The sequence below is a fragment of the Zingiber officinale genome, chromosome 5A (assembly GCF_018446385.1).
Source record: "Zingiber officinale cultivar Zhangliang chromosome 5A, Zo_v1.1, whole genome shotgun sequence".
NCBI lineage: Eukaryota > Viridiplantae > Streptophyta > Magnoliopsida > Zingiberales > Zingiberaceae > Zingiber > Zingiber officinale.
This window is the reverse complement of record NC_055994.1, coordinates 80467613-80538866: the sequence shown is the minus strand read 5'-3', so window position 1 is coordinate 80538866 and position 71254 is coordinate 80467613. Positions and strand designations below refer to the sequence as shown.

Here is a 71254-nt window from a genome sequence, read left to right as displayed (position 1 = left end):
CGTATAAAATGATAATCGTGCCGAGCGGAACCATGAATGAGGCGAGTGCTGCCAAAATGACACGTGCTTGGCCGAGTGGAAAAAAAACATGTGTCGACCGAACGGTGAAAAATGGTGCCCACCAGATGTCAAAAAATCGATCAAGCGCTGAGCGAGACTGAGTGATATCGAGTAGACGCTCGGGCGACGTGGAGCAAAGCGATCGACGCGATCGAGCAAACGACCAAGAGATACTGACCAGATGGCTATGAAGATTATGAGCGAGATACGAGAAATAATACCAAGACAAATGACCTGATGCCGACCGAGCGACACATTGATGCCGAGTAGACCGAGCGGACAAGCGATGCTGAGTGTTCGACCGTGGAGATGTCGAATGTGAAACAAAAACATCTCTGCAAGCGATGACGATGCTGGGCACACAACATCAAAGATGTTGAACATACGATCGGAATGTTGTCGATCGGACGGATAGATGCCGGGCGGACGATGCCGCGCGTGCGACCGGAATGATGTTGATCGATCGAATAGATGCCAGGCGGACGATGCCGCGCGTGCGACCGGAATGATGTCGATCGGTCGAATAGATGCCGGGCGGACGATGCCGCGCGTGCGACCGGAATGATGTTGATCGGTCGAATAGATGTCGGGCGGACGATGTCGCGCGTGCGACCGGAATGATGTCGATCGGTCGAATAGATGTCGGGCGGACGATGCCGCGCGTGCGACCGGAATGATGTCGATCGATCGAATAGATGTCGGGCGGACGATGCCGCGCGTGCGACCGGAATGATGTCGATCGATCGAATAGATGCCGGGCGGACGATGCCGCACGTGCGACCGGAATGATGTCGATCGGATGGATAGATGCTAGACGGACGCTGTCGTGCGTGCGATCGCAATGATGCCGATCGAATGGCTATGAAAGTGCTGACTGCACAGCCTCAAGAATAGTCAACGGGCGATCGTAAGGTGCCACCCAGCAATCGAGTGAACTAAATGGAATGATGCCGAGTGACCGCACCACTCGTGAGTCGATCAGAAGTGTAGCCCGTGAATTGAAGGCTCGTGGAGGTGAAAGTCACGAGCCGAACGGGCGCATAACCTGTATTCTGGTTTGAAACCAGTAGAGATACTCTTTGTTCGCGACCATCGGAGATAGCTCGACCCCGGTCGGGGGAGATAAGATACTCTTATAATCTGATCTGTGACCAGTGAGAAGCGCTCGACCCCGAACGGGGGAGATAAGAAATACGATCTGCTGATAAGCTGGCTCGAGGCCAGTGATAATCGCTCGACCCCGAACGGGGGAGATAGAATATCTAAAGCTGGTCCTCGACCCTGAACGGGGGAGATGAAATAACTGATGCGCTCAACCCCGAACGGGGGAGATAGAATATCTGATAAACTAGTCCATGTAGCGGTCTTCAAGCCGGGGTTTTATAGTCGCCGGTTCGACTCTACGGTTTAACGTCTGGGCTAGACGGTCTTCAAGCCGGGGTTTTTATAGTCGCCGGTTCGACTCTACGGTTTAACGTCTGGGCTAGACGGTCTTCAAGCCGGGGTTTTTATAGTCGCCGGTTCGACTCTACGGTTTAACATCTGGGCTAGACTACCGAGGGCTAATTCAAACCCACCGATCGGCCGGGGTTCGCCATCGAGCCCGTGGCGCCACGGCTCAGATATAATCCTCCTACCGACGGCCGGGTCTTCACCATCGAGCGTGTGGCTCGTATATAATCCACCCGGCCGATCGGCTCGAGGGTCTTCACCATCGAGCGTGTGGCTCGTATATAATCCGCCCGGTCGATCGGCTCGGGGGTCTTCACTATCGAGCCCGTGGCAGCCACGGGCTCGTATATAATCCTCCCGGCCGATCGGCTCGGGGGTCTTCACCATCGAGCGTGTGGCTCGTATATAATCCGCCCGGTCGATCGGCTCGGGGGTCTTCACCATCGAGCGTGTGGCTCGTATATAATCCGCCCAGCCGATCGACTTGGGGGGTCTTCTCCATCGAGCGTGTGGCTCGTATATAATCCGCCCGGCCGATCGGCTCGGGGGGTCTTCGCCATCGAGCCTGCAGCTCGGATATAATCCTCCCGGCCGATCGGCTCGGGGATCTTCGTCATCGAGCCTGCAGCTCGGATATAATCCTCCCGACCGATCGGCTTGGGGATCTTCGTCATCGAGCCTGTAGCTCGGATATAATCCTCCCGGCCGATCGGCTCGGGGGTCTTCGTCATCGAGCCTGCAGCTTGGATATAATCCGCCCGGCCGATCGGCTCGGGGGTCTTCACTATCGAGCCCGTGGTAGCCACGGGCTCGTATATAATCCTCCCGGCCGATCGGCTCGGGGGTCTTCACCATCGAGCGTGTGGCTCGTATATAATACGCCCGGCCGATCGGCCGGGTGCCCGGCTCGGCTTGCTTGGGGTAATAGAAATAAAAGAAGACCTCCGGTCGGAAGGGGATGTTGTGAATCTTAAACAAAACGACAACACCGCAGAGGAGACGGAAGGTATTGGGTACTAAACTGCCGAGCGGCACACCGAAAAAGTTACAGACATCTATGATGAACGGGTGTACAGGAAAACGAAGACCGGCGGTAAACTGGTCTCGGAAGACACAGAAAGCTCTGCGCGGCGGCCTGTGAGGCCGAGCGGAAGGACCAGCTAAGCGAATTTCGAAATCCTTTGGGATTTCGAAATTGTCGGCCAAAATATCGAAGTCCCGCTGTTCGAATCGGGACTGCATGGTGGTGTACCATGGGCCGAGCGAATGATCTTTGGGATTGGAAGAGCTAGCCATGGGCCGATCGGGAGGAGTCAAAAGGCAAAAAGGAAGGAGCAAAACAACAGCGAACGAAAGGAAGTTTCAAGGATCGAAACTGAGAAAGAAATGCGGAGGAAACACCGGAAAGGAGGAAGGAAAGATATAAAACCTTGCTGTGGGGAAAGGGATCAAGGAAAAGGCGCCGGAGAGCGTCGGAGAGTAGAAACAGGATCGCCGGAGCTCCGAAGCGCAGGAGGCAATGGTCGAAATCGCGGAGGCAGGTGAGGAAGAGAAGGAAACGAAGAATTTATAGGGTGAAGGTCGGGTGGCCTCCACCGTTAGATCCAGGTCACGGGAATCAAAGCATGCATCGAGCCGTCCATTTCGAATCGCTTCGATCACATCAAAACACCACGCCACCGCCGCCGTATGCCGATGGCAGTGCTCCACGTGGCATTCAATCATTCAGAGCATTTAATGAAAGCATGCTCAACCTTAATGTCGAAGATTGGCGTAGAACACGAGGAGATCCGGTGAATACTATTGTTGATTTAAGGCTGCCTCTATGGTTGGCCGAGCGGATGATACAAGCACGGAGGAACCGCTCGGCCGGATTCTTAGTCCAGTCAGTCGGACTATTCGCCTCCTTCGACTAGACTTGAAGGGGAGGCAAGTGATCCGGTGGTAAGAACAGGGGACCCCGCCCTGTGGAGTCAACGCCACGTGGAAGTCACAGTGGCAGTTGTCCATCCGGAGAGGGCCGGGTCCGACCGGACGGCCGGCCGGCCGATGGAATCGAACACCCGGAGAGGGATGGGTCCGATCGGCTTGCCGACCGGACGATATTCGGCTGATGGTTAAAGGCGCCCTGTCGAAATCAGGGTTCCGGCACTCAGTGGAAAAGGTCGCTGGGCCGAGCGGACCTCACGCTCGGCCAAAGTCATAAGGTAACACTGCTAATAGTCCCCATAAAGCACGTGATGGAGGATCTCCCCAAGTAAACCACCGCATATGTCCGGCCGGATGTTGAGGGAGCTGTCCGCCCGGAAGCCAGATTTGGAGCAAAGGGGAAAAGGACAAGGAACGTCTTTTTCTGACAGCAGGTATGTTTCACGTGTGGGCCATGCTCCAAATCTTGTGACAGGGGATTCCGCTGTCCCATCAAGGACATGCTAAGACTGTAGCAGTATGGGTTAGGGAAGCTCACTGACAAGTCCTTACTGGAGTATGGGCCATGGACACGTGTACACCTCGGTAAGCGTACACTCACTTCTTCGCTGCCCTATATAAAGGCCCTCATTCTTCGCCGGAGGTACGCATTCTACGAGTTTTAAAGCCACTGTTTCTTTCTTGAGCTTCGCCTGACTTGAGCGTCGGAGGGTCGCCGCCGGGAATCCCTTCCCGGCCCGACTTCTGTGCAGGTTCGCTGGAGCTTTGTGCCGCCAGTCGAAGATCCACGCCAGCAGCCGGAAGCACCGCGTGCCCAGCGTCCGTTGCTTCGGCATTCGGACAGGATCACTAACATAGTGTAGGAAGCAATCGATTTAGAGGTGTCGTCTATCCAACCCCCTCCAAGCCAGTCACCGATCACCCCAACAAGAACCATTTCGAGAATCTAAGTTGAGATCGTAACTAGAGTCCGGTCTCGGTGAGACGAAATCTAATTATTACCTTGTTTTATTATATTTGTGCTAACTTTTATATTGCAGGGTAGTTTAATCTTTATTTTGCCTCGGACTAACATTTTCTTGCAGGAAAAGAAATTTCTGGAAAATGGTGGTCCGGGCACCAGGAGTTAGTCCGGGCGCCTGGAGTTGGTTCGGGTGCTCGGAAGGTAAACTATCGTAGATATAGAGCGTGCTGATTGGCCGGGCCTACATCACGGTCCGGGCGCCCAGAAGGGATCTGAGCACCCAGAGCACTCCTATATAAGGACCCTACCTCCAGAGCTGAACACAACAACTTCTTCCTATGACTGCTCCATTGTGCACTGCTCCTGTGACGCTGCGAGGCTGCTCCGACAACTTACGATTCGAGCTTATTGTTTTTCTGTTATCGATATTTCATTCCTGTACTTAAATTTGTAATCAATTTTTGAACTACTAGTGAATTTTTCAACGAAAGCACTCGACGAGTGCGGACATTGGCATAGGAGTCGACGAAAGATCCGAACCAAGTAAAACTAGTTCGTGTTAGCGTTGTGCTTTGTTTTTCATTTTTCCGCTGCTTACTCTATTTCGATAACGAATTTTGATCGCTATTCACCCCCCCACCCCCCTCTAGTGATTTCTATGATCCAACAAGTGGTATCAGAGCAAGTACCACTCTGAATTGATGCAACCACCAATCGAGCAAGGAGGGTTCTTTTTTTTTAAAAAAAAAATAGATATCGTTTGTGTTTAAAAAATATTTCTCCAGTACTGCTAATCCAAGACCAAGTCTTGACACCTCTTTTTAGTTTTCTATTTTTAGTGCTTAATGGCTCAAGTCAAAGGAAGAAACATTCACGAACTGCCTCCATATGACATGTACAAGAGACATGAATTCAATTTGTGGAGGATGCAGATGGAAACTTTTATTCTCATGAACGACTTCGATGGTGGCATGGCACTGAGAAGATCAACACAAAACTCGGAAGCAAATCAAAAGGTAATAAAATTAGTTTCAGATTTATTACCTAACAAAGTTACTTGCAGGATAGGAAAAATCAAGGATACCCACAAGTTTTGGACCTGCCTGACCAAGCTTCACAAGGAGCCGTTGGAGTTAGACGATCAAGTCAAAATCGAATCCGGACTCGAGTGAGATCCAACGGAGAAGCTTACTGAATTAGGGGTTGCGCTCAATGTTAGTAATATTTACCAAAATACCCCTGCTAGTAGTAGTTTAAAAAATATGCATGTTAATTTGGATATTTCTAAAAATATACATGAAAATAATGTACTTGACAATATATGCTGATCCGGTTGTAAGAACAGGGGACCCCCGTCCGGTGGGGTCAACGCCACATGGAAGTCAAAGTAGCAGGTGGCCGGCCGGAGAGGGGGTGGGCTGACCAGCCAACCGGCCTGCCGGTGTGGTTAATGGTTAAAGGGGCCTTGTCGAAAGTCAGGGTTCCGGCGCTCAGTGGACGAGATCGCAGGGCCGAGCGGACGGCACGCTCGGCCAAAGCCATAAGGTAGCATGCTGCTAATAGTCCCCACAAAGCACGTGATTGAGAATCTCCCCAAGTAAACCACCGTATATGTCCGGTCGGATGTCACGGAAGCTGGCCGGCCGGACGCTAGATCGGGAGCAAAAGGGAAAAGGACAAGGTACATCTCTTCCTGACAGCGGGTATGCTCCCCATGTAGGCCATACTCCAAATCTTATGACAGGGGGTTCCGCTGTCCCATCGAGGACATGCTTGACTGTAGCAGTATGGGTCAGGTAAGCTTTCTGACAGACACATACCGAGGTATGGGTTGCGGACACGTATGCACCTCGGAGGACGTGCAGGAGCTCTTTCACCGCTCTATATAAAGAGCCTTATACTTCGCCGGAGGTACACGTTCAACACCTTTGGAGCCACATTTTTCATTGCTTGCTTGCCTGACTTGAGCGTCGGAGGGTCGCCGCCGGGAACCCCTTCCCGGCCCGACTTCTGTGCAGGTTCGCCGGAGTTTCGTACGACTAGCCGGAGATCTACATCAGCAAATCGGAGAGCGCCACGTGCCCAGCGTCCGTTGATTCAGCATTCGGACAGGATCATATGCAAAAATACCCCTCGGATATTATCTGATAAAATAAATCTAAATTTACATGATTCAAGTTCAAAACCACAAAATAATCTAGAATTTGATCAAGTCAATCATGACTTTGATCAAATCAGCATCAACCTTGACATGGTCAAACAGAACAATGACCAAATCAATTAAAATAATTTAGAAAATCCAAAATTAAGTAAAAATTCAAAAATAATTAATTCAAACATTAGAATAAATTCAAATTTAAAACTTAAAAATAACGAAATAGATTTAGATAAAATCAATAAATACCTTAATAAAGTATTTAATAATCTAGACAATATCAATATAGAAAATTCTATCCAAAACTAAGATAATTTAATTAACAAAAGATTAAATTTTAAAGATAAGACTAATCTAATAAATTCAACTAATAATATAAACTTAAAAGACAAATAAAATATAAGGATAAATTCAAATATTTCAATAAAACTAAAACCGAATTTAATAAATTTAAAATTAACCGTTAATAAAAAAAATCAAGAAATAAACCTTTAAAGAAATATAATTCAACCAGTTTAATCAATTCAAATTTAAAAATTAATAAAAACTTAAACACTAAAAATCTTAACTTAATAAAATTAAAATTGAAACAAAATTTAAATATTAAATACACTCCTTTAAAGAAGGAGAATTTGACCAATTTAATTAATTCAAAATTAAAAACTTAAATCTAAATTACAAATTAAAAAATCTTAAAAGGAAAATCAATAATTTAGGGGGAGGCTCCAAACTAATTGGTGTAGGTCCCTTTGGAGGCCGGCAAGAGGGGAGGGGTGAATTGCCCTACAAATTAAAACACGAACCTTTCTCGGATTTCAACTATATAATGAACACTTGTAATAAATAAATAAAAGAGACTAAGTAAAGAAAAACAGACACCAGAGTTTTACTTGGTTTGCAATCAGGGGATTGCTAATCCAAGGAATGTAAGCGCACTATCTGATTCTCCTCTGGGCGGAGTAGCCTCTTACAGCGTTGAACGTACAAGAAGAAAAGTAAAGCACACAGAAGTTGATTACAAGTTCATCGTTCTGATTAATTGATTTGCTTCTGGACCAAGGCTATATTTATAGCCTTGGTCGGGGCGCCTGGAAGGGTTCCGGGCGCCCTGGGGGGATAAAACTTTATCCCCCAACGTTCAGATCGAGTTTGACTCGATCTGGTCAAAAACCTCATTCCGGGCGCCCCGGAGGGGTCCGGGCGCCCCGGATGGTTCCGGGCGCCCCGGACCCCAAAAGTCAACTCTGGTTGACTTTTTCCGTCTGGTCGCTCCGCTTCGGTTCAGCTCGTCTCGGTCCGGGTCTTCTGTTCCGGCTCCACTAGCTTGGGTGATCTCGGCCATCCGGAATAGGGCTCACCCGAACCCATGTTCCGGCCTTCTCCTCGAGCAGCCTTCCTTCCCGGTTTCTCGTCCCTCGAACGCCGCGCACGTTCTTCTCGTCCACCGGTGTACTCTTCCGCGGACACCTCGTCCCTCGGACGCACCGAGCCCGTCGGCTCTCTCCCGTGCCGTCCTTCTCGCTAGCCGCGTCTTCCGCTCGACTTCTTGTGTTCCTAAGTTCCTGCACACTTAGACACAAGGGTTAAACAACGCAGGACCTAACTTAACTTGTTTGATCACATCAAAACACCTCGGGGTTCCAACAATTGGCACCTCCAAAAATAACCTATCCGACAGGGTAATTAGGATTAACTTAAAAAGGGATAAAGTTTAACTTGACCTACGGTACTGGTGAAGTTTTGGATGATAGTAGGTTAGAGAAGATCTGTCTATGCATGTCTAGGAAGATATGGCTTCAACCTGGTGCATTTGGCTGAGTGGAACTAACTGAAGCTACCCCTTACAGATCCTAACCAGTTAGACCAAGGTTTTGTATTAAGTTCAGTGGATAGGACTATTTGGAAAACCTCGAAGGCATAGTTACTCTAATGATGTCCAGGTGACTCACCATAGCCCAAAAGTTTATTTAAAGAATGTCTGTTTATTGAGCCCAAAATTAAACCTGAATCTAACATAAAGTTAAACCAAACCCTAAAAATTGAACTTAACTTCATCTCACAAAAATTATATGATTCCCTGATTGAAAACCTAGATCGGGTGAGAGACTAAGGACCAAAATTAAATTTTAAATTAAATTAAATTAAATTAATTTAAAATTTATTTAAATTGAAAATAAAATTAAAACTAAGTTAAAATTAAACTAATTTAAAAATATTTGTGTCTTCGTAAGAATAGGAGGCGCCCTCCATGCCTATAGAAGGCTCCCTTGACCTGGCCAAAATAGTCGTTGGTAACGGATAAAGCTTTATATGCTGCTACCTTGCTGAAGGCGCCCTTCATCCACCTTGGAGGTGCCCTTAAGCTACGAATAGGATTTCCAAGAGCTATTAAAAGGCCCCTGGAGCTAAAAAATAGAACAACAACTACTGTAATAATTTCCTAAAGATTTTCTGAGCTTTTCAAAGAGTGTAAGAGCCTTCTCCGTCTACACAAAGGAGATATTTCTAGTAGAGATTTGCAACTACCTAGGTTGTAACCAAGTTAAGTCTGTTTGCCTCTTTTATTTCTAAATAGTTGCCCATTTTAGTTTATTATAATTGTGATATTACTACTGATCTGAGTTGGAAAAATAGAGAAATGTTTTTATTTCTTTTTAACAGGCGATGCTCCCTCTTACCGTCCCCGCTGCGAGCCAACAATAAGCAAGCATGCTCTTGCAACCAACGACCTCTCGATCAGCATTCTAAACTCTCGCCCCAGCACGAGTTATAAGCGAGCATGCTCTCGCGACTAACAACCTCTCGGTTGGCGTTCCAAACTCTCACCCCAACACGAGTTATAAGCGAGCGTGCTCTCGCGACCAACGACCTCTCGGTCGGCATTCTAGACTCTTGCCCCAGCGCAAGTTATAAGCGAGCATGCTCTTGTGACCAACGATCTCTCGGTCAGTGTTCCAGACTCTCGCCCCAGCGCGAGTTATAAGTGAGCATACTCTGGCGACCAATGACCTCTCCGTCGGTGTTCCAGACTCTCGCCCCAGCACGGATTATAAGCGAGGTAGCATGCTCTCGCGACCAATGACCTCTCAGTCGGCATTCTAGACTCTCGCCCCAATGCGAGTTATAAGCGAGCATGCTCTCGCGACCAACGACCTCCCGGTCGACCTTCCAGACTCCCGCCTTAGTGTGAGTTATAAGCGAGCATGCTCTCTCAACCAATGACCTCTCGGTCGGTGTTCCAGACTCTCGCCCCAGCGCGAGTTATAAGCGAGCGTGCTCTCGCGACCAATGACTTCTCGGTCAGCATTCTAGACTCTCGCCCCAGTGCAAGTTATAAACGAGCATGCTCTCACGACCAACGACCTCTCAATTGGCCTTCTAGACTCTCACCCCAGCTCAAGTTATAAGCGAGCATGCTCTCAAGATTAACGACCTCTCGGTCGGGCTACAGACTCTCACCCCAGCACAAGGTATGAGCAAGCACTGCTCTTGCGAACACTTGTCGACAACATGAGCATTTGGTTTGCCTTCATCTGTTCCAACATCACCACCTTCACCGAGCCAATATCAGCACTGTGACAGTGATACAGGTTTCAGTCTTTGCAAAGATATTCAGTCACACGTCAGTCCCTTGTATGCAGGTTGAGTCACAAGCGCGCTAGGGTCTAGTCAGTCGGACTTGAGTCTCCTTCAACTAGACGTGGAGAGGAGGCTTGTGATACAGTGCGTAAAGGAGGGGCCCGATAAGGCCAGGAGGTCAATAGTCAAGGGGGTGTGACAGTCAATAGTAAAGAAGACGTGACAGTCAACAGTCAAGGAAAGGTGGGAGTCAGACCGCCTCGCGTCATCAGCCGCATAATTCCTGGTTAGTCACAAGCAGGGCAGGTCCCCAGATCTGAGATGTAAGACGCAGCCTGGACTAGTTCCAGGTCTGCTCCCGACCGATTGGATTGCCCCAGCTCAGGCTTTCTAGATGGTCTCGGTTCTTTTACTCAGACAACTCTCAATCGACTCTTCAGCGGTCAAATCGTGAAAGATAAGTCCCTCATCACAGTCTTAGATAAAGGTCGGTCGGTTCACCATAACTCATCATCAAGGCTCAGTCCTGGTAGCACATCTGAGCGATCATCCCGAGCCGGTGGTAGCTGAACCTGGACGGGGGCGAAAAGCACTAAGCGATAACAATGTCAGAGAATAGCTGTCAGACGCCAAGGAATATTCCAGTGGTATGTCACTCTCTAAGAGTAGAACCTTCCTTCTACCAATATGAAGTTGTTGTACAACCTCTCTCATCCGATAGACTATGACACCTGGCATTCTCTGACAACAGTCAGGCTCTAAAGGTAGTCAGCATCATATAAAAAGGGAGGTCCTCTTTCTTGGCCAGGTACGCACACATACACACTCGTCTTTAATAGTTATTTTTTCCATCGTACACCGTTCTTCAAGAGAAAAAGGACTTCAAGAGAAAAAGGACCTAACTTGAGCGTCGAAGGACCTGCGTCGGAGACTTTTTCCTTGATTTTTTTTGTCTCTAACGCTCTGTATGCTTGTTTGAGTGTGTGCAGAGTTTAAGTACCACCGGTTCTCCTTTCTACCACAACCTTTGGAGGTTTCACGTGGGGTTCACCTTTCCGACGTGTATACACAGGGTATGTCAAAGTCGTCTCTTCGTCAATATCAATGTTATCTCCGTCGACCTCCGTCTAAATCAGATTGTACCATTATCCTAGAGTAATTATTTCATTTTCATATACAGTAAAAGTGATCATTACTGATTATCTGAGAAGACTCTCTGCTGGATCGTTGCCCTGAAATTAGTCTGATGATCTATGCTTAAATAAGCAATGTTTGGATTTATATAAGTAGATGCACAGTGTCATTGATCATAACTGATTATCACGTGCGTTCCTTTAATCCACGAATCCCATTCGTCCATCATTGAGTATTAATCATCATGACCGTTCATTTAATCCACTTAAACCTATAAATACCTGTCCTCTTCTTTTTTTTCATTCCGCTGCTTTCCCCTTTCGATTCTTCTCTGTTCTATTCTAGGGTTAGGGTTCTTGATGGCGGATATTCGTCGTGTCGGCCGCTGTTTGATCGGCAGGTTCTCCTCCGGTCGCAACCTTCGTTGATCTTTCTCCATGTAATCGATCGGCGAGCTCTTCGCGATTCGACCGACTCCACCTCCCCATCGCTTTTGGCAGCGGCGATGGTCATCGGCGCGGAGGAGTCCGGCGGGATCGCCTCTCTGGTGGTGCTGTCGACCGTCGCGCCTGAGGTTCAACGGATTCTCATCTTTATATCTCCTGCAAGTCCCTGTTGAGGAGGATCAAGGCGTTGACGGCGTGATCGGCCTCCGATGATGGTCGCCGATTGGGCACGAGGAGCGGTTGTTGAGCGAGAGCGCGCGGAGGAGCACCCCGATCAACCAGCAACTGCACGATGACGACGACAATAACTCAGCAACAACCAACAGACCCTTACAGACTACAATAACCGAAGGAGAAATTAATTAGAAAGATCAAGAAGATTTGTAAAAAACAAAACAATAAAGACAATCGATTAGCATGTATTTTTTTGTCTTTAATTATTTTGTTTTTGTTTTGTTAATGGATATCATGTAATGAGCATTGATAAATAACAATTCATTTTTTTTTAAAAAAAAATCTTATTATCCTGCTTCTTGAAACAATTAGTAACATTTCTTGAATCTTAAATCCACATGTCAGCAAGGGTGCAGTGGCTCTGAGGAGTGACTAATTTATGAATTCATCTGATTATTTTTTTTTATCATTTTTTCTTCAGTTCTCTTCCTAATGCAAGTCATATGCTCGTGGTCTTGTGGGGTCACGCGAGATGAGAAATTGTGGCTACAGAAAGCCTAAATCCCAAATCCCTAACTATTTTTTTTCCCTTTTCGATCGTGAAGTAAACATAGTGTTTATGTTGATTAATCTTGGAGTCAATCTAGATCGACCGGCGATATCGGGCACAACCTTGTTAGGGAGTGATTGGACTCATTTTCATTTTAGTGTTTATTTGGCGAGAAAACATTAGTTATAACATCAAAAAAAAAAAAAACAAATTATCATTGTAGACATCAGCAATGACAATGCCTTACCTTGTATCCATCGTCCTATTTGTTCTTATCACTCAATTACATTAAAAAAATATCAATGATTGAAAAATAAATATTAATTATTTGGAATTTATTAAAAAATTAACAATTTTAAAAAATTTAATTTTTTGTTCAAAAACGGTGAAGTATAAATTAGGATCTAATTTTTTATTTATGTTTTAAAAGTTGTAGAAAAAATAAAATGTAATATTTTATTTGGTCTCTTATACGTCTATATATATAATTGACGAAGAGCATCATTGGCATCGAACACCATTGCCAATGCTGCGCAACAGAACGTCGGCGGCTGCGAGATGGGCCCCGAGGGACTACGCCGTCGCCTTCAGCACTCCCCAGTGGCTGCCGTCGACGGTCCTCGGCAGCACGCCGACGAGAGCGGGGCCGGAGCCGCCTCGCAAGGTCATTACGATCATGGGGAGGGAGCTCGAGGTGGTGGAGTTCCGGACGCCGCAGCACCCGCTCGCCGGCTCCAACAACTGGGGCGGCGACTCGCCTCTCCTCTCCCGCCACATCCCCCGGGAGTCACTCATGACCACCACCTACCGGCGGTGCGAAGGCGCCTCCCGTGCCGACGGCTACGCGTCTGCCCCGGATGGGTGCAGTTGGGACGGTGATGCTCTGTTTTCGCCGACGACGGCAGCAGAGGTGGCCCGGGGGAAGGTTACTGGTGGCGGTTGTCTCCGGCGAGGGAGGTGGGGGCTGTGGAGGCTAAGGTGGAGGTGGAGGCGGAGGCGGAGGCGGATGGAGGAGGTGGTGTTGGGGGAGATTAGCGAGATAAAGAGCGAAAGGAGCGGAGGATCCATTAGCCGGTGGCCGCAAGGATGGTGATTATATTGAAAATAAATTTGACTTAATTGATAAAAATTTAAGCATCCGAAGATGAATTTGTTCTCTCCAAATTTTGGGATGAATTGTCTTTGTTGACCTTAAGAACCTTGAGTTTATGGGTTACGGATCCTATAGAAACACTTCTCAATTTATCTTAATATCCGGTGCAAAATTTTCATGAGGAAGATCAATCATCCCCAAGATTAATGCATAATCTAGTTTATTTATAAATAATTCTAATTTTAAAAATTAATAAAAGAAAAATATCAACTATATTAGTGTTAGGGCAGTGAATGAATCAAGTATTTGTGAATAATTTGATAATCAATTTGGTACAAATTTATTTAAGTTTGTTTAATATACCAGATCAATTAAATAAATAAGTTTGAATAATTTATTAGACTAAATAAATAATATTGAACACGTATTTATTCAACTCGTTAATATTCATGAATATAAATTATGAAAATATTATGAATAATATTTATAAACAAAATTTATGAATGATGTTTATCAATAAAATTCTTATCAAAATAATAAATGAATAAATAATTGTTTAAAATTACGCTCAGTAACCAACTAAATAAGATTAAAAAGTATAAACAATTTAAACAATTAAATAAGTTTGAATTGAGAGCTCCAATATCTAAACGAACCAAGTTCTGAACTTGTAAAAAAGAAATCAAATCAAATTTGACTAATCATTTCAACGCTTTGATTTATTTTAGATAGGGCGGGTAAATAAATCGAACATTCATGAACAAACTTGATATTTAGCTTGGTACAATTGTTACAATTGTTTATATTCGTTCAATATACACAAGATCAACTAAATGTATAAGTTTGAGCAACTCATTTAGTCCCTAGGGCGTAGCGTAGTCGGTGGGTGCATGACATCTCTAGCGTAATAAACGGTGGTTGATTCTCAGGAACTGATGATCTGGCGTTTACCCCACCATGCGTCTGTGTACCTGCATGTACCTCCCTTCATATCTATGGGACTAATACTAAGGGGCCGCTAAGGTAGCAGATTTACCTTGTTTGAACAACTCATTTAACTAAATGAATAAGCTTGAACACATATGTGTTCAGTTTATTAATGTTCGTGAACAATATTCCTGAATAATATTCATGAATAATATTTGTGAATCATGTTCATCAATAAAATTCTTTCCAACTTGCTAAATAAATTTTAAAAAACTTTCAAAATGAATAAATAAATATGTATTATCAAGCCCAATAACTAATCAAACAAACTTAAAATTTAATAGTTTCAAATAATTAAAAAACTTAAATTGAAAGTTCGATAACATCTAAATGAGTCAAGCTCAAATCAAGTTCAAATTCATAAAAAAAAACAAAAACAAGGTCTGCTTTAGGCATAAGTAATTAATGACTATACCTAGGGCCAGTTTTTTATTAGGGTCAATTATTTTTAATATATTAAATATATTTTTATGTTTTTTTTTAAAGAGGATGGAAAAGAATAGGAATCGTGATAAAAGATTTGAATAATCTCATTCTTTAAAAGTTACCGTTATTATTTTTAATATATTATATATATATATATATATATATATATATATATTAAGAGAATGAAAAAAATATATAACCACGAGATTAAAGATCATGATCTCATTCTTTGTTAAGGCATGAGGTGTTGCCACATGAGGTATTGGGGTCGAAACTCGGCGTGACCGAGCATAACCTCCCCCATGTCTTGGCCATTTGCACTAATGACTAGTAGCTACCCGTGATTTACCTCCTCCGTGTTGACCTAGAGACGGGTTGACGCGCTAGGGGCACTGGGGGCGAGCGAATCACTTTTTTTTTTTTTGCCACATGATCTCATTCTTTGTAAATATCTCATTTCCAACTGATAGAATCATAGATTTTTCTTTAATAAATTATATAATTAAAATTATGTATGTTATTTTATAAGATTTAATATATTCCTCTTCCATATCTTTTAATCATCGCATTCCCACATTATTTTTCCTTTCTCCTTTGATCAACAAGAGCATGAATTAAAAATTTGTTATATCCATATAATGTAAAATAAAAATGTTAATTTTGTTTAAGTTCCCTCTTCCCCTTTTCTTACTCTCCCTCTTCATGCTTTCTCTCACTCATTGAGTTTGGGAAGAGAAACCATACTTGACACTATCATGCTGATCGGATTGATGTTATTATGCTTCTTACTTAATTACATTTAAATGTTGATGAATTCGTCTATATTGTGTTCCATCGAAATGGAGGATTTTATTACTTTTGAATAATAACAAATTAGATACGTCAACTATTTCACTTTCGATAAATATTAAGTTTATCTTTTATTTACATATATTTACCATCATAAATTCTTAATTTTACTTTGTCTTCATTATATCATTTACAACTGGTTTAGTTTAAGTTATGAAAAATATGATTTTTTTTTTTTTTTTGCTCTATGTTTAAAAAGACTCTTATATATGTAATTCTTGATAAATGATAATGACTGATTTGATCTTTACCATTTTATACTTGTGTTATTTATTTATTTATTTATTTATTGTGCTTAGTGGATGAATGAGTTGAGTAAGAGAACTTGATATTTTTTTTATTATTGTCACATTTCATGGTTTTTATTTTCTAAATTTTATTACTTTTTAGAAGGATTGTTCTCTCTATCTTTTTTCTAAGTAATTAGATATACTTCTATTTTTTTCATTTTCATAAATTTTGAATGCACTTATTTTCTGACAAGTGAATTGTATATTTATTATCTCCTTATTATAACTAATGATAACACACTGTTTAATAGATAAAACTTATACTTCTTTTAATTAGGTTATCCAAATTTAAATATAAAAATTTAATTAATAATTTTGCACGAGAAAATTAAATTTTACAAAAAAATTATTTTTAAAAATTAATATTTTTATTTGTTATTTTTTTTTAAAACTACCATAGACTCAACTCCCAATTTCGAATAAAACATGGTGAGATTTTTTTTTAAACAATATTAAAGTCTAGTTATTTTTTCCCGCTTAGAATCTCAATAGACTTGAGTCACTCTTGCAAGAAATTAAGTCAAGCTTAAATAATTATTTTAACGGCTTGATTCATTTTAGACTTGACTCGATTTGCTTTAATTAGTTCAGTTATCTTATCAAATAAATTTGAACATTGTAAAATTTAGTTTGACTTAACTTGTTTACACCTCTAATTTTAAACTCGGCTAACCAAACTCAAGTTAAATTCGGATCAAACTCAAATTTATAAAAAAAAAAAATCAAACTGGAACCATCATTTTAATAATTCAATTAATTTTTAGGCTTGGTTAATTAACTAAGAAATCAAGTTAAATTTCATAAAGTATTTCAACCATTTAATTTATTTTAACTCGATTAATTTTTTTTTCTCCTACTAAGGGATGTAAATGAACCAAGCCGCTCATAAGCTATTCAAAGGTCGATTCGATAAAAGTTTGCTTAAGTTTATTTAATGAGGCTTGTTAAGATAAACAAACCAAGCTCAAGTTTCATAATATTTGATTCGTTAGCTCGTGAACATGTTTGTTAAGCTCATGAATCAATTTTTAAATAAAAAATAGTTTTGATAATGAATTTATAGATTTTACACTCTACTTATGAAACATATAGACAAAAATATTAAATTTATTTATTAGAATAAAATTATAAATTTTAATAAGAATATTATAATTTTATCTAAATATATAATTTAATTTTTAATAAATATTTAAATATATAATTTATATTTATTAAGCTCATTTAGGCTCGATAAAAGTTAGAATAAACTAGTGAGCCATGAATATATTCGTTAAATAAAGCTCGAGCTCGACTCGATTATAAACGAATCAAACTCAAACATTCAAGAGTTTAGTTCGGTTTAGCTCGATTGCACCCCTACTCCTACTTTTCTTTTATTTTATTTCCTATTTTTCTCTGATCCACAATCTCTGACCTCTTTCATAATTTATATGTCAGATCTTGACTAAAATTCGATTACAATTGATTACAATTTCTTCTTAGTTTACTTTTTCATTTAAATTATAATTTGAATCAAGTCAGACGGCCAAAGGCCTTAGACGGTAGGCGGACTGCCCCCGGTCAATATCATAGTCTGCCCAAGTGACGATAACTTTTAGTCGCTTCACTCGACCCAAACTAAAATTTAATGGAAGAGAGTAGGAAGAAATCAGAAATTAAGGATCAAAAAATCTAAACTCCGATTGATCCTTGTTCATTGATTTCTATCCACACTTCGACGTAACCTGCGTGTCGAGTAAGAATTCTAAAATTGCGGCATATTTGGAAGTTCTTCAAACAAAAAAGGTGGTAAGTGAAAAAGTTCTTAAATTGTTACATTAATTTTCCGACGACTCCGCTTTGCCTCAGCTCGCTTTCTCGCTGCCTTCCTCTTTCTCCCTTTTACCACCTCGCTCTTTCTCCCCATTGGTCCTCCACTCCTCCGTTCCGGCGACCGGCGGCCTCTGATCTGCGATCGTCGCAGGCGCCTTTGATCTCCCCGATCCCTAGCTAGCTGTCTCCTCTCGCCAGGCCTTTCGAGCGCTGATACACTCTTGAAAGTTTGCTTTCTGATCTCCTTCTCGCTGTTCTTCTTCAACCCTTATTTTGATCCTCGTTTGAAACCCTAATATCGAACTTCTCCCTGGTGCTTTTGTTGATGTTTTTTTTCCCATTTACCTTGTGTTTCCTCAATCCGATGCAAAGGTATGACTTTGGTGTCGATTTTCGCAGCTCTTGTGTCGTTGACTTTCTAAAATCAATTTTATTTTTGATCAAAAAAGCTGTTTTTCCATGTCAGTTCATGAGATAGGAAGGATCATGAACTCTCATAGTTCAAATTAGGGAGGAAAGAGACAAATGGTTGTTCTTTCCGATGATTTCTTTTGGCGCAAAAATGTTAGCTGCGGAAGTAAGGAGACATGCTTGGCTAGTATGCTTGTATCAGTAGATTGTTAAGTTATTAACCATGACTTCTATTAGTTAATGCGTTGGTGCTACCATACAACCTTCTGACATTTGCTCTTCATACTGGATTGGCATTCAATTTACTATAAAGAACAACGATGAAATGCCATTAAACATTGTTTATTCTCCTCGAGCATTTGTTATTTGCAACTATTTGTTGTTGTAAATAAGGGAGATACAACTTCTCCTTTCACTGGAAATGATGCTCTTATGCTGAAAAAACAGGAGATTTGAACTCCTCTTCTTAGACAAGAAAAAAACTAAAGTGGAGTAACCTCATTGGAAATGGATTTTTTTTTAATATATATTACAACAATATAAAGGAACTTCAGGCATTGAACCTGAAGAATCTAAGTTCAAAGGGATTGTGTTTGTTAACATTTTGCTCAGTAAGGTAGTTAATCATTATGTTAGCTTTCATGGTTTTACTGAAAATTGGTATTGCTTCAGCAAACCGCCTCTCCAGATAACCTTTTATTCCCACTTTTTAGCATTACAAGAAAAATATTCTTGGTGAAAAGTTGTGATTCTTACTTGATGGGCATTTGTACTAGATAGTTCTAGATGTTCAGATGCTGAAAATAGTGTATTTAGGGTGTGTTAGAATTCATAAGCTTTAACTTGCTATAGAAAACTTTTTAACTTTCAAACTCTTATGAATTAGCAACAACAACAACCAAGCCTTATCTCACTAGGTGGGGTCGGCTATATGAATTAACAAAGTGATAAAACATTATTTTGACTATTTACTACTTGAATTGATTTTATTTTTTTTATTTAACTTTCTTAGTTTAGGATGATAAATTGCGACATTGTTTTCGCCTTGGTCAATCTAGACTTGGACGCTCAACAAGATGAGTAAGTAAAACATTATTTTGACTCTTAACTACTTGAATTGATTTGATTTTATTTAGTTTAGGATCAGAAATTGTGAGACATGCTCATATACCTTGGGAAATAGCTAGATCAACTATGTCAATCTAGACTTGGATGCTCAACAAGATAAAAGGAATTGTTTTGTTGATTATTGGAACTTATGTTGTGTGACATGATTTAGCTAATAACTTGCTAACTTGTGGCTGATGCACGGTACATTATACTATTTTTTTTTCCAACTGGTAGGAAGGGGCACCCTGCTCCCCCTTATTGGTTTCGTACTATTATGTTGTCATGTCTTCAATCACTTTAATTTTTTTAATCTTCCTAGCAAGTCTTTACCATTAGAAACTATGAAAGTATCTTCAGGATACAAAGTATCTATCGGAATTTGTTGTTTTCCCATGTCTTGAAACCCGTGTTGATTTAAATTTAGTATTAGTTACATAGATGTGAGCCATGAACTATAATTAGCTGCCTGTCAATATGTGTTTTTACAATTGCTTCTCATAGAAACAATCTGGAAAAGGTAAATTCTTTCTGATTATTGTTCAGGCTGGCATAAGTTAGAATAAGCAGCATGGAAACCAAACTTCAACAAACTGCAACAGATTCCCACAAAGCTGAGATAGACACAAGAGCACCTTTTGAATCTGTCAAAGCCGCGGTCAGCCTTTTTGGTGAGGTAGCATTTACATCTGATAGATCGACGGTGAGAAAACCAAATCCTCCATCAATTGAGGTATATCTTCCCCTCTGTTTTCACTTTAGATAAACTTCAGTCTGTAGCATCACTGTCAATTATTTATGCATCCAAACTTGAAGGTGTTTGATGTCATACTTCACCTCAGTGTGGATCCATGATGTCACCATTTATTATGCTAAGAAGATTCAAAATAATCCATTTTGATATGTTTCGTTTAGAGTTTTCATCCATTTCCATATGCATTTCTAGCAAACATGTAAATGACTTGTGAGTTAAACAAAACTTTAATCATAAACAATGTTCTCACTGAAAAAGTGGCCATTGTTACTAGATAGTACAGCGTAGACTTATAGTATGAGGTATCCTTTCCGAAAAATCATATGAATTTTACGAGATCTGTAGGATGACTTGTGGCCGCTAACTTTCAGCTTTAATCTCAAAGTGCCAGATTTCCTGTCAAAGACAGAGTATGTTTACTGTGACTGCCATTCAGTATTGCTCTAGAAATTAATATATCATGCCAATCACAAAAAAAAGAAAAATAAATTTAGAAAATTACAGTCACCTTTTTGTAAAATATTTTGTTGCAAATATTTTTGATCAAATTTCATCATTTATCAGAGGATTTTAGCTAAGGAGACACAGCTCCACTTGGCTAAAAAAGAACTTAACAACTACGAGGAACAAATTAACAATGCTGAAACAACTAGGATCCAAGCACTTGCTGAACTAGAAAGACTGAAAAGAACTGTTGAGGAACTGACCAACAAGCTAAATGCAATAAATGAATCAAAAGAATCAGCACTGAAGGCTACTGAAGCTGCAAAAATTCAGACCAAGAAACTTGAAGATGTGAATTTGGTTGAGAATATTGGCAAGGATCGTAACTGGGAACAGGAATATGACAATGCAAGAGAGCAGTATGAGGTTGCCATTACAGAACTTGATGCAGCAAAACAAGAACTTAGAAGGATCAAGAAAGAATTTGAGACATCCATGGAGGCAAAGGTCACAGCCCTTCAGCAAGAAGCTGAAGCAAAGAAGTTTTTAGATGCCAACAATGACAAGGTTCTTCAGCTTACTAAGGAGATTTCAGCTGCTCAGGAATCACTCATGCAAGTGAAGCTTGCTACTGATCAAGCTCAACAAGAAGAGTTAAAAATTCGAGCTGAGAAAGATGCTGCCAGACAATCCTACAAACAAGCTCTAGAAGAAGCTCAAAAGAAATTGGCATGTTTGAAGAGCGAATTCAATGCTGAAGATAAAAAGAACCTTGAAGTCAAGCTAGCTGAGACTAATGCTGAGGTTGCAGCTGTACAGAAGGATTTGGAAGATGCCCGAACGTCAGATTTGGAGTTGGTGACGGCAGTAACCGCTGAGCTTGACGGTGCTAAAGATATGCTTCAGAAATTTGCTGAAGAAGAGAATTCACTCAGATCTTTGGTGGAGTCACTGAAGATTGAGTTGGAAGCCGTACGCAATGAGCATGCAGATCTAAAGAAAAAAGATGCAGAAACTGAATCTGCTGTCAGTAACCTTCACCTCAAACTTCAGAAATGCAAAGCAGAGCTTGAGGCAGCCATGGTTGCAGAATCAAAAGCAACTTCAGCATCTGATGATTTGGTGTCCACTCTTCAGCAGTTATCATCTGAAGCTCAGAATGCCCTTGAGGAAGCGGAGGAAATGAAGAAGAGTGCTGAGGAGCTCAGGGTTGAAGCTGAGATAGCCCGAATGTCCTTGGATGAAGCAGAAAAGAAGTTGCAGGTTGATTTGAAGGATGCTGAAAAAGCAAAAGCAGCCGAGACAACAGCCCTTGATCTGATCAAAGATCTATCTGAGAAGACAACTGTTGCTCGGGCATCGACTTCGGACTCTGGATCTAACATAACGGTCTCAAAAGAAGAGTATGCATCTTTAAACCGGAGAGTGGAAGAGTCTGAGAAACTGACGGAGATGAAGGTTGCTGCTGCAGTGGCCCAGGCGGATGCCGTGCGAGCCAGTGAGAATGAGGCAATCAAGAAACTTGAGGCAGCTAGGAAGGAAATGGAGGATATGGAAACCGCTACAGTGGAGGTGCTGAAGAGGGCAGAAATGGCTGAGGCTGCTAAAAGGGCTGTAGAGGGTGAGCTAAGGAGGTGGCGCGAGAAAGAGCAGAAAAGGGTCACCGAGACTACCTCAAGGATTCTGTCTGAGACGCAGATGTCAACAGAGACATTGCCGCCAAAACCCTTAGTTCACAGTTCAAAGATAGTAGAGAAGGCTGAAGTGAACCATAATGTTATGCGACCGTCAATTTCCAAAAAGTCCCTTCTGCCAAACTTCAGCGGCATGTTTAATAGGAAGAAGAGCCATTTCGACGGTGGATCTCCATCCCGCCTACCAGAGGAGAAGCTTGTATGATCCTTGTCCCGATACCTCGGCCTGTATAACATAATAGTCTATTTGTTAGAGCTTTTTGTTAATGTATAATTTGTTTCTCTTTTGCCATTGCTAAGTGTTGTGACAAGCTTAGCGCTGTCGGAGTTCTATCTCTGACTATGCTGGATTTTGAAGTAGCCCTTTAATTCAAAGTGATGGTTGACACTCTTTCTAGATATTTGTTTTGCATCAACTAAAATTGAACAATACAGTCGACTCAATCCAATTATAGTCAAGTCAATTTGCATGTTTAGGCTTCGGGGAGGGCTTTTGTTTGAGTAGATTGTGGATAGTGTGGCTCTTGTCTAACTGATTCGAGTAGCGGTATCTATGATTGTAAATGAGTTAAGTGATCTATGATTGTAAATGAGTTAAGTTTGGTGATGTTCAAGATTATTTAATAAGATAATTAAATTGAGTTGAATCTAAAAATGAATTAAATTGTTGAATTGATTATTCAAGTTTAACTTAATTATTTCAAGGCTTCCGCTTTATTCAAGTTTATTTGTTCATATTGAAAATTTCATAGTTTTAAATTTATTTGATTAATTATTAAATTTGATAATATAAATTTATCTATTCCTATTAATTTTCTTAATTATTTATTAAGTTGATGAAAATTTTATTAATGAGCATGATTTATAAGTTTTATTCATGAACAACTTACATGTAAACGTATTGAATAATATAAATAAATTCTTATTAATCCGAATACTAGTTTTACTCTAACATAAATTGTATTTGAGACGAGAGGTGCTGAATTAGAAAAAGGCTTAAGTTAAGGTGCCTTTAAGAAATTTACCATTAACAATGTAACCTGAGTAAATCACTCATGTTTCATATTTTTATATTTTACTTATTTATTATTATTATTATTTTATTTTTTAATTGATACCTGATATTACATCGACCAATTTAGTCTCTCAAAAATTTCATTCTTAGATTAATCATCTACTAAAAAAAAATTCATAAAACTGAGACTAAATCAATGTCGGAAAACTAAAAAGGCATTTTATGCTGTACCATTAGTCGGGCGTAAATCACTCGTATTAATTAGTAACAACAATAGCAAAAATGATCAATTTTTTTGTTCATAATTTAATGATTTTATATTGGAGTTTTTTTTCAAAATTAATAAAAATAAAACATTCTTTAATTTTTTTAAATATGAAGTAAAATTAAAATAATTTATTATAAATCAAAATAATCAAAATTGTATTAGGGAAAGGGGAGATGAGATCCTCTTCCCGAAAAGATGCCGTACGATCAACGAGGGGACACGGTAGACGGTATTTTTGGAACAGACGATCGCATCTCGGGAAAGGGTAGAACAGAGAGTTCGTTGAGGAGTGGCCTTGGTCGACATTTCCTCTTTCGAAGCCCTCCAAAATTATTCTATCGGAACGACGGAGAAAGAAAAGAAAGAAGAAAACGACGACGAATCAGTTCCCTGGTGAGATCCTTTTCTCGTTGCCATGGAGATGTATGTTTCTTTTCATATTCCTTCCTTCTTTTCCTTCCCTTCAGTTTTGGAGGTCGACGACTGGCGCTTTTGACAACCGGCTCGCCGATTAGTGGGTATTGAGATGGGGTATTTGAGGAAATGGTTTGCCTCTCCGATCAAGTTTAGGGAAGGAATGGCTTTTTTTGGCTCTCGGAGGAACCAGGCTGCTGAAATCTTGCAGCAATTTGGCATGGGAATCACAGCTATGCCGGGCTGTTTAGCCGGAACAAAGTGTGAGACAGGAAGTCTGCTAATGGCCTCGGATAGTCGCCTAAACAGTCGTCGTAGGTTTTCAAATTCTCCAAGGGAAGAGCAGCCTTCGAGCAGGAACTGGTTGGCACGACTTTGGGTGGAAGAGAGGCGAAGAGTGAAAGTATGGAATGGAGGAGTGAAGAGACAGTCCGCTTCAAATGCTCAAGATGGCGCCACTTTGCTTTATACTTTCGCTTCTCAGCTTCCTTTTCTCAAGTTATTTCCTTATCAGCTCCCATTTTTCAAGTCAATTATAAGAGAACCAGATCAGGTCGACCAAGATTCTGTTATTAACAAAACCATGCATCATCCAAAAATCAGTCAATATGATGGTGATTTTCTGCCCCCAAGTTCCCCAGAGGAGGTGAGTGATAAAAAAAAATGCACAAATTCTGTCACCCCAATGTAGTTGGTGATAATGCTTCGCCTATCATCTTTTTCTTATAGGTTGTTTTGATGTATGCTGCTTTAAGAACCAGATTGATGCACATCACTCTATGGAAGTCTATTTCCCTGTACTATGGTTTTTATAGATGATCATCATATTTGTTTTTCTAACTTGAGATAACATTTTGTTAATTTCTTACCTCATAATTTCACAAGTAGTTTGACACAACACAACACAACGGACGAACAAAGACATTCTCGACTGTGTTATATATTTTTTTTTCTTTTAGCATTTAGGAATTTCTCATGCTCTTTTTAGACTTTCCTATATCATAAATTATTATATCAAATATTTTTTTTTTATTTTAATGGATTGGGAGAATGAGTAGTATTAATAAGTTACCTCTTGAGTTTACTTTGCTGGGCAAATATAAACTATTTTGATGTCAAAGAATCCTTTCTGTACTAACATCTAGCTGTTCTAATAAGTCATTTTTTGGTATATTATTTATTTACTTGACATCAATTGTACATAAACGTCATCTGAATGTGTTTTCATATCATATAGATTTAATGACAACTGTTCTGTTGAAGATGCTATGAGTTCTCTCCCAGCTTTCAAGCTTAGCTCTTGATAATTTGTTGTCATTTTCCCCATGTTTTGTAGGTCAAACTTGCACCACTTCTTTCCAGAGACAATTTGGTTATTATTAGAGACATAGAATGGGCAAGTATCATGTTCGCATTTGAACAGGTAACTAGAGCAAAGTGTGCATGTGCCTACGATGTTCAATTTTTGTTCTTCGTCATGCTTGTGAATTATGTATAAAATTAAATAGGTTCTTATGAAATTTGTCATCATGCTCTCTATATGGTGATCAGTTAACAATTGCAATTGCGAATGAAATGGATGCCAAAAGATAAACATTACATTTGATGACTCCACATACATGGAAAACAAAATTATGCAATGTATTGGAATTCAGAATAAAATGCATGTTGTAATTGAAGTGCAAGCTAGAGTGAAAAAGATGTTGTGTCGGAGTTCTAAGCTAGATATTTGACTCTTGATACAACCTAGTGCATGGAAACAAGAATAGTCTTGTATCATATATACTTTATTGGATATAGAGCTATGATTCATCATCCCACTCTATTTGATGGCAAAACATTCATTCTGGGGCATCCAAATCAGATGGCTCCTAACAAGTCGATGGAACTGACCCAACCAAGGAATGGTATCAATAGTGTCTAAGATTCTAGATCAGCTATCATTTATAAGGACTATTTTTGACATTTTTTCTTCCTTTGAAATTAAGATCCTTATTGGTGTATCTTCTTGTGTTGCAGGAGAGCCGCTATGTAGTAATGGATGTTTGTTATCCTCAGTCAGTATGTAAAGAGTTTATTTTTTACTTTGAGAAACCAAACCTGGTAATCTTTGTTTTACTTTATGCAATTTTTTGTTTATTAATCATCTTGTTTTTCTCAGCCTGTGGCTTTCATTCGAGAGAGAAGTAATGTTATTTCTAGGCAGGTATGCAGTCTTGAATTCAGTAGTTTCATTTTGGTGATGCCTGTATGCTGCAGTGGTTTCTTTGCTGCTCACATCTGTTGTTTACAACTTTACATATTAACTTGTTGCACCACTTCATACTTTGGAAAGCATCATTCATTAGGAATGAGATTATTTTTCTATTTGTGTTTATATTACCGTTCACAGACAAGGTTTTTTATTTTCTTTAATTCTTCTGTAAACCCATTGTTTATATTACTGTGCACAGACATTTTTTTGTACTTTCTTGAATTCTGCTGTGAACTCATTAGCTATAAGGACCAGTGAATAGTTTGGTGTATTTGTTAATGATCAGGTGAAAGAATTAGGAAGAAGTTTTTCTAAACTTTACATGGGTTGGTTAAAATTATATGGTGTTTTTAACCATTCGATCTTTAAAATCTACTTATTATTTATTTAAGCATTAGGTTTAAAATATTTAACAATCATATTTTGTTATCTAGTAACAGTTTGAATAGAATTTGATTGAATTGGGTAATGGGTACTCAGAATTCAGAATACAACTACGATAAAAGGTGATGCAAATTATGAATTGATTTGAATTTTAAATTTTAAATTTTAAATTGTTATTGAATTTTGGTGTCAAGAGGATTGGTATATTTTAGTTTGGTGATTTGGCTTGGCATCAAGCAAATGCGTCTGATGGAGGCACACAATCTATAGGTGGCACGCTTCATGGTTGCTGGAAACAGTTAGCTGTCATTACAGATCTGATTGGCTAATCTTGGTTGATATTCCATTGTTAGACAAGCTGTGGGCTATATCTTTAGTTTGCTACTTTAGAAGGCTTCTAGTTATTAAATCATTGGTCGGAGAGATTGAGTTACTACACTTGACACATTCTTTTTTGTAAAAGGTGAAATCTGTTACCCTAGCGGCCCTCCCATGACTGCCCCACACTAGGAGGGAGTAAATGCCCCATGTGAGAGGGTATTTCCACGGCTTTGTCGGGATTCACCCCCTGCTCAATTCTGCAAATCTACCGCATGGTTACCGGTTCGGCTATGCCCTGGGGGCCACTCAACACATTCTTTGTGGCAAAAGAAGACCACTCAACAAATTCTTGCTTACACAAGTTGTGGTTTATATTATTTGCATGCTACTTTAGAAGGATTTTTTTTTTTAAATACCAGGTATTCAAATCTTACAACCCTACTAATCCTGAGTAGATGATTTGACTTTGATGTCAATTTTTAGGCTCTTATCTGGAATTGAATTGACTGTAATTGATGTGCTGGGATGATATCATTGAATGAGTCCCGTGTCAATTTTTCCATTAGTCTCCTCATAGTCCCTCCTTTTGTTATCTATATTTACCGTGAACTCATTGGGTAGAGAGAAAAATTTCCAATATCAAATATTTAGTTTTTGTATGATAAAAATTATATATACCTTTTTATACTGTGAAATTCTCAGTATAAAATGATGCATACCACTACATCTATTTTTCCCATTGAGGTCGGCGACTTTGGGCCTATGTTGTCTAGTCCCAAGCACTTTACCACCATCGGGTGTTACCTGGAATAGGTTGGATGATAGTATTCCCTCATATTAGGCAATGCATTTGTGGAGAGCTTGAAATTGGGGTTGCGCCAATTCTTTTTCTTGTTGAAAGGCATTTACTAGCCATACAGGATATCATCCTACTATATTTTATGTTCACTATTCTTCCATAAATTAGTTTACATGGATCTTGTTTGATATTTTTTTGTTTTTGTCTATTATTTTACTTTTCTTTGGTATTTGGATACTGGTCAGATTTATTATAATGTTTAAACTTGCCTTGAAGCTACTTCGTGGGAGGCGCCCATTTGTCGCCCATATGTTTGATGCCATGGGCAATGAAGTATTTAGGGTATGAAATTACTACACTATGAAAAATATCAAGTACTAAATGTTTTTTAAGTTTATTGGAATGAACTTCCACAGTGCATTCACTGCGTTTACTTTGTTTAGGTTCATAGGCCCTTTTGGTGGATAAACAGCACCATATATGCAGAAGTAGATGGTAAGGTACATAATTTATGTTCAATGTAATGTAGCATGTAAATGATCCCCATCATGGTTGGTAGAATCACACATAGTTGAGTAGCTCCAGTTTCTTTCTGTTATAGGAAATTGGTGTAGTTCACAGACGTTGGCATCTTTGGCGGAGAATTTATGATTTATACTTGGGGTAACATTTCAGATTAATTACTTTTTGTAATTTGATGTTATTGGTATTTCATTTCTTTTCTTTTTCCACAGGGAACTCAACTATATGGGCCCAAATGAAAATGATATGTTAATTATAAATATTTCTTTCTGAGTAAATAGTGGTGCATTGTGTAAACATACAGTATTATCTCCGGGATCATTAACTCTGTTGCTCAATTACTCAGAACTCGAGATCTGCCATCAAACACATGCCCAAGGTGTTAATGACAATATTAAGGAGTTAAGGTGTTGTAATTCCCTAACAATCAGCTACCTAACTTAGTGGCCTACGTGATGTAAATTTGGGAGGCATACATGATGATGATCAAAATTATAGTCAATGCTAGGAAACCTAATAGCCAACAGGTCTTGCCTGATTAAGAATTGTATGTTTGTGGTATGTCAGAATCAATAGGTGTTTCTGATTGGCTAATGGGATCTGATGACATTATAAAATAATTTGAACAAAGATTATAAGAACAAGAGAACTATTATAGGAAAATATGTACTGATTGGTATGTACTGTTCAGATCAAGAAATTTTGTTGGAAGATCATATCAATGCTGCTGAACATACATATCATGTGTTTTCTTTGTTGCATTAAGTTGTCCCCGATGTCATGGTGCTGCGGTAGAATATCCAGGTTATCACCCAGTCACCTGTGGTTCGAACCCCAGCTACGGCGTATTTGTAGGAAATTTTCCTCCAAACGGGGGGAGGGGGCCATAACTAAAGGATGCTGGGCTTTTGCACTGGCAGCCGCGTGCGCTTCCCGATTTACCCTGGTGGCCGGTGGGAAACTTCCATGGGACCGGGCCAATCACCCTAGGGTAGTTAATGAGGCTAACTAAGATTATCATTTTTTTTTTTGTTGCATTTAAGTTTCCTTCTGGTGCCAAGGGGGAGGGGGCCATAACCAAAGGATGCTGGGCTTCTGCGTTGGCAGCTGCGTGCGCTTCCCGATTTACCTGGTGGCCGGTGGGAAACTTCTATGGGACCGGGCCGGTCACCCTAGGGTAGTTAATGAGGCTAACTGAGATTATAAATTTTTTTTTGTTCCATTTAAGTTTCCTTCTGGTGCTAAGTGTTTCCTACAACATGTAATGTGAAAATTATTCAAAAAAACAAAATGATATGAATTCAACCAAATGTTTAAATATTATTCTGCAGGTATTAATTTTCTAAAAGATAAATGCTTAGAACAATCAAATATATGAATTTAACCAAATGTTTAAATATTATCCTGTAACATTCTGATGGTAGATGCAGTTATGTGGATGGTGTGACAGATAGATTATAGACGAATTAAATGGTGTACAAAATAGGATTTTACCATTTTTTAGGATTCAAAGTTATCTCGAAATCCTGTTTTTCATCATTTTATGAACTTTGATGACCATATTACTCAATTATTCTTGTTATTTTGAACATCTAGAAACAAGCAATTTGCTGTTGTTGAAAACCCTGGTTTCTGGAATTGGACATTTACGCTAAAGGATGAAAATGGTAATGTGCTGGCTCAAATTGATCGTAACTGGAGAGGTATTGGTCTAGAGGTAGTCTTCACTCAATGTGTTATATACAAAGAAATTAGAAGTAATCTTCACTTGATGTGTTATCCATGAAGTGATTATCTTCCTACTATTTTGCTATTCGCTTCTCCAATAGATCATTATCCTGAGAAAGTGCAGGAAGGAGGAAGTGAAAATTTCATTTTCCATAAACATAATTATCCTCCAATGTCAAATTTAGCAGAATATTAGGATCTCCATATTTGTGGACATATATAACATTGTGGCGGAGTACTTATGTAACTAGTCGGTCTTCTGTCTCTCTTCTCCCCCTATTTTGAAACTGTGGACATGCAAATAATTCATCTTATTCTTTTGCAGCTTTTCACAGATGCTGGTCAGTACGTGATACGATTTGGGGATGCCGATTCACTTCCTCATACTGAACCTGATAGTGTTAGTGCAACTATATTGCTTGCATATCTACGAATTCCATGTTATGTCACCTACGTTTTCTCTTTTCAGATTCAAGAGTTTAAAGTTGCTCGTCCATTGTCTCTTTCTGAAAGAGCTATCACTGTTGCTCTTGCTATTTCTCTGGATAACGACTACTTCTCCACCTATGGAGGCTGGTATGCCAGTTGCCTCAGTTGTGTTTTAATTACTAAAGAATCCTGAGTCTTGCTTTGAAATGGTATTTACAAGTTATTTTTTAATGTGGTTTTTAGTGGATTGGTTTGACAAATCATAACTAACAAGTGAAAGTTGCTTTGCAAACTCGGTAAAAACTGGAAAAATTATTTCAGAAAACATAACTAGCTGAGTAAAAAACTCACACTGCCCCTGCACGATGGGTGCCTGCATTGCTGTGCCATCCGGGAAGGATTAATCCTTGCTGTCTGAATGTGGATGGCTGGGATTAATCCCACACGGATCATGTGGCGGTGCAGACCTCCTTCTGGCAGGGCCGGTGTTCGGGGGCTTGCACGCTAGTCTTGTCCTGACTAGCTAGTGAATGCCTTGGCTGTTGTTGCGTAAGTCTGATACCAACTTCCAGCTTCACCACCTACCTTTGCAATTTTAACTAGAATAAATGCATATGTTAGTAAATTCTAACTAACTGATAATATCAATGAAGTTGAAAAAAATGAAGAGCCTGACTCCAGATTCATTGCAAGTTGAGATGCCAACTTTATCTAGCAATGTAAAAATATGTATACCATCTTTTTTAGAGGCTTCTTGCTAGTGCTTTCAGATGTCCATTTGTAGAAAGAGCCTGAAAGGTCTATCAAACTTGGGAATATGTGGTAAAGGATGAAGGTAAAATCATGATGCTAATATAGTTCCCAAAATATCATTTGCAAGTGAGATTCAGTCAGTGTTGTAAATGCGGTAGGCGGTGACGGTGCGGTCAGTGACTGCCTATCGCCTTGGTAGTTGATTTTTTTTTTTTTTTACTATTTTTATACATAATTAGATAATATATTAACTAAAGGATAAAAAATAAATAAAGGATCAAATTTTTTTTAAAAAATATATACTATAAAATATATTAACTAAAAATAAAAAAATTATAATCTAAATATTTCTTTCAAAAATAAATAATAATAATTTTTTAAATATATATATATATTAAATTAATAGGATAATTTTATTGGTCTTTAATTAAGCTTATTTAAATTATTCCAATAATGATTAAAATTATTAATCTAAAGTTTCAATTAAATCCTAAGTTTTAAAAAAAAACCTATTCTATTCTGCGATTGGCTTCGGTGTTTCAACGTCTGGACCCGTCGCCTAAGCTCGATGATGAGTCTGGACCTCGTCTAGCTCGGCAATGCGTCCGGACATGTCACCTTAGCCCAGCGATGTGTTCGGATGCGTCACCCGAGTTCGAATCAGAAATGCTTTACCGCCACCTAAACACAAGGCGGTATGGTTCAAGGCGGTGCGATTGAGGTCCGCCTCCCACCTAGGCGGTGCCTAGGCAGCCGCCTCAATCGTCATTTAGAACTCTAAAGTTCCGTACCAAGAAAGTGGGACTCGAATTGATCAAAGTTGAATACAATTCCAAAACATCTCCAGTCTTCCAGGGATCCTTAAACTTCCAATTTAACTCTAATGTCACCCTTGATTCATGAATGGGTTTGCTAGTCTGGAGGCCTTCTTGGAGATACCTGAACAAAAATTGGTCTAAACAAATTACTTAATTACTTGGAATTACTTGATTACACAGACCCATATATGCTTGCGATTTGCAAAGTCAGTGAATTTTGATGAAGGTAATAGATCACATACCCAAATACTTGATTGTCGGTTGATTTATAGTTAGCTAATACTAAATTTTTTTGGCATGCCAAGTATTTAGCTGCTTGATTCTACTATAACAGCATACACATTCTCAATGAGTAGGAAAAAAACATTTCTTTCTTGTGAAGTGCATAATTAAAATCTTCACCTTCTATGGTGAAGGTGTACTCTGATAGTTGGGAAATCTCTGTTGCAATGTTAATCTTGGCCAATATTTTCTTTAATAATGATTATCCTTTTCTTCTCCAGTGCTATAGCTTGCAAACACTTGGTTTAAACCCTAAATACAGCAGTTTGTGGATAATGAAGTAGAAAACTCCCCACTTTTCCTTCTTCATTGCTTTCACCCCTTTGTCCTACGAAAAGGGGCATAATTCCATTGGAGCTAGTAAGGAACAACACTATCATGAGCTTGTTATGATCGATTGAGTGTCATGAATATCGTTAAGCACCAAGCAGCCATCATTTTCCTGGTCTCACCATCACTCTTCCCTTTGCATTCCCCTTCCCTCGTGATTCAACTCATTTGAATTCATTTAACTTCAGTTTGTATATTTTGTGACTAATCATCTCATCCAATATCTTCTTCCTAGTGCATCATCATCTTAGATTCTCAATCAAACATGGTTTGTGATTTCCTTATTTTGGGTTATAGTTCAATTGGGTTTCCTTATTTTCCCGAAAACACAATCTAAACTCAAATTTTGGGTTTGCGGTTTCTGTTTTGGATTTGCTGATCTTCCGGGTCCCTAAAAGCCCAGGTAACTGATTGATGATTGTCATGCTGTCGACTAACAAACTCTCTTCTCCTTGCAGGGGACTCCCCTTTCTCGTTGCTGGCGAATAGGAACTCAAATCTTGCAACTCGGGTCATGTTTGGGGAGCTGAACGTAAGGACACCCGCTCTCAAAACAATTTACTTTGTCTTCTCAAAAGCTTTGGTTTTATATCTGTCAGAAACCAATCAGTGTGTTTGAAGCTGTTCTTGTTGGTTTCAACTTTCAACTACAAGATAATAAACCCACTGGATAAATAAAAGGGAAGAATTCTTAAATTTAGCATGAATTTTATATTTTAAAAACCCCAACACGAGTTTAATCTCCGCGAACAACGAATTTCAATCTCCATTTCAACGAAAATTGGCAACTCTAAATCGCGGCGAGGCTATGAACTCACAGCAGCTGCGGGGAGGCTGTGAGTTTCTTGAATCTGCATATCTTTATAGCGAACTAGAGTTTGTGTTGAGGCTGCGAGTTCACCTGGCTGGTTTGTCGTGGTCGATATCTTTTCCTCCTTTTCTTTAGTATTGTAGAGAGAGTTATATTATTTTGTTATATAAATTATGTTTAAAATGTAATATCTTAAAGTATAAGGAGTAAAATAAAAAAATAGATCAACTAGGGTGTGTATAATATGTAAAATAGATAACTATGGGGGAGAAAATGAAATTATTCAGTAGATCTTTTTTTGTATCATGTTATTCAAATTATTCAGCTTCTTTCTTTCCTGCTTTTCTATCTGAACAAAAAAGCGAGATTTTTTTTAAGAAAAATAATATGCAAAAAAGATAAAAATTTAAGGATAAACACGTAACATAATAGATCGGTCATGAATTTTTATATTTATCTTCGATTTTTTTTCATAAAATTTTTTGTCTCTGCATATTTAGTACTTTTTATTAAAACAAATCTTCCCTCTAGTAAACTTGCTGTTATATTTCAGTCATCAAGATTAGAGTCATAAGATGGACGGCCAGATGTATTCGCTATTCATTCCGGTGCGCATTGTAGCCCTTCCTTTCTTGACTACGCGGCCTCACAGGCTCAGACGCCATGGCGGCCATCGAAACGAGCGTCGCCGTCTCCAGTCCTCTACTTGTGATCCTCTTAGATCGATTCCACGTAATGGGGGATTGCTTTCCGAAATCGAAGCCCTAATCCTCAGCTATGGATTCGTCCGCGACCTCCAAGGCGGGAGAAGGGAGAACCGGGCGGATCTGCAGTGGTTTCTGTTTCTGTGTGATATCCTACTTTGTGGTTTCCTTCTTGACCTCGTTCCTTTTGGGGCTCTTAGGGTTGGCAATCGACAGATTCTCTGCTTCCGCGGCCGTCGCGATACCCACCACCTGTAGAATTCTGTCGAGCGGTGAGAGATTCATGTCATTTCCCTCCCTTGCATTCAGGTCTCTTCCAGTTATGTTCGGCAAACCTCAAAAATAAAAAAAAAAAATCCTTCTTTTGTCTACTTTTACTTTCGAGGTTGAGAAATTAGGATTTTGAATCATTTTTGTGTGGTAGTTCATAAGAGACATCACAATTGAGTTCCGCTCGTAACTATTGAAGGAAATTTCCCATCATGGTTTGGTGTATATAGACAAGAATAAATTAGTATGTGAGCCACATGAGAACTTTGACACAAGATGATAATGATTAAAGTTTTTCATAGCTTTTTTTTCATGCTGTTTTGTTCTTTCAGAGAGTGATAGGCTGATGCTTCATGTTCTTTCTATTAGCATAAAGCTAATCTATTTTAGAAGCTCAAGTTTGAAAGCCTTATTCAACTCGTAGTTGGTTTGGCACAATTTCTTGAAACACTTAGGTAAACATCTTGCAGGTGTAGATCTAAAAGCATCCAAGGTTTGCCAACTTGGAACCCTGAACCATAAAGCTAACGGTGCATTTTATCACCTGAAGAAAGCAACTTTTCGCTGCCATTATGATTACTATTGGGCTTCAATCTTTGAGGTGATTACTTATCTTCAACTGGTAGCTTAATTTTCTATGTTCTTATAACATTTTCACTGGGAACTGTTCGCACTCCAAATGTTTTGCTGATTGAGCAGATATGCAAGTGGAATGGCATGTATTGAATAACTTACTCCAAGTGCAAAATAAATGCCAAAAATATAGTTTATTTTATCCATTTTTCCAAAAGGTTTAGGAGTCATTTTCCCAAAAATTTTGGTAGTTGATGCTTGGAGAAGTATGGTTGACTTCTAAAGTAATAACATCAGATACTTAAGGATTCTCTTCAAACTAGTTCTATCTCTATCACAGTCTTGAGTTCCCTCTTCTGACAAGCTCTAGAAGATATAGTGTTCTCTTCTTCAAATGAATGCTAGTTACACCTCCCAACCATGGGTAATTAGTAAGCCTCGACTTTATGTAGGCATGTAGCTATGTTGAAATGTTCTTCACTGATGCATCACAAATTTTCACCTTGTTGTTTCCACTTGAGGTTCATGACAGGATAATATACTTAAACAGGTATTTGTGTCATGTGAATTGAGGATGTTAAGCAATAGTTATCTGCAAAAAAATTTAGATGGTCCTCAAACCTGCTTTAGTTCCTGTCCTTATATCTTTATGTTTTGCATCATTCACCTCTATCAACATCCATTATACTTGAAGTGTAGCTAAGATGCCATCAAACATTCCATCACATTGCAAATAATATTTAGAACATGGGTTATGCAGGTACAGTTTGAAGAGTATTTTTCTGGCCAAATATTTCATGCTGTGGCAGAAGTACCAAAGGAGGCTCTTCCTCATGACTGCAGGCCTGATTTTGGCATTGCGTGGTTAACAACACTGAAATTCAAGGTAAATAGTCTGAATTGTATGCCAATATGTTTACAGCTTGATAGTTCAATATTCAGAAATTTGAAGATCATCTTGCATAGCTCTCAAGGCATCTAATTGTTATGTCCAACTCGATTGAGCTGATATATCATTTTTTTATTTAGAACAATTACATGGCAATCATTAGTCAGAACAAACAGATTTCAAAAATTTGCTGTTGCAAATCAAAGAACAGTTGATGCTTTTTTCTCCTGTAAATACCTTTCAGAAGTAAAATCATGATTCTTATATGCTTGAAGTAGAATTGTCTTGCGTTTTGGGGTTGTGTGAACACCATACAAAGTACCAAGAGATGCCTCTTTGATGCAAAGGTCAGATCCAATTGAAATATGACATAATGCATCAGTTCCAAGACTCCATTTTATACTGTTTTGCTTGGTTCATTGATTTGATCCATGTAATGTGCTCTATTTTTTTTTTTTTTTTGCCTTTTGTTGTTATTACCTGTATCACTTAAACATTGCTTTCTTTTCATGCAGTTAGTTGATCTGTCACTGATTGTTTATTTTTTTGTCTATGTTCATTTTAAGACGATTATTTTAACAACATTTGAACAAAGTTATCCATTTTTGGCATAACTTTTATAAGTGGGAATATTTGTTCTATTTTTGAAGGGTAAACTAAAGTAATAGCTAAGTTCTCCAGTTAGTTTTTGCTCTATAAAAATTTTAACCAACAATTGTTTGGTGTAGTGACAAGTGAGCTAGATTTAAATGTCTCTGTCAAAAGGTGTCAAGAATTCACATTCGTATAATGGCACTGTTGAGAGGTGTTTTAAGTATGGATTAGGTCTATATACGGACTATACTTTTAGCTTATTATAGTGTAATTAGTATTTGTTGGGTGAGTTCTCGAACTGAACCATGTATGCGTGTTTCTCTATTTCCTTCTCTTTACAGTTTCTCATATGTCTATGATGCGTTTCAAACATTGTTCTATTAGGTAAATGAAACATACGGGTGCAAATATCTGCCCGTTAGTCAGAAAGTCGATATTTATTCCGATGGTCTTTTTGGTTGCAAGGCAAAACAATTTTCCACATCAAACCCTATCATGCCATACATTAACTTGTGAGTTTCTCAAGCTCCTGTTCTCTCTTCTCTTGCAGTCTTGCTTTTTTCAGTTCTTCATGCTTCTTGTTTGCCCAATTTGAGTAAGTGTAGCGCAATATCAAAATGCTTCCTTGTCTGTTAAATATATATAGTTGTATACTCAACAAAGTATTATGAGCATGGAAATTCAACTAAAATCAGGTGTTGGCTACAATTGTGTATTTCTCATGACATTCGAGTGAGACTTATATTACTAGTAATTTCAGTCGATACTACCAAGTCGTGTGGTTTTAACAGGTTAATGGGACTCTTCATCGAGGCCGAGGGACCAGGGTCCAATACTGTGTATGTAGCGAGAGGATTCATCTGTGGCTTTCTCGTTTCGATGCTCACTGTTGCTACAGCAGAATGCTTTCGCATCCTTGCCGGTGCTATGGCAAGAAGGCAAACATGTATCGTGTGGCTTCAGCGAGTTTGTATCATCGTTGCTTATTTCAGTGCCATGGCTTGGCTAATTTTGCAGTATGGCAAGATGATCGGATTGAACCAGCTGTTGTTCGATTCCAAAACTTATGAGAGGACCTCATGAAAGTATATCCATCTCGTTGAGAGTTCTAACGAATACTTACTACATTCATGAATGAATCTCGCAATTATCGTGCACAAAATCTTCACAATTATTATAATTTCTTGTGTAAACTCATCTCATTTTCCTAACGAACAGTACAGGTTCAGATAATGAAACTTGCATTGCTATTTGCCACAACTTGACATGTTCCAGATTACATCGACTGGCTGTCGACAAGAAACAAATTCCTACACGACGCAGAGATCTAAAAGTTTGGAAACAAATTACCTACCCGGGAGACATATTCATCAAAACAGTCGATCGGCGAACCTGATCAGAGATGGAGTAACCATGCGTGCGACTATTGGCAGTATAGGGGCGGAGAGTGCTCCAAGCATGAAGCAGTTGATGCTGAGCAAAGCAACAGCATCGGAAGCTGGTTTGTTCCTTATGGTCGAGAGAAACTCGCGCACACTGGCAAGGGATATGACGACAACGGTAAACAGGGCTATGACAAGAGGAACGCATGCATCTTCAGCGACCCATATGATCACAGAGACCAAAAGAGACAAGATTGTGCTAAACAAACTTTGCAGAAGGGCGACAGTTCTTCGTTGCCTCAAAGCCTCGCCTACAATGAATGAGATTCCTTAAGAAATACTTGGAGGGATAATGCAACAAGGAAATGCCATTCAAGGTAGTGTTTGTGGCTTATGCATTACCTTTTTCGCCAACTACCTGTTCATCTTTACCATGATCCGGATCAGATAGGGTAGTGACTCGTCTTACATCTTTGCCATAACTAGCTCTGTCATCGCGTAGATTTTTTCCCTTAACTTCCTTTAGTCGTGACTTTTGTTCGTAAAGTTTCTGCATCTGCCACAACTCGAATTTATCAGAAGAATCAAAATTAATAACTCCAAGAAACATCAGTGTTGGTGATCTCCCTGAAGCATAACATACAATGACTATAAGAGAAATTGTCTTATGCGGACCAGATATACTAAGTTCTTCGTCGGGTTGTTGATTACCATTTCCTCAAGTGAAGAACACTCTCAAAGCTCGACGAATGGGGGGCTTGCAATCGTTCCCCAAAAGGGGAATAACCATAATTGCGATAAAGTAGTTAATGTGAAAGGATGGTGGTGCTTTGTGAGTGTGTTGTCTTCTCCCTCAGAGCAATGAACCATTCTATGTTAAGATTTAGAGTGGCAGCGTAAAAACATCATCCTCACTAGCGAGCATGTTTTCAGAATATACAAGCTACCATTACCGATGCATCAGGGAAGTTATATATTCTAATAGCTCAAGTTCGGCTCACCTCATTCTCGAGTAGGTTAATTCTTCTAAGATCTTTCCAGTGTTCCTCTTCTATCTCCTTGACTGTTGAATTCATGACCCTTTGATCTTCACTAGCGATCTTTAGACATTCTTCGAGATTTTTATTTTCCTCTAAAAGATGTTGCATCTCCCTCTGCATCTCAATGAGAAACCCATGTAGCTGTAAATGCACAATAACTGTTATTTAGTAGGCCGGTTTTTAAGATTGCATTGACACAACGACAGCTAAATATCATCCCACACACTAACTGGGAATGCACCAAACAAATTTAACAACCATAACAATCAAACCTTGTCCTATTAGATGGACTTGTGGAGTTAGCTATACGGATCCTACTGCGTCATTGGATTTTATACTCTACCATATAAATATGAATCCTATTTTTAAATCCATTCTTTTTGGCCTTCTTCTTCCTCGTTTAATGTTATCATAGTTTTACATTGCTTAATCAAAGCATTTATTGATAGTCTATGTATATATTTGTACCACCTCAATGTGTCTCTCGAAGTTTTTGTTCAATAGATACTACATTCACCTTAACATATTCATGTCTATGACTCTCCTCTACTGCTCGTGTGCTCGAACGCTCAATTCCATAAAACATAGCACCAACAAGTTAATAACTAGAAAATAAGTGTAGAATGGTAAACCAAGAAACCTGATAGAAATCATCGAGATAGAAATCGGGTTATGATCTTTATGTCCAAGTATGTCAATCTGAAACATGAGACTCAGAACTTCACAAGCATCAATTTATAGCAAGAGAAATGAACTAATTTGCATTAAAATCAAGCAGCCGTTAGACTCGAGGAGTAAATCCACACAAAGAGAAGCCTAATCTGGTAGGCTGTAGAAGATCTTCTCCTTTGGTGCTGTAAATTTTCTTAAGTTTTTCGGGTTTTTATGTTGTGTGTATTGTAATTCACTGAGATCTAGAGCCATTTCATCGATCAGTGTAGGTGCCAAATGATCTCAATAGCTATGAGCAAAAAAAACACACAAAGCTTAAATGGCACAAATGTGAAATGACTGCAACTATGATTACAAAATTACAAAGAGGGGATTTGCACAGATCTATGGAGGAGGTCTGACCTTTATTTCGTTATACAAAGCCGCCAGCATTCGTATAGGAAGCGTCAGGAAAGTGACTCCGATCATCAGAACCTGCCACCATAGCAACATGGCAAGAGCGACCATCCTCAATCCCAGCAGGAACAGGATCTGGACCAAGGAACAGGGCGCCTGGATCAAACATGTCGGCGTCGCCATTGCAGGAGGATGAGAGATTCACGGCCTGCGCAAGAAAAAAGCTGCATGCTTTCACTTCGCCGCATCGCGAGATGGGAAGACGAGAAAAGAAAGACGCCGAGATCGAAAAACATTTTCATTTCTCCGATTCGCAAAATGAGAACACCGGAAAAGGGAGGAAAACATCGAGATCGAATCAGAATACGTTTTAACACATCGGATCATCCAAAGATTCAACTTTTAGGGTTTCCGCGGAGCAAACTAAGAATCGATCAGAGAGAACTCTACGAGTGAGGGTTCAAAAGGAGAAACACCTGAGAGTGAGAGAGAGAGAGAGAGAGAGAGAGAGAGAGGAGGAGCGTCAGCCTACGTCTTCCATAGTGGTTGGACCAGAGGAGGAGGAGATGACGACGGGAGGGGCAGGGCGGGAGAGGCCACGTCGCGCGGAAAGGAAGGCCACGGGCGTCGCCACGCGGCTCGTGCTTCTGGAGTGCCGCCGAAGGGAAACCAGGATAAAGACGAAGCCTCGGAATCTCCTCCGGCAGCGCCGCGCGGCGACATCATGCTGCGCGTGGGGATCGGCGCTCTGTGCGGCTCCGATCATTCGATGTTTTTGCTTCCAAAAACAAAAAAGTAGACATATAAATCCAACACGACGAATCCGGTCGAGGAACGACTTCAGGGCGAAGAACCAACGGTCGAGAGTTTGCCCGGCGGCGGAGAAGCATGGTGAATTTCCAAGGGCAAAAATCAAATTCGCCCCTCAAATTATGTAACTCGCTTGAAAGGACATCGTTTTCCAAATTTTTTAAAAAAATCTCATTTTTTCAAAATTTACTTTTAATATTATTGTATCAGTTGCAATTAACTATTAAACATGTAAACATTAATATATAATACTAATTACTTAATAATATATATATATATATATATATATATATATATATATATATATATATATATATATATATATATATATATATATATACACGAGGATCTCCAATTTATTTGGGGATATTTTTTTAGGATGGATGAGTATGGAGATATTGTCTTCATTCCTGAACCCACTCCGAAAATAATAATAATAATAATATTGATAATAATATTAATATTAAAAAATTTTAAAATATTAATAAGAATATTATTATTAATATTGATATTAATATTAATAGCAAAATAATAATAATATAAAATTAATTTGGGGATGAGGGCGAGGATGGGGTTTTGATCTCCAATGGTTCGGGTTTGGGGATTCCCCGAACTCAAAAAGTAGGGATGGTGGCGAGGATGGTGGCGGGATGAAATTATAAGGAACTAGGGCGTTAAACACGCTTAAGCGGAGCGGAAAACTTCTAGTTTCTCCAGAAGATCCATGCGAAGGGAAAGACATGTTACAATCTATACTAAGTTTATATCATGATAGTATACCTTTGATGCATGCACACGAACTCTAGACAGCTTGAATCTTAGTACGATCACACGTTCGCGCCTCTATAGTATCCACATGAACAAGTGTTCATTTGTCACACGAACAAGTGTTCATTTGTCACACGAACAAGTGTTCATTTGTCTCACAAACTCACAAAGTGGAGAAGACAACCACCTAAGGTTGTGCTAGCAACCTTGATAGGAGGTCTCGGACTAGAGGAGAAGAGAAGAGGAAGGAGAATGAAGAAGTCACCAAAATGAGAGAAAAAAAATGCTTAAGTATTTTCATCCAATGAAAATACTTAATGAATATTAATTCAATTAATGAACATTAATGAATATTTACACTCTATTAAGGACCACATTTGAACCTCTTCATTTTGAATTCAATTTTGAAAATTGAATGATTCATTGAATTTCGAAATTCAATAAATTAATCTCCATTAATCCTCTTAGTGAATGAATCCACTTGAATCTAACTTAAGTCTAATCCACTTGAGTCTAACTCAAGTCCAATTCAATCGAGTCTTACTCAATTGATCTAATGCAATTTCAAATATAATGAATCACTATTTCATTAATTCATCTTGACTCTTTGAGTCTAGTTTGAATTAGACTCAATCTAATAATTAGATCTAATTAAGTCTAACTCAATAAATCCAATTCAGATTAGACTTAATCCAATGATTCATCATATGAATCCATCTCCAAATTTACTCGTTCTTTGTGTGTAACCCAATAGGTTCTCGTAACGTTAGCAATGTATCCAAATCAACATTTAGATACATAAGCAATGAGTGACATCTAACAAGACATCATTGTTATCCAAGTGACGAGAAAGTCGAGATCTGACCTAACCTGTCCGTGGCTATTATCTTGTATGACTTGGTCCCTCTATCCTTGATATCTAAATTGATCAATGAGGCATAGACCATGTCATCCTCTTATCAACTTTTTGTGTTTCTTGATCTCTAAGTAGACACACTCAATCAAATAAGTTCAATATATCATATTGACTCATTTGCGCATGATCATGCTTTCTTGTGTCTTACTAATCAAGGGGCCCACAGATATCGTTTTTGTCATATGAAAGGGATAGATCCCATCTACATCACTCATATCCCTCCGCATAATTCATTGTATACCCAGTGATCGACTGTATTGCCCACCTTGTTACAGGTGACGTTTGCCGATACCAAAGTACCCAACTCCTTATGTAGGGAACAGTAGTGACTTCAGGTATAAGGACTATTCATACCAATAGTCACATGAGAATATTTATGCTACTCATATAACGATCCATGAAACATTCTCATGACGGGTCATTCAGTATATATTCTCTAATATATACCCATGTGTCAACCTGATATCTCATATCTATGACTTGTGAGATCAAATCATCCGTTGCCTATATGCTAGTCTCAACGCATTAATATTGTCCTTATATATTAATGTTTGTCTAGGAATAGTTAAGAGTAGTGTTCCATGTATATCTACAATATCTACTATCAATTCAACTAATGTATATGTTGTAGATAAAAGAACCTACTATCCAAGGACATTATTATACTTATTCAATCGGCACTGAACTGAAATAAATATAATAACCAACTTTGCCTTTTATTAATAATGAAATATGATACAAAATGAGCCCTTTACAATCATCTCATAATTGGTACTAGGGCTAATACTAACAATCTCCCACTAGCACTAGTGGTAATCACTAAGATATCGAATACCTATTGACCTAGTGTGACCATCATGCTTCCTCTGCGCCAAAACCTTGGTCAAAGGATCCGTAATGTTAGTATCGGTCGGGACTCTGTATATCCTCACATATCTATCGATGATCTCTCGAATGAGATGGAAACGTCGTAGTATGTGTTTGGATCTCTGATGAGAGCGAGGTTCCTTAGTCTGTGCAATAACCCCATTGTTATCACAATAGAGGTCTACTGGGTTCACTATACTAGGAACAATACCAACTTCTGTGATAAACTTCCTGATCCAAACAGTCTCCTTTGCTGCAGTTGAACCAGCAATGTACTCGGCCTCTGTTGTAGAATCAGTTACTGTGTCCTGCTTTGAACTCTTCCAGCTCACAGCACCACCATTTAAGCAAAACACATACCCTGACGACGATCTGTAATCATTCTTGTCAGTTTGGAAGCTAGCATCGGTGTAACCCTTTACAATAAGCTCTTCATCGCCTCCAAAGATCAAGAAATAATCTTGAGTCATTCTCAAGTACTTAAGAATATTTTTGACTGCAGTCCAGTGACCTTCACCTGGATCTGACTGATATGTTCTCGTCATGCTTAAAGTATACGAGACATCTGAGCGAGTATAAAGCATGACGCACATGATAGATCCTATAGCAGATGCATAAGGAATCTGATCCATGCGGTCTCTTTCTTCCTTAGAAGAGGGGCATTGAGTCTTCGAAACACTCACGCCATGTGACATCAACAGGAATCTCTTCTTAGAATTCTTCATGGCAAAACGTTTAAGCACCTTGTCAATATATGTACTCTGACTTAGGCCAAGCAATCTTTTAGATCTATCTCTATAGATCTTAAGGCCTAAAATATAGGCTGCTTCACCTAAGTCTTTCATTGAAAAATAATTTCCAAGCCAAGTCTTTACTGACTGAAGCGTAGGGATATCATTTCCAATGAGAAGTATGTCATCTACATACAATATGAGAAAGATGACTATGTTCCCACTAACCTTCTTGTAGACACAAGGTTCATCTTCTTTCTTAATGAAACTAAACGTTTTGATCACATTATCGAATAAAAAATTCCAGCTTCTAGAAGCTTGCTTTAATCCATAAATGGATTTTTGTAGCTTACAAACCTTTCCAGCATTCTTTCGATCTACAAAACCCTCAGGTTGTGTCATGTACACATCCTCGAGTAGATTTCCGTTAAGAAATGTGGTTTTGACATCCATTTGTCAGATCTCATAATCATAGTAAGTTGCAATCGCAAGTAAAATCTGAATAGACTTGAGCATCGCAACTGGTGAAAAAGTTTCATCATAGTCTATACCATGAATTTGCTTGAAACCTTTAGCTACCAATCTATCTTTATAGGTATGTATATGCTCATCCATGTCAGTCTTCACTTTGAAGACCCACTTACACCCAATGGGTTTGATCCCTTCAAGTAGATTAACCAAAGTCCATACTTGGTTAGTGTACATGGATTCCATTTCGGATCTCATGACCTCTAGCCATTTCTCAAAATCTGGGCCCTATACAGCTTCCTGATAAGATGTGGCTCGTCAAGACCAACAAACACTATATCATTGTGGTCAAACAAGAGAAACGAATATCTCTCAAGTTAACAACGGGTCTTATCAGATCTGCGTAGAGCGTGTGCTACTTGAATAGGTTATTGCTTCACAACTTCTTGCGGTGTAACAAAATCCTGATCCACAACATCTTGTGGTATATGTTCAATTTCCATTAAGGTGTCAATGCTAGTTTGTGCATCTTGAATTTCTTCAAGATCGACTTTACTCCCACTAGTTTTTCTAGAAACAAATTCTCTTTTTAGAAAGACATCAGTTCTGGTAACAAACACCTTGCCTTGTGTGGGATTATAAAAGTAGTACCCCTTTGTTTCCTTGGGATATCCTACAAAAATAACACTTGTCTGATTTAAGTCCTAGTTTATCTTAGACTTGTCGTCGAATGTAAGCCTCACAACTCCAAATCTTCATGAAAGATAACTTGGGACTCTTCCAAATCCATATCATATATGATGTCTTTATGACAGCCTTAGATGGAATGCGGTTAAGAGTGAAAGTGGTCGTCTCTAGAGCATGTCCCCAGAAGGAAGTAGGTGTTGGGATCTTAGATGGCTAGAGGGGGGGTGAATAGCCTCTTAAAAACTTAAACACAAATTTCTACAAAGAAACTTATTAGCACAGCGGAATTAAGAAACTAAAACAAAGAGGAAACAAGCACACTAACACACGGATTTACGAGGTTCGGGGATAACTTGCCCCTACTCCTCGGCGTGTCCGTAAGGTGGATGACCCCTTGATCTTCGGTAGATCACACCCCGGATAAATTCCGGCTAAAGATCCTCCTTCTCGGTGGAGTAACCTCTCCACAAAGTCTCAAGAAATATATATGTTAAAGCACAAGACTTACAGAGCTCGGTGGCAAAGAAGAATGAACTAACGCTTACAACCACGCGAGGATCAGTGGAAACAGAGAACTCACAGATAGCAGTTTCTCACCCGAGAGCTCAAGAACTTAGCACACCTCAACGATCAACAGAACGTTTTGTTTTTTTTTTTCACTTTCTTGCTTTCTTGTTGTTCTTTCCTCTCGTTTTTTACTGCTTCTTAAGCCCCTGTTCTCTGCTGTCACGGATCGTGGTCAAACTGCACAGAATCATCGCTGCAGCCAATCCCTCTTCCTCCTTACTTGGTTCTCTGAACTCATACCAATGAAATCACAGTCTTCACTGGTGTCTTCTGAGCTCGAACCAATCACCAGGAGTCAAGCAGATCGCAGCCAGATCACACCAGTAGCCGTTGATGCTTCAAATGCACCATGCGCCGCGAATCACAGCAGAAAGGCCATTTGTCGTATTCCTCTTATGGACTTAATTTGAAATTAGGCTTGGAATGATACCTGTGATCCTGCAAACTCAAAAGCTAACAGCACAGAGGGTTATATCACATGAATCAGGCAGATCAAATGCAGTGGAGGAATCGCAGAAACAGCGAACAAATATGATTGTGTGTGGATCCATGGACCGATCAGGACATATCCTGATCGGTCCGAAGCTTGTCTGATCGGTCGTGGAGACCGATCAGACTGCAGGTGGATCGGTCTCCACGACCGATCCCCGCCTTCTCTTCGCAATAACATCTCCTGATCGGTCCCAAGACCGATCAGATTACACTCAGTGTGCCTGAGTGTTTCTCGATCCAGATTACACTCAGTGTGCTACTGAGTGTTTCCTGATCGGTCACCAGACCGATCCATGGAAACTTAGTTTCACTGGATCGGTCTGTCGACCGATCCACTGTCTTATGTATCACTGGATCGGTCTGCCGACCGATCCAATGTACCATGGAATGTCCACTTAGGTCCCTCTCTGACCTAATCCGGAGAACAAACTACCGAGCCCTCTCCGACTTCGTCCGGTCCAGAGAACGAGCTACCGAGCCCTCTCTGACCTAGTCCGGAGAACGAGCTACCGAGCCCTCTCCGACTTCGTCAGGTCCAGAGAACGAGCTACCGAGCCCTCTCTGACCTAGTCCGGAGAACGAGCTACCGAGCCCTCTCCGACTTCGTCCGGTCCAGAGAACGAGCTACCGAGCCCTCTCTGACCTAGTCCGGAGAACGAGCTCTCTCCGACTTCGCGTGCCAAGTTTCCAACTTGGACTTTTCCCTTCCACTTGATCAACCTTGATCATTAATCAAACCGAGTTTAATTAACATCTGATACAAACTTAAATCCGTGTCAACATCAAAACAACAGCCAGGTCAGACTGTATCAACAGTAGGAAGATCTGTATGACTCATCATCAATCGTACCATATCTAATAAAGTACGATTTCTCCTTTTTGATACATCATTCTATTGTGGTGTTCCAGGCGGAGTAAGTTGAGATATGATCCCACTCTTGGCTAAGGTATTCCCCACCTCGATTTGATCGAAACATCTTAATACTCTTACCAAGTTGGTTTTGTACTTCATTCTTGAATTCTTTGAACTTTTCAAAGGATTTTGACTTGTGTCTCATCAGATACACATAGTGGTATCTACTAAAATCATCAGTGAAAGTAATGAAATAATGATAGCCTCCTTTAGCTGCTATTCTGAAAGGGCCACATACATCAGTATATATGAGTCCTAACAGATCATTAGCCCTTTCGCTGTGCCCACTAAATGGAGTCTTTGTCATCTTGCCTTGAAGACAAGATTCGCATGCCTCATATGATTCAAAATAAAATGAGTCCATAAGTTTATTCTTATGGAGTTGGGATATGCGACTCTCATTTATGTGACCCAAGCAACAATGTCAGAGATATGTTTGATTCAAATTATTAGACTTGAACCGTTTGGTATTTATGTTATAGATTGAATTTTTAAAGTCTAGAATATAGAGTTCATTTAGTAGAGATGCACTACAATAAAACATATCATTGAAATAAATGGAACAACATTTATCCTTCCTTACAAATGAAAAACCTTTCTTGTCCAAACAAGAAATAGAGCTAATATTCTTTGTCAAAGCGGGCACATAACAACACTCTTCTAGTTCTAAAGTAAGCTCAGTGGGCAAAGATAAGGAATATGTTCCTACAACGACAGTAGCAACTCTTGCACCATTGCCTACTCGTAGGTCTACTTCGCCTTTTGTCAATGCTCTATTATTTCTCAACCCCTGCACATTAGTACAAATGTGAGATGCACATCCGATATCTAATACCCATGAAGAAGACATAGATAGATTGACTTCTATAAGATATATACCTGAGGCAGAAGTCTCACTTCTCTTCTGTTTCAGTTCCTCTAGGTACACTTTGTAGTTCCTCTTCCAGTGTCCGGTCTCATCACAGTGGAAGCAGGTTCCTTCCTTAGCAATCGCACCTTTGGGTTTCAATGCATGACTCTTGCCCTTACCTTTAGCTTGGGTCTTACCCTTATCTTTAGGCTTCCACTTGCCTTTGCCTTTAGACACCATCAAAATGGTACTAGGTTTTGCCTTCTTAAGGTTGAGTTCAACGGTTCTCAACATGCTTAACATCTCAGGCAGTGGTTTGCCAATTTCATTCATATTGTAGTTCATAACGAATTGACTATAGCTATCGGGCAATAACTGCAAGATAAGATCTGTGGCCAATTCTTGGCCTAATGAAAATCCCAATCGTTGTAGGTTTTCTACATACCCAATTATTTTAAGTATATATGGCCCTATGAGACTTCCTTCTTGCATTTTGCATTGAAACAGTGCTTTAGAGATCTCAAATCTCTCATGTCTTGTTTGTCCTTGATATAATTGTCTAAGATGTTCAACCATATCATAAGCATCCATATTCTCATGTTGCTTCTGAAGCTTAGAGTTTATGGTGGTGAGCATAAGACATGACAAATCTAATGCATCATCTTGATGCTTCTTGTAAGCATCCCTATCAGCTCTAGTGGCAGTAGGAGGAGGTGCTTCAGGAATGGATTGCTCTAGGATGTACATTTTTCATTCTTGCTTGAGAACTATTCTCAAGTTTCTGTACAAGTCCAGAAAGTTAGCTCCATTGAGCTTGTCCTTATCAAGGACAGATCGCAGAGAGAGAGAGTGTTCGATGTATTTGACGACATGGTAATCTACAACATAATGCAGAAATAAGTATCATATATCGATCATTTAATTAGGATTTTAATTAAATGATTCTCCCATTGAATTGTAAAGCTTGGTAGGAGCAAGTCATGGTTGTGATTTTACCCACACTATTAGCTCCAAATCCAATCACAATGGCATTCATGTGGGACAAGATCCATATTATACCTCATCTTGAGTTAACTTTGGCTAATCGTCCAAGACTCGTATAATGTAGGTAGACATCATATACCAATTGCATCAAATGCAACTCTTGTATAACTAGATGAACAATACTATTTGTCCATTTGCTGATCTTATGAAATTCATATTATAGCTCATCTTGAGTTAACTTTGGCTAATCATCGAAGATTAGTATAATTTGAATTTCATCTTATGGGATATGCCTCTAAGCTCTCAATCCAAGTGAGACAATTTAGTTAAGTTGCACCCAAAGTTTAATAGTCGGATATCACAATTGTCCTGTCGTACTCTATCAAGATAAATCGAGTCACTTTGCTTTGGCAAAACTTGACTTTAATTGATCGAGCTAGAAGTGAGTACTAAACTTTGGTAAGCATATATTTAAAAAGACCTAATTATGTTTAAACTAAACATGTATTGTACACAATCAAGAACACATCACATATATGCATAAATAAAATGTGTCATGTGTTGGATCGTGAAGAGTCGATAGAGGGGGGGGGGGGGTGAATATCGATTCAAAATTAACGAGAGTACGCAGCGGAAAAGACGAAATCAAAACAATGCTAACACAAGTAATTTTTACTTGGTTCAAAGTCTATGTCGACTCCTACTCTAAGGCTCGCACACAAGGGTGCTTTCGATGGACAATTCACTAGCAATTCGAAGTATTTGTTTACAATTTAAAGTACAAGAAAGATAATGAAAATAAGCAATACTGACAAGAAAAGTAAGACTAAAAAGTAGAGCATTGTCAGCAGCATCGCAAGAGCACCAGAGATCGAATTTTTTGTTGTTTTGGGAGCTCCACCTTTGACCCTCCTTATATAGGAGACTCGGGGCGCCTGGAACCTTCAGGGCGCCTCGACCATGACATAGCCGACCCAACCAGGAGGCTCCACGTGGCGACAATGTGAGGATGATAGAATTTGCCTCCTGGCGCCTCGGTACCTCCCGGGCGTCCGGACCCAAGTTTTCCAGCAGACTCTTTCCTGCAAGAAAAACTTTAGTCCGAGGCAATTATATCCTGCAACACAGATTGTTAGCACAGTTTTATAGATAAGAAAAATAGTAATTAGATTCCGTCTCTCCGAGACCAGAATCTAGTCAAGATCTCAACTTAGAGTTTCGAGATAGTTCTAAGTCGGATTGGCGCTTAAGTTCCCTTCCCGGGAACGCGTCCTCACAGTCACTCCCCTCCAGTGACTTACCTCCACTTACCTGCCAGACGTCCGGTCAGCCCTTCGACCCGTCTGGACTTCGTGCCAACTATCCGGTCAGTCCGTTGACCTAGCTGGACTTCGTGCCAAATGTCCGGTCAGCCCGTTGACCCGTTTGGACTTAGTGTTAGCTATTCGGTCGGCCCGTCGACCTAGTTGGGCTTCATGCCAGACATCCAGTAAGCCCGTCGACCTGTCTGAACTTCTCCTGCACATTCGGTCAGAGTGTTAGATCAACAGCAAAACTAACTTAACCTATTTTGTCATTCATCAAAACCTGGGTTCGACCGTTAGTGCTAACCACACCAACATCATGGTTACACCCCTCATAAACTATGATCTTCTCAAGCCAATGAGAAGAGCGATAAGTCAACCTAGGTCAAAGCAGCTTCTCCAAGTGCTTCCTTGGTTGTCGTGTGTTGTTGTCCTTCCTTCCTTTTCATCCGTCGTCCAGAAGACTAACTCCTTTCTAATTTGTACATTGCAAAATCTAAAGAAACTCGAGCTACATTCGAGTGTAGTCTAAAATTACAACAAGAATGAAAAAGATAAAGGCACAACACACAAACCGTATTATGAATTTCAACATCACACACAATCATATCGAGGTTAAAGACCCATAACCATGCACCATGTCATATATATATTCACAATATCCTTATGAACATAAATCTACTATGATGAGAATAACAAAATTATGAGCCGCAATGCTATGGCGGTCCCGCTAGACAGTTAGCGGGCGGGGTTAAGGAGCAGCACCCCCGAAGCAAAAAATATTTTACATACTCATTTATGAGTTGCTTCCATTCCTGAGACCCTACTACCCTCAAAACTGACTATGTTTTGTTCCGAACAAAACACCTTTGGCCGAGACCTTGCTAGTCACAACACCAACTATGTTTTGTTCCCAACAAAATACCAATTTTTGGCCTAAACTCATAATTTGAATATCATAGTAAACCTATCATGCATTTCTATATCACATATAAAATTCTAATAACTTAGTATATCCCTTCGCAAATGGCTCTAATACCAATGTAAGGAACTAGGGCGTTAAACACGCTTAAGCGCAACGGAAAACTTCTAGTTTCTCTAGAAGATCCATACGAAGGGAAAGACATGTTACAATCTATACTAAGTTTATATCATGATAGTATACCTTTGATGCATGCACACGAACTCTAGACAGCTTGAATCTTAGCACGATCACATGTTCGCGCCTCTATGGTATCCACACGAACAAGTGTTCATTTGTCTCACAAGCTCACAAAGTGGAGAAGGCAACCACCTAAGGTTGTGCTAGCAACCTTGATAGGAGGTCTCAGACTAGAGGAGAAGAGAAGAGGAAGGAGAATGAAGAAGTACACCAAAATGAGAGAGAAAAAATGCTTAAGTATTTTCATCCAATAAAAAATACTTAATGAGCATTAATTCAATTAATAAGCATTAATGAATATTTACACTCTATTAAGGACCACATTTGAACCTCTTCATTTTGAATTCAATTTCAAAAATTGAATGATTCATTAAATTTCGAAATTCAATAAATTAATCTCCATTAATCCTCTTAGTGAATGAATTTACTTAAGTACAACTGAAGTTTAATCCACTCGAGTCTAACTTAAGTCCAATTCAATCGAGTCTTACTTAATTGATCTCATGCAATTTCAAATATAATGAATCACTATTTCATTAATTCGTCTTGACTCCTTGAGTCTAGTTTGAATTGGACTCAATCCAATAATTAGATCCAATTGAGTCTAACTCAATAACTCCAATTCGGATTAGACTTAATCCAATGATTCCTCATATACACCCATCTCCAAATCTACTTATTCTTTGTGTGTGACCCAATAGGTTCTCGTAATATTGGCAATGTATCCAAATCAACATTTAGATACATAAGCAATGTTATCCAAGTGACAAGAAAGTCGAGATCCGACCTAACCTGTCCATGGTTATTATCTTGTATGACTTGACCCCTCTATTCTTGATATCTAAATTGATCAATGAGGCATAGACCGTGTCATCCTCTTATCAACCTTTTGTGTTTCTTGATCTCTAAGTAGATACACTCAATCAAATAAGCTCAATATCTTATATTGACTCATTTCCGCATGACCATGCTTTCTTGTGTCCTACTAATCAAGGGGCCCATAGATATTGCTTTCGTCATATGGAAGGGATAAATCCCATCTACAACACTCATATCCCTCCGCATAGTTTATTGCATACCCAGTGATCGACTTTATTACCCACCTTGTTATAAGTGATGTTTGCTGATACTAAAGTATACAACTCCTTATATAGGGAACCGTAGTGACTTCAGGTTTAAAGACTATTCATACCAATAGTCACATGAGAATATTTATGACACTCATATAACGATCCATGAAACATTCTCATGGTGGATCATTCAGTATATATTCTCTAATATATACCCATGTGTCAACCTGATATCTCATATCCATAACTTTTGAGATCAAATCATCCGTTGACTTACATGCTAGTCTCAACGTATTAATATTGTCCTTGTATATAATACTTGACTAGGAATAGTTAATAGTAGTGCTCCATGTATATTTACAATATCTTACTATCAATTCAACCAATTGATATATTGTAGATAAGAACCTACTACCCAAGGATATTATTATACTTATTCAATCGGCATTGAACTGAAATAAATATAATAACCAACTTTGTCATTAAAAATGAAATATGATACAAAATGAGCTCTTTACAATAATCTCATAATTGGTATTAGGGCTAATACTAATAGAAATTCAGCGACGGGGATGGGGATAGTAAACCCGTCCTCGCCCTGCTCTGCTCCATTGCCATCCCTATAGGTATATAGCCTACATACTTTTATCATGCACACTACTGGACGCCCCTCGTATGTTTGGGCATTCGGATGCCTGCCCAGGGACCTCGATTCACTTTTGAGAATCGGGACGCCCGGACAAGCATTCGGACTCCCGAACGCCTAGGAGTGTGCAGAGTAAGGATGTAAAGTTAATTTGCACACCCATTCGATATACACTCCTGGGTGATCCTCACAACTCCGAACGTACCCGGGAATGTACCCAAGGTCATCTATGAATGTGCATCGAATGAATGTGTGTGTGTGCGCGCGTATATATATATATATATATATATATATATATATATATATATATATATATATATATATATATATATATATACACACACACACACGCACACACACACACTAACGATTGTGCACATGCGTTGCGTGAGCTAAGTCCCTTATGCCAAATGGGGTAATGCAGGGAGAGATCTAAGAGAAGAAAATTTGACTTATAAAAAAAATTTTAATTTTTGAGGATTGCATATACTTTTAATTCTTTATATCAGATATTAAACTGATAAAAATAAATACTATACTTAATCTTAGCCAAAAGACTGTCCATTAATTGGGTAAGAGTGTGCACTAAATCCATGCAATAGTGTAATGCTAGGGTAACACTCAAGAATCCGTAACGGACTCCCTTTATAAAAAATTAATTTAATATCAAATTTGATTTTAACCAAAAAAAAATTGTGACAAGTATACTTTCTAACATTGTCAGCTCAAAATATTTATAGGAACTTCTCTACTCGCATTGTTGTCAATTCTAAGACGTGGGACTAAAGAAAATTTTAAATTTCTAATTGATTAATAAGAAAAATTCTCAATAATACACCGTAGCTGAGTCTCGAACTCTAGATCATCGATTGATACATTTGTGAAAAAAAAAATATTAACATATTTTTATTTTAGACTTTATCAAAATTAATCAATCAAAATTAATCAATAAAAAAAGAAGATTTATATATATATATATATATATATATAAAACGCTCCTTTTAAAAAAACATCCATTTAAAAAATTATTAAAATAGTTCCTTTTCTATAAATGGAACTATGGATTCATAAAAAACAAAGGAAACAGTGTTGAATTATGAACTTTTTAAATAAAATAAAAATAAAAAAAAAGAAACAATGATAAAAATAATTATGATCATTTTCACAACATTATATAATAAAGTTGTTCCACATGATTCATAAAGAATACTTGGTCTTTTTTAAAAAAAAATACGGAACAATATTATTATTAAAAATGTGAGGAAAATGATAGAATTTAAACTCTTTCTATATCTATTTAACTTCTTAATATTGTTTATTTATCTAAAAAAAGTATGTGTATCTCGTCACTCCATCAAACAATCAGAGTAAAATAATAAAAATATAAAAAAATCTAAGAATTATTTTCCTGATTTTAAAATACTGAAAGCGTTTTGAAAAATGGATAAACTCCACGAGATGAAATGAAAATTTTCCAAAAAAAATGGCTAGCTCGTATGTTTTTATCCCATGGCCATTTTTTTTTCTTTTGTTGAACGTAGCAAGACTAGTAGTTAGAGATGGAATTGGGAGAATAACAAAACAAGTATCTGTTTTTAGTTAACATCGTGCTTTCAATTTACACTGATCTAGCTTTATAAAATTTTTTTACGGATGATCAACAATGTACTTAGATGAATCATCTATTAAAAGACATGTATCTATTAATTCATCGAGGTTGAAACTCAATCCTTATATATCTGAAAAATTAAGAAGACGCTCTATCACTTATCATATCGTTGTATCATTCCTTCGAAGGCAAACTTCCCTTTAATTTATCATGACGGCTTTGAATCTAATCCATCGGTGATGTGCTTAAAATTATCTATTAATTCAAAGGCTAGGATGCATTGGTGTAGCGACAGACACTTTCTTAATTTTTCAAGTATATAACGATCAAGTATAAATTTTGGTAAATAAATGAATAAATTTATTTTAATTGACGTGGACCTAAAATTATTGGACTGATGAACTGTCTGCTTCGATTACTTTTTAATTTATTTTAATGGCCAATAATTTTTTTTAAAACTAAGTCCATCATTTTTTTTAATTACTCTCTGTAGATTGAATACCTAATTAATTTAAAAAATAAAAAATAAATAAAAACTAAAGAAGATTGGAGCAATCTAAATGCATAGACAACTGACAAAAACAAAGTTAACAAAAGTCCCGTCGACAACAGAACTGTAATATATTTTTTTAATAATTTAAATATCTGAATTTATTAATTGCATACACAATCGACAAAAAAAAAGTTAACAAAAGTCGGTTGGACAAATTTTTTTGTTAATATTTTTTTAAATTTTTTTTTATTATTATTATTACTTTTGATAAGATAGGTATGTAATTATTTAAGCTGATTAATTTTGGAAATGATTGATCTGATCCTACGAACAAATTTCTATCCACTATCATGATAAATAAAAAAAACACTCACAAAGACTTATCTTGACCATCATTCTTAAATTTGTTGTCTCATTAAAAAAAAATTCCTATAATACATAGCAACTTAAATTCAAATCTAAGATATTTTAAATACTTAGTTAACTGTTTAAAGTGCACCATAACTCTCACTATGAGATTCATAAAATAAAAGGTCCGGGAATACCAAAAGGGGAAGGAAATTACTCTTATTAGTTCATACTGCTCCACCACTTTCCATAGCCTACCCCAACCTTGAGTCTAAATACTCGAGTCAATCCCAAATTGAGTTGTCTGCCATTATACCAAACCCAACTTACCTCAACCGAGAGCTCCTTATAGTTTGGCCAAAGCTAAACTTGATTCCATATACGACCCGGTATAATTATTCTCAAACTAGTCTTCTCTAGTCAACTTCTCCAACCAAGGTCCAAACTAACAGTTTTAACGATAACTGATCAGCTTTCGAATTGAAAGCCAATATGGTCTAGTTGAAAGAGTGGAATACTTATAGATGATTCATTTGTCGAGGCTGGGTAGCAATAACAACCCTTAAGACTAGTCGATCTTTGGTAAATAAAAATAATAAATCAGGTAACATCAAAATTGGGACGACCGGTCCGGCCCCATAAAAATTTTCACTAACAGCCAGGTGTAAATTAGGAAGCACTCGGAACGAGCGGCCTAGAAACCCAATATCCTATGGTTGCACGTCTCATTTGGAGAAAAAATCTCTATAAATATATCGTAATTAGAATTAAACCACGAATATCTAGGTGACAACTTGGCACCCTTCCGCTGTACCATAGCCCCGGGGGCTAGAGGCGAGATAAACAATTGTAGTAAAAAGATGATTACACTCATCTTAGACGCCTCTCATAATCCATCCCCGGTTATATGAAAGGAGAGTAAATTAGGAAATCGAAGCTAGCCATCACATGGGAGGGTAATTCCTCGGGCTTTGCCAAGATTCGACCCTTGTTCAATTATGCAAATCTATCATGTGATAACTAACACAACTATGCCCTGGGAGTAAGAGGTGGCGTAAACAAGTTGACAAAAGGCGACTGCGCTTACTCCCAGCGCCCCTACACGGAGCAAGTAAATCATGGGTGACTACTAACCCTTGAAATAGTGGCTGACACATAAGCGAGACATTTACCTATGTTGAATTTCGAACCCCATACCTCAAGTTAGCGGCACTAATTAATCTCATGTTGCCGAGGCAACTAAAGTAGTCCCTTTAAAGACGGGTGGAGATAAAAAGTTAAAGCCATTGAGAATGTCTCGAAGAGTACGCAATGGCAATTAACAAAACATAAATTAAGATAGATACAGATTAAAAGAACTCTGTGCAAAATTTAACAGCTGCCAGTTAGTTTATGAAAACCTAATAAGTCAATCTCTCATCGGAGTTTAATCTTCAATACACAAGCAAACATAAGACGATTATTCTTCAAAACAGCATTTCTATTAGGACAAGCAGTGAAAAGAATCTGAAATATCTAAGAGTATTTGGTAAGGGTAACTGCACGGTATTCTTTTACTATCTTACTTGATTTTATTCTTAGACATATGTAGATGGTATTACATTATGAGAGAATTGTTGAGAAGAGTGCAATTGGATTTATTCGGGGCGATTGAGGATCTTAAGGACAGTGATCATAGGGGTTCACCTCTAGATATAATTTTTCAGAATCTCCCCTTCAGCATAGATAGTTATCTTGAATTCGAGCAAGACAGCTATTCTGAATTCGTATAAATATTGGCTGGCAAAAATACAGTATACATAGCACCAACTGTGATACAAGTATACAATAGATATGGTTGCCTCAAATCCTCAAGTACGAGTGAACATGATGGTAGATGTATTAGATATAGTATGCTCCTACACTACATTTTGAAGCTGAGATGCCCCTGTTTTGCACTAGATATATGGATGTTTTTATTTGGTTGATACAAACTCTATGTAATTCTGTGCAGGGTTGAGATATTCTGTTGTGCATTTCAATACTAGATCATAGTTTATGAATTTTGTGGATAATGAGATGAGAATATGCATGAATATAGTCTGTATTGAATTTGTCTTGTGATAGACATTGGGTTTTGTGTGTTCTGGAACTGGATGTTCTTTGATTACTTGTGGTGTTGCATTGACTCCACATCATTTTGTGATGTGTTGTTGTATAATGTGTCAAACACAAGTAAAAGTTATGAACTGTTTAGGGTTAGCGATTATAACTCTAAGGTGTGTGGTTGTTTGACATTCATATCTTTGCGCAGGTGATTATGGATTGAAGGTGTAACAAACTAACAATTCTAATCTTGCATACAATATCTCAATTCAAATACATGACAAGACTTTGATAACACATGAGAATTTTCAGGCAGAGAAGACCACATGAAATGCCCAATACAGTGCTAGGCAAATTTGAATTTAGCATTTTATTTTCCTAAGATGGTTCATATCTAGTTATACAAACTATTAAAACTGTGACCTTATCTAAATATAATAACAACCTTAATATTTTTGAATGAAATTAATATCTAGCATGCATCGATGAAAAACTGACACATTATTAGAGTTGACTCCATGTAATATTTAGAACAATCTATCTTCTCCCATAAGGTGGTCATCTTCAATTGTTCTTCAGAATACTTCACTATAACATCCACATTCTGGTACTATTTTTTCACAAACTAAACTACTAGCTGGCGGCCCTTGCTATTTTTTTTAATTCAATTGTTTGCAAATTTAGTGAACTTGAAGCAAACAAATTTCCCTAACTTATATGTTGCCTACACCAATTCCTTATCTAAAGCTAAGCTAATAACGTTCAAGGGGAAAAATATTCGCCATTCAAAGCTTACAAATGTGGGAATGGATTTTTCACATGGAAATGAGCATTGCCAACTAGTTTGACGTCAATTTTTTATTGTGGATTTACCATAATACTGTATGACAAATCTTTGCTATAAGACAGGGGCTCAAGCATGTCTGATAGTACCCTGAGAGTAAGCTCATGGCAATCAAAATGAGGAAGCTAGCCCCTTTCAAATCAATGAGAATAATAATTTAGGAAAAGTCCCCTAACAGAAGAACAGACCTATACCTCAAAGTACAAGATCAAACTTTGATACTAGAATTGGTAAACTGCGACGGAATTTCTGCCATCTCATAACCATTTTTAAATATAATGATGAAGTGAATTGAATAATAGCTTCTAAAGCCTTTTTGTTTACTAGAATTAAAGGAAGTAGCACGCAGATGTTCCCGTACTGATCATTGATAAATGTATTCAGCCACAAGTTATCAAATCCTACTCTTTAACAGGAAAAAAAACGAGATAGAAACTACACTTTACTATAGACGTCAAATACATCAATAGAAGAAGAATCAAACCGAAATCAGTGGAGTACCAGAAGCAACGCCACTATGAGAGATCACCGCTAGCAGTAGAAAGAGTTGACAATTATCTCTATATCAGCCCCTTAGTCCTGGATTCCAATGCCCAAAAAACAGATATTTTATTCACAGAAGCAAAATAAATCAATCGAGCAATCAAGAACTACGAGATTTGAGTCCTTGAATGAAATCAAAAGCACACCTACGTCTGCTTGGAGTAGGTCGACGAGGAGGAGGGAACGCGCTTGATGCGAAACATCATGTAACCGAGAGGAAGCACCACCCCCATCATCATGATCGCCGCCCCAATCAGATACCGAAGCGGTCCCGGCGGCTCCACATCCATGGATCCCGATCTGTTCCACAGCGTCTACGATACCAAACCAACAACGGATCAGGAAGAAGCCCTACCTCATCAGATCAGGTGCATACAAGATGGATTCACGAAGAAAGAGTACCGTCGAGTCGATCCTTCCTCACCGAGGAAAATGGCGACGAGATCGGTAAAAGAGAAAGTCGCGGCGACGAACACCCTGACCGGTCCAGTGGTCTAATAAAAACAAACTCTGTCAGGTAGCTGAACCACAGCGGTTCAATTGTCCGGTTCAAAACCTTGGCAAATTTACCATCGATTCCTATACAAAACAATTGGGAATGATTATTTGACTTCCAGTAATTGATTACTATAATATAACAATCAATTAATGGAATATAATATGATCCAAAATAAGTTAAAAAATTATTACTCATAATATATAGTAGGGTCAAATTTATAGTTAAAAGTATAGATGTATTAATGAGATTTAAACGAGTATAAAAGTTTTGATTTGGAGTAATTCTATCAATTGATTTTGGTACAAAATTGATTGATAAACCCATAGAACTCCAAATTGATACCAAATCAAAATCAATATACTCATCTAAATCTATTTAATACATTTACACAGTTAATCATAAATATAATATTATATTGAGAGTAATATTTTTTTTTTAACTCATTTTAGTAACTCTTAGCAATTGGTGGAATGTATAATGTATCATATTGATATTTGAGGATATAGATGTATTAAAGAAACTTAAACGAATATATCGGTCTTGATTTGAAATAATTTGGAGTTACTTTTTGGACTAAATCAACGGATGGACAACATCATTTAGAGAATTAAAATTTTAATATTGTCCGACAGAAAAAAAAAGTCCTAGAAAATCATTTGTGATATTCGTTAATGAATATTATCATCATTGTATAATAAATAATGAATATATGATATAATTTTTCATATGAAAATGAGTTGAAAAAATCACTACTATTAATATAAAATATCGAATTGATGTTTATGAGTATAGATGTATTAAGAAAATTCAGCTAAATTCATAAGTCAATTTCGTCCAAAATGGATTAATTTATAGAACTCCAGAACTCTAAGCAACTATAAACTAAGATATATATGTTCATTTAAGTCTCCTTAATATATCTATGCCTTTTAACATTAATTTGACACGTTAGATTAAGAGTAATAATTTTTTTTCAAATCATTTCCAAACAAGTTATAATTACATTCCACCTTTCAATTGTCACACTTTAACAATCAATCAGTGGAATATTACACTATCATATAATAATTCTCAATTAATTGATAAAACTATCAATCTAACTGTACATAGATATTCTGAATGACTCAGTAATTTTCCGAATATATTACCTTATATAGTTACCACCCCAAATTTAAATAAAAATTTTATTTCATTGGAGTAATTAGATAAAGACCCTAATTAATAAAAATATATTTTCTTAATAATTTTTATTTGATACATTATATTAAATGTTTCAGAATGATAATTTTGAGACATAAAATTAATAAATATCTACATTTGATGCATTCCTCGTGAAGTATGTGGAGTAACGTATTGGGCGTTGGTAAGAGATATGTAACGTTAAATGTTAAATGTTAAATGTTGGGGAGATGATTGATTCTGTGATTAAGGGATATTAAAGTATTGATTTATAATCCATGCTTCTGATATTGATGTGTCTAAGAGTAATTAGGAATGATCGGAAAGTGCACAGTAGAGACACGGTGGATAAATAGAATATATTGTCGGGATTTGGTTTGTGGAAAAATTGAGAAAATTTCAAATGATGATCTTCTCGGTGACAGTAACAACATCTTCAATGACGTCTTCTTCAATTTCTTCTCAAAAAATCATTGTGAGTGATTTATAATTTTATCTTATGTTTCATGTATATTAGAGGATACAATGATATCATAGTGATTGCCTAAGCATGAAGCATACCTCTTCATTGAAAAGAAATGTCTTTTCCGTAGTTGCCAGACGAGATCGGTCGCGATTTGCTGTAGTTGTTGAATCCCGAGAGATTGTTGGCTATCGGCTTCCAAGGTCGGAGAGTGTCGGCAATTATGTCGAGAGGCCGACAATCGACAGTCACGGCAATTACGTTCGTCGCGACAAAAAAAAGTGAGCGTCGCAATCACGACAGAAAAGAGAAGAAGAAATTTAATTAATTAAACTAATCGATTAAAACACATGTTAATCGATTTAAAATTTATATAATCGATTAAACTGACGAAGCACAATATATTTGTGTAGTTAATTAGTGTAATCAATTTAAGGACAATAATCGATTAAATAGATTTTTAATCTTTCTCAGTAATCGATTAAATGATGATGAATAGAAATAATGAAGGTTTATCCATCAAATACAGTGTTTGAGACAAATTAGAAATTTTAATCGATTAAATCGTTACATATATGAACACTCAAGCCTGCGTGAATAGATACAATCACTATTTAATCGAGATTGATTAATTGAAAATCCAACTATACTAACTTGGTCCAATCAAATTCAAGCCTAGTTCAAACTATTGATTAATTTAATCAGACCAATTTAATTCAATAATACCTAGATTTGATTCAAAATATTGGTTGGTTAGTTTAACCAGATCAATTTATTATTAAATTAATTGAGGTAATTTAATTGCATGAACCAAACTAATTAAATCAGACCAGATTTGTTCTAATAGATCGAATTTGATTAAATTTAATCAAATTGCCTAATAGGTCAGATTTGATCAAAAACAAAGATTAAATTTGTTCTAATAGATCAGATTTAATCCAATGGGCATTGGATTAATCAAATGGACCTGAATTTGATCAATAAGTCTGAGATCGACTTAAATAAGTTTAGATTACAACAATAATAGAATATAGATCAGAAATATCTGTCCAATTATATTAGTTCTAACAAATACAATAGACTAAGCTTAGGATCTGGATTCCTGATCGACCGGTCCAATGGGTCAGTTGACTTAAACTCCTGAAAATTCAGAAAATTTATTTTTCTTGATTTATAATGATGGTTCTATACCTTTATAAATTGAATTAAACTAGTTTTGTACTGGTTAGTTGATTTTTGTACTAACTTATTTAAACTAGTTTTGTACTGGTTAGTTGATTTAGAGTATAACTTTGTTTATGGAGTCGACAGACATGCTATATAACTTGATAGACTATTTTGGAAACTTGAGCAAGAAGTGTTTCCAGTCCTAGACAATTATACGATCCGGGCTTTGATGCATTCATTGCCAAAGTATCTTAGAATGTGTGAGAAACTACTTCACCATATGAGTGAAGAGGATCCTGAAGAGTCTGAAGAGGACATGGAAATGTTCGAGGAAGATCCAGAAATGAATCCGATGAAGAATTCTGAAGTTGTGCCATATAAGATTATCCCAAATGAGTCCAGGTTGATAGGGATAATGTTGGTCGCTACACTAGTATTTGTCCTAGTAGGAGTAGTGTTGGCCTATCTAGTTTATTAGTATTCTGTTTACTGTCGCTAGCCCATTTAGTTTTTGAGCCTTATAATAATTTTTGTTGTTAAGTACGAACAGAGTTATGTTATGAAAAGTTATGCTATGTGTTAATAAACTTGAAAATTATTAGTTCATTTCATGATTCGTTCATGTTCAATTCAATGATTAGTTCATGTTTATTTTATGATTCATTCATATTCGTGATTAGTTCATGTTTATTTTATGATTCGTTCATATTCAATGATTAGTTTATATATATATGATTAGTTCATATGAAAATGATTGGTATATTTGATGGGATGTGTGTAATATAATTAATCAATGTTGATTGGATTGACACATACAAATGATGAGTGGAAACATAGTTATTACTTGATTTTGTAAAATAATTCTAATTTATATTGAGTCAATAATTAATTATATGTATACGAATTACACTGAAATAATAAATAATATGTACATTTATGTAAATTATGGCAACTAAAAACATCATAGCTGAACTCAATAAAGGAGAAAAATTATATGGGGATAACTACAAAATATGACACCTCAAGATATAATACGTTCTTAAGGAACAAGAAGTTCTAGAAACTATAAATCAATTCATGGAGGAACCGGTTGATGGTTCTACAACACAGCACAGACGTATCCTTGATGCCTATAAGGCATGGAAAAGGAAGGACTCTACTGCTAAGGGAATATTAATTAGTTCAATGGTAGATGACCTAATATTTGAGTATGAGCCATTACCATCGGCTTATGCTGTCTGTACAACCCTTAGAGAGAAGTATGGTGGAGTAAGTCTAAGTAAGCTCCGTCAGCTAACAATCAAGTTTGATAGCTGTAAAAAATGTTCGAATGTTACTATGGCCTAACATCTCAGGAAGATGGGTAACATGATTCGAGACTTAAAAGTTGTCGATCATGAGTTGACCAATGAACAACAGGTTCAGGCAATTATCTGTTCCCTTCTTGATTCTTGGGAAAACGATGAAACAGAATCTGACTCATAGTGAAAGTATCAAGATTTTCACTGATATCTCATGTCATATTGAACTTGAGGCGGAGATGATTGAATCTGCAAGGATTTTTGGTCAAACTTTTGTAGTTGAAAGTTCTGGTTTCAAGAATAAGAAAAAATGGTTTAAGAAAAGAAAGGAGGCTAGTGTTGTTGCTGCGAAAAACCAAATCAAAAAGAAAAAAAAATATGGACAAAGACCTAAGAGTAAGTTGACTTGCTATAACTGTGGCAAAAAGGGTCATTTTGCTCGCGATTGTACTGAGCCTAAAAAGGTAGATTCATCTCTATCTTCTTTCCATGAATATCATATTGCAAGTACAGTATTGTTAGTTGATTCTTATCCTTTGTGGATTGTAGATTTAGGAGCAACGAATCATGTAGCTCGTGATCGAGCTACATATATGGAGTATTGTCGGATACCAGTTGACAACAAATGGATATATATGGGAAACAATGCAAGAATTGAAGTTAAAGGAATGTGCACTTACAAGCTCAACCTATGTGGTGGACGAACCTTGTTTTTACATGATGTCTTGTATGCTCCTGAGATTCGGCGGAATCTGGTTTCTGTCACTTGTCTTCTTGATTTAGGTTATTGTGTAATTTTTTATAGCTGTTGTGTGGAAAACTTCGGATTAACTCAGTGTTAATTGGGCATGGTTATTGATCCTGTCCGAGCGTTGAGTGGACGAACGCTGGGGATGTGGCACGCTCCGCTGTCTCCGACTGGTGGCGTAGCTTCTCCGGCGAACCTGCAAAGAAGCCGAGCTGGGAGGGGTTTCCCGGCGACGGCCCTCCGACGCTCAAGTCAGGCAACGAGAGAGGCATCGTAATGTGGCTACAGTAAAGAGTTGCCCATACCTTCGTCGACGTCTGGGGTCCTTATATAGGACCCCGGGGAAGCACGGGCACGCTTCTGTTAGAGTGTATACTGAAAGCCTAAGCTTTTGTAAACATTTATTTTGAATAAAGAATCACATTTGGTCAAATTGTCTACATTTAGTTGTAGTTGTTCAATTAATTTATATTGTAAATAACATAGTATGTGGTGCCACATACAGAAGATGATGTTATCAGTACCTTATAAATTATAAACAGTAGCTCACGACCAAAATGGAAAGGAACAAACCATTGGAAGATCGTAGTGTAATTAGGAATTAGTTTATCTTAACTATATAATTACACTAGTACACTTAGAGTGTATTGAGTAGGACCATTCGAGGTCGTTTCTTTTATACTGACTTTATAAAGGAATAAAGACCTCAGTTATTATGGAAGTGTGTGCTCTTAATCCTAATATAATAACAAGCACATATATTTGATATTTATTTTTTTAATTTATCAATGGGTGAGATTTAGTTCAATAAATCAATAAGCCCGATAAGTTGGGAAATGATATCACTTATAGTGTGTGTTGTTGATTATAGAAGGAAACTGTGTCCTAGTAATCTAGGTTGATAATGTTTCCAAGATGAGCTCATAAGGATTGTCATGTTAAACCCTGCAGGTGGACTTAGTCTGACATGACGATAAGGTTGAGTGGTACTATTCTTGGATTAAGATATTAATTAAATGAGTTGTCAGTAACTCACTTAATTAGTGGACATTTGACATCTTAAACACAGGGAGACTAACACACTCATAATAAGAAGGAGCCCAAAAAATGTAATTTGGGATTGGTGCGGTAGTTCAATAATAGTTCTCTAGTGGAATGAATTATTATTGATAAAATTAAGTTGTGTGTTCGGGGCGAACACGGGATGCTTAATTTTATCGAGAGACCAAAACTAATTCCTCCTCTTGGTCCATATCGTAGCCTCTTATTTATAGAGTACTATACCCACTATACCCACCTTCATACCCATGATTAGGGGACCGGCCAAGCTAGCTTGTGGATCAAGCTAGGGCCGCCCAAGCCTTGATTCATGGGTGGCCGGCCCTAGCTTGAACCCAAGCTTAGGTAGCCGGCCCCCATTAAATTTAAAATAATTTTAATTTTAAATTTTTTCTTATGTGGAAGATATAATTTATTGGAGAGAATTAAAATTAAAATATCTCTTCTACAAAAGATTAAGAAAAAAGAGATTAGATCTCTTTCCTTATTTGTAGATTGGAAAGATATTTTATTTTTTTCTCTTTGTAAATTATTCACATGTTGAAAAATTAAAATTATAGAAATTTATTTTTATCAACCATGAAGGGATTTTAAAGGGAAATTTTATTTTTTAAAATTTCCGAAGACAAATAAGGAATTTTTAATTATTGATTAAAAATTGTCTTGTTTGCTCTCCATGAGGTGGCCAGCCATTACATAATTGATTAGGAAATTTTATTTAATTTTTCTTAATTAATTGATGTCAAGGAAAATTAAGAAAATTTTATTGTAATTAAATTTCCTTATTTACCAAAGCTAAGGAATATAAAAGAGGGGGTTGGGGTGCCTTCATGAGACACAACCTCTATTATTCTCTCCCTCTTTTTCCTTGGTGTTGTGGCCGGCCATCCTCTCTCCCTCTCTTCCTCTTTGCGGTGGCCGAAACTCTTCCTTGCTTGGAGCTTTTGTGGTGGTCGGATACTACTTGGAGAAGAAGAAGAAGAAGGAGAGAAAGCTTGCATCCCTTGGAGCTTAGTTGGTGGAAAAGGTTCTTCATCCTTGGATTTTGGTGCTTGGCCGAAACTTGAAGGAAGAAGAAGAAGGTGCTAGGTGGTCCTCATCTTGGAAGATCGTTTCCCACACAACGTCCGAGATTAGAAGAGGAATATGGTAGAAGATCTAGAGGTCTTTCTAAAAGGTATAACTAGTATTTTTCCTTTCCGCATCATACTAGTTATTTTTGGAAAGAATATCAAATACAAGAGGCATGCGATTCTAGTATTTCGAATTTGTTTTCGATATTGTGTTCTTTGTTTTTTTCCCCTTGTGATTTGATTGTTCTTTTCGGTTAACCTAAAGTTATTTTAGGAAATTAAATATTAGCTTTCCTTAAAAGGCTTTGTCTAGTCGGTGGTGGTTGCTCCCATATCCAAGAAGGCCATTTGCCTCGCCATGTCAGTACTGGAAGCCAATTTTGGAAATTAACATTTAATGGAATTAATAACCTAGGTGATTTGGATCGAACGTGTTAAGTTCCGCAGGAGATCCAAGTCAAAACCTAAAAGAACAAATAGATTAAACTTTGGATCAAACGTGTTAAGTTCCGCAGGTGATCCAAGTTTAATTTAAAAGAACACATGGTAGCTAGGAAAAGGTTCAGACCTTTGTACAAAATTTTTGTACAGTGGAACCATTAGGTTTTCCGAGTAACAACCAACAACTTCCCGATGCGTGCATGCTTCCCCAAACATACCTTAATGAGCCTGTGATAGAAAAGTACCTCTGGCGCCATTCCGCAATCATCCGAGCATATCCCGGATGTCACGGTGGAAGCTTCCACCGTATGATCCTGTGTATGGCTCGACCGCCAACTCCGCTGTTTGTCGGCGGCAGACATCTCGAGGGTGATGTTATCCCCTGCCTCCTTTGTCCTCTTACGCTTCTTGTCTATTTCAGGACGAGCGGTTAGGCCGCTCAGCAGGCATATCACTCTGCCTCGGTTGTATGCTCGGATGAGATTGCTCCTGCCTGACTTTGTTGTCTTGTGCCCTGGCCGAACGGAGAGTCCGATTGGCCCTGAAACCATTTTACCTTGAGCATCGGAAACCCGACCCCTAGTCGGGTTGTCTTTTATTCCACGGGGGATTCTAGGCCGGTTGGCTTACTTCGTCCGGTCGGTCGGCCAGAAATGTCCGGTCGGGCAGCTTGCTTCGTCCGGTCGGTTATGTCTCAGGGTTGAATCTCCTGACCTTTAACCTCCACGTGCCGTTGACCTTCCACCCACGAGGGTCCCCCGTCCTTATCACCGGATCACATGCCTCCCCTTCAAGTCTAGTTGAAGGAGGCTCTAAGTCCGACTGACTGGACTATGAGTTTGGTCGAGCGACATTCACTTTGCCGCTCCTGAAAGTGTATTTCCAATCGGCTCTAGGAAGCCCCTTCGGCCGATCGACGAGTTGATGGCTATGCCTTGTAGTTTTGATTTCCATTCGCTGCTTGTTACGCTACTGTTTTGGGGGCGGTCGGAGTCGTCGGGTCTCCTCGGAATTCGTGCCAATCCTCATTAAGTTGCCCACGCGCGAGTAATGGCGCTCATTAAATGCCGCCCAATCGCTGATCGCCACCTGGCAAGTCCGCCGTCATCGTACGGCGAGGGCATCAACATCGATTGGACAGGCGTCGGTTCAAATCCGACGGCCCGATGTCATCGCTCCTCTCGATGACCTGGATCAGACAGTTGTGGTGGACCGATCCCGGAGTTTATGAAGCGCCGACGTAAGTTTCTCTTCCATCGTTCCTGCCTTCGTGCCTTTGGTGCTTCCTCCCGTGTTCAGCTTCCCGGCATTCACTTGTCTCGGTGCTCCGACGAACTTCCACCCCCTCCTTCAGTTTCGCTCCCAGTAAGCCTTCTCCTATATCTGCTTTCTTCCGTTTTCTCCCTTATGGTGGCCTTCACACCCATTCGATATAGTTTCGATCTTCTCCGTCAACCCTTTCATTTTTCTTTCCTTGGTCCTTCCTTCCTCGCTACTGTTCCGGCGATGGCTAGCACCTCGCAGCCTTCTGATCCTCCTCTTGGCCTATGGTATATGACCATGGTAAGCTGGTTTGACGAGACTAACGCGGGACGCTTCCTTAACGAATTTGAACTCCCTCCTGACCATAGACTAGTTTTAGCCACTCCTTCCGATCGGCCCCATAACCCGCCGATCGGCACCGTTTGCTTCTTCTGCGACCAATTCGTGGCCGGTCTACGCTTCCCTCTACATTCTTTTATCCGGGAGGTTTGTAATTATTTCCGCATCCCGCTCGGCCAACTTGTCCCCAACTCTTTTAGGTTGCTGTGCGGCGTAGTAATCCTTTTCAAGCTGCACGACATTCCCTTAGTCCCCAAAGTTTTCCATTACTTTTACTATCCCAAACAATCCGAGTGGGGTACTTTCCTCTTCCAATCACGGATCGGCCTCGTCTTCTTCGATAAGATGCCTACCTCGAATAAGCACTGGAAGGAAAATTATTTTTACCTTCGCTTTCCCGAACTGCCATCCTTTTGCACCCAATGGCAGACCACTGTGCCGAGCCCGCCTGACCTCGGTAAATACAAGAGCCAGCCGGATTATCTTCATGCAGCCAATCTACTGGCCGGCCAAAGGTTCAGTATCGATAAACTACTTCACGAGGGTGTGTTGTACATATTCAGCTTGAGCCCGATCCGAACGAAGCTTTCGAGCAGCATGGGTAAGCACTTTCCTTGCCCTTTTTCCTTTTGGTCTAACTGATTTATTCTTCTGTTATGCAGCTAACATCATGTGGCGCACCAAGGTTGCTGATTAGTTGAAGTTGAAGGCTGCTGAAATTGATGCGGTGGCAGTCAAGGAGATGGCCGATCGAGGCATCGAGCCGGTCGACTCGCATGAGGGCGAAAGCGGAGGAACTCCAATTGAGGCCCGAGAGTCTGCCGCTCAGGTCCTTGCAACTGGAGCGGTCGGGGATGCTATCTCTTCGGTCGGTCAGCAGCCTACGTCAGAGGACGCGGAGCGGTCGGCAGGCGATTCCCCACTGATAACACGCAAGCAACGCCGGACGCCCATTGCGCATGCGGAGTCGGTGATTGGGCCAGTCGACGCCCCCTTAGAGGCAATCAACCTGCTACCCGCCGCACATGAGGCCATCTCATCTGATCGGACTCCCTCCCAGCTCGACCAACCAGCAGCTTCGATTGGGGCGCAACCCGTTAGTTCTTTGCCCCGCGTTCGCCTTCGGCTCAAGCGCTCGGACATTATTTCTGCGCCGCTCGACGAGTCATCCAGCCGAGCCGTTTCTTCCCAATCCGATCCGAGCGATCGTCGAGTGATCAAGTTCGTCCTCCGTCTTCCCACCGAGGAGTTCCTTTTGGTGGCGGATCAGCCCACTACTCCCGAGCATCAAGTTACGATCCGAGGACCACTTGCCAAGACGTGGGAAGATGCGAGGGCTCGAGTTGCCCTGATGACTCCCGGTCAGCTAGCGGATAGCCATATGCAGCAAGCCACCGGAGTATGTTTCTTAACACGCTATTACGACGACTTCACCAGGTTCCTGGCATTATCCCATCTGAACGCAGCAATGGGTGGAGAACGTTGCGGTCAGCAATCGTCTAGCCGAACTGGAGGAGGAGTTGAAGAAACTCCAAATTTCTGGAGGGGCGCCGGTTGAGGGGCCCTCGTATGCTACGCTTAGGTCCGAGCTGACCCAGACAGAAAAACTGCTAGCGACCGAGCGGCACAAGTCTTCCGGCCTGGAAACCAGGGTAGCTGGACTCGAAGTCCAAGTCAAGTCCCATGACCACCAGATCACTGTGGCCACCAACAGAAAAAATAGGGCCGTTGCTGATCTGGACGCGATGAAGGTGCAGGTCCGAGCGTTGGAGCAGCGCGTTACAGAATTGACCGACGTGCTATCTGCTGAAAAAGAGAGCTGATCTGCCACTGAAGCTAAACTGCAGGCAGATAAGAAAGATCTCCAAGGAGCTCTCGACGCCTCCCGAGCGGCGCCAAAGGAATACCAGGACGGAGAAGCTGACCGCTTCAAGGTGATGAACACAGAACTACTTTCGATCGGACGCATTTGGTGACAAGTTTAGCGATCAGCTAGTTCTGTCCTTCGAAGGGGCCATCCGGGCGACAACTGTTTACCTGAAGGCCAAGGGCCATCTCCCTGAGGATACCTCTATCCCTCCTCAAGACATGGCCGGCCTGCTGGAAGCTGTTCCAGAGTCCATCTTCGAGCCCCTGGAGTGAGGAGCGTTTATGATTTCCTTGAGTAATGTTTTTTGTAACCCTTCCGATCGGCTCTAAGGGCCTGAATTTTAATGAAGATATGCCGTCTTTTTATTAGCTTACTCTTTGTCAATACTTGTGTCCTCCGATCGGAGCGCGAATTACTGTCGTTCGCGTTTTCCCCTTTTTCTTCTCGTTAATCGTTTCTCGTCCTGCCTTGCTTTCCAAAGGAATTTTTCACAAAGTATTCTCTATAATTAGGCCGCTCGCCTGAACACCCCCACTTCTTTAAATGGAATCCCTGCTAGATGTTCACGAAGTACCTTTGGTAACTTGGCCAATCGGCCTATCGACTCACGGGTCGACCTTTTTATTATCTTTTTCCGGCCGGAGGGTTTATAGTCGCCGGTTCGACTCCAAGGTTTAACGTCGCTGCTCGACGGTCTTCTGACCGGGGGGTTTATAGTCGCCGGTTCGACTCTAGGG

At 39.0% G+C, this 71254-nt stretch overlaps 4 protein-coding genes and 1 long non-coding RNA gene across 13 annotated transcripts; 3 read left to right on the top strand and 2 right to left on the bottom strand.

Moving 5' to 3' along the window:
• Positions 1 to 17899: 17899 nt before the first annotated feature.
• Positions 17900 to 22711, top strand: LOC121980721 (WEB family protein At5g55860-like). Of its 3 annotated transcripts, XM_042532897.1 has the most exons (4): positions 17900 to 18127; positions 19324 to 19391; positions 19965 to 20151; positions 20737 to 22711. In XM_042532897.1, exons 3-4 carry the CDS (start codon positions 19990 to 19992, stop codon positions 22513 to 22515), a joined length of 1941 nt encoding a protein of 646 aa, XP_042388831.1. In that variant the 5' UTR covers positions 17900 to 18127; positions 19324 to 19391; positions 19965 to 19989; the 3' UTR covers positions 22516 to 22711. The 3 variants fall into 3 exon arrangements, with proteins under 3 accessions (XP_042388831.1, XP_042388829.1, XP_042388830.1); XM_042532895.1 differs by lacking the exon at positions 19324 to 19391; XM_042532896.1 differs by lacking the exon at positions 19324 to 19391 and having other exon boundaries at positions 17900 to 18272.
• Positions 22712 to 23794: 1083 nt separating this feature from the next.
• On the top strand, positions 23795 to 33327 carry LOC121980720 (altered inheritance rate of mitochondria protein 25-like). 3 transcript variants are annotated; one of them, XR_006111654.1, is made up of 12 exons: positions 23795 to 23986; positions 24061 to 24653; positions 25344 to 25430; positions 26027 to 26068; positions 26169 to 26213; positions 28042 to 28107; positions 28209 to 28265; positions 28367 to 28428; positions 29884 to 29954; positions 30341 to 30415; positions 30485 to 30591; positions 33086 to 33121. XR_006111654.1 is itself a non-coding variant. In XM_042532894.1 (12 exons), exons 2-12 carry the CDS (start codon positions 24120 to 24122, stop codon positions 33114 to 33116), a joined length of 1227 nt encoding a protein of 408 aa, XP_042388828.1. In that variant the 5' UTR covers positions 23796 to 23986; positions 24061 to 24119; the 3' UTR covers positions 33117 to 33327. The 3 variants fall into 3 exon arrangements, 1 of the variants encoding a protein (XP_042388828.1); XR_006111653.1 differs by having other exon boundaries at positions 29884 to 29990; XM_042532894.1 differs by having other exon boundaries at positions 23796 to 23986; positions 29884 to 30004; positions 33086 to 33327.
• A 713-nt stretch (positions 33328 to 34040) lies between these two features.
• Positions 34041 to 38332, top strand: LOC121980718. Of its 3 annotated transcripts, none has more exons than XM_042532888.1 (6): positions 34041 to 34273; positions 34343 to 34414; positions 34883 to 35013; positions 35746 to 35871; positions 36853 to 36980; positions 37260 to 37630. In XM_042532888.1, exons 1-6 carry the CDS (start codon positions 34216 to 34218, stop codon positions 37549 to 37551), a joined length of 807 nt encoding a protein of 268 aa, XP_042388822.1. In that variant the 5' UTR covers positions 34041 to 34215; the 3' UTR covers positions 37552 to 37630. The 3 variants fall into 3 exon arrangements, with proteins under 3 accessions (XP_042388822.1, XP_042388821.1, XP_042388820.1); XM_042532887.1 differs by adding an exon at positions 37749 to 38332 and having other exon boundaries at positions 34043 to 34414; positions 37260 to 37555; XM_042532886.1 differs by having other exon boundaries at positions 34043 to 34414.
• On the bottom strand, positions 37693 to 40793 carry LOC121980719. Of its 3 annotated transcripts, none has more exons than XM_042532892.1 (5): positions 40435 to 40793; positions 39965 to 40166; positions 38852 to 39031; positions 38253 to 38406; positions 37693 to 38161 (listed from the first exon to the last, which is right to left on the bottom strand). In XM_042532892.1, the coding sequence occupies exons 2-5, from the start codon at positions 40139 to 40141 to the stop codon at positions 37839 to 37841; spliced, it is 834 nt and encodes a 277-aa protein (XP_042388826.1). In that variant the 5' UTR covers positions 40142 to 40166; positions 40435 to 40793; the 3' UTR covers positions 37693 to 37838. The 3 variants fall into 3 exon arrangements, with proteins under 3 accessions (XP_042388826.1, XP_042388823.1, XP_042388827.1); XM_042532889.1 differs by having other exon boundaries at positions 40491 to 40793; XM_042532893.1 differs by having other exon boundaries at positions 40326 to 40441.
• An 18066-nt stretch (positions 40794 to 58859) lies between these two features.
• On the bottom strand, positions 58860 to 59592 carry LOC121982938. Its single transcript, XR_006112338.1, has 3 exons — positions 59518 to 59592; positions 59266 to 59429; positions 58860 to 59151 (listed from the first exon to the last, which is right to left on the bottom strand). It is a non-coding gene; the product is annotated as an uncharacterized LOC121982938 (long non-coding RNA).
• Positions 59593 to 71254: the final 11662 nt, after the last annotated feature.

Bases quoted from the DNA above. Each gene is read 5' to 3' on its own strand.
- LOC121980721 (XM_042532895.1), top strand. From the start codon at position 19,990: ATGGAAACCAAACTTCAACAAACTGCAACAGATTCCCACAAAGCTGAG. The intron at 20,152-20,736 runs GTATATCTTCCC...ATCATTTATCAG, and splicing joins CAAATCCTCCATCAATTGAG to AGGATTTTAGCTAAGGAGAC.
- LOC121980720 (XM_042532894.1), top strand. From the start codon at position 24,120: ATGGGGTATTTGAGGAAATGGTTTGCCTCTCCGATCAAGTTTAGGGAA. The intron at 28,429-29,883 runs GTAACATTTCAG...TTGAACATCTAG, and splicing joins ATTTATGATTTATACTTGGG to AAACAAGCAATTTGCTGTTG. The intron at 30,005-30,340 runs GTAGTCTTCACT...ATTCTTTTGCAG, and splicing joins GGAGAGGTATTGGTCTAGAG to CTTTTCACAGATGCTGGTCA.
- LOC121980718 (XM_042532887.1), top strand. From the start codon at position 34,216: ATGGATTCGTCCGCGACCTCCAAGGCGGGAGAAGGGAGAACCGGGCGG. The intron at 35,872-36,852 runs GTAAATAGTCTG...TTGTTCTATTAG, and splicing joins TAACAACACTGAAATTCAAG to GTAAATGAAACATACGGGTG. The intron at 36,981-37,259 runs GTGAGTTTCTCA...TGGTTTTAACAG, and splicing joins ATCATGCCATACATTAACTT to GTTAATGGGACTCTTCATCG.
- LOC121980719 (XM_042532892.1), bottom strand. From the start codon at position 40,141: ATGGCGACGCCGACATGTTTGATCCAGGCGCCCTGTTCCTTGGTCCAG. The intron at 38,407-38,851 runs GTGAGCCGAACT...GAGTTGTGGCAG, and splicing joins TTAACCTACTCGAGAATGAG to ATGCAGAAACTTTACGAACA. The intron at 38,162-38,252 runs GTAATGCATAAG...CATTCATTGTAG, and splicing joins ACAGGTAGTTGGCGAAAAAG to GCGAGGCTTTGAGGCAACGA.